General features: G+C 32.6%; 1 protein-coding gene across 3 annotated transcripts; it reads left to right on the top strand.

Annotated features, from left to right (window-relative positions):
• Positions 1-25495: 25495 nt before the first annotated feature.
• On the top strand, positions 25496-34850 carry LOC120087302 (cyclin-A2-4-like). Of its 3 annotated transcripts, XR_005484478.1 has the most exons (13): positions 27879-28668; positions 29749-30096; positions 30282-30618; positions 31181-31305; positions 32238-32330; positions 32526-32659; positions 32917-32992; positions 33480-33556; positions 33648-33681; positions 33797-33946; positions 34034-34168; positions 34260-34381; positions 34501-34850. XR_005484478.1 is itself a non-coding variant. In XM_039044257.1 (12 exons), the coding sequence occupies exons 2-12, from the start codon at positions 29800-29802 to the stop codon at positions 34311-34313; spliced, it is 1512 nt and encodes a 503-aa protein (XP_038900185.1). In that variant the 5' UTR covers positions 25496-25962; positions 29749-29799; the 3' UTR covers positions 34314-34850. The 3 variants fall into 3 exon arrangements, 2 of the variants coding, with proteins under 2 accessions (XP_038900185.1, XP_038900184.1); XM_039044257.1 differs by lacking the exon at positions 27879-28668 and adding an exon at positions 25496-25962 and having other exon boundaries at positions 34260-34850; XM_039044256.1 differs by having other exon boundaries at positions 27880-28668; positions 34260-34850.
• Positions 34851-59984: the final 25134 nt, after the last annotated feature.

The following is a 59984-nucleotide window of genomic DNA, read 5'->3' as shown; positions in this document are numbered from 1 at the left end:
TCAGTGTTACGTTAAGTGAATTCTTAAAAATGGACTTTTTAAATATAAAAAAAAAATATTTAAAAATATTTACACTTTATAATAAAAAAGATTCAAAAAGTACAACTTTTTGCTATAAAATGTAAATATTTTTTGGATTTTTCTATTTATAAGAATTTTCCTTCTTAAAATTTAAAAAATAAATAAAATAAACATTTATAAACTTTGCTAGGTACTTTTTTAACATTTAGAATCTTAATAGGCAATAATAATATTAAAAATTTAGAGAGTTATCAACCACTTTTAAAATTTTCAAAACATAAAAAGAGGTGGTTTGTTCCGTGGGAGTCCAAGATTCCCATGGAACGGGCATAAGGATTATCAATTTATTTTGTAGTAATGTAAGATGCTTTGACATCAAAGATTCCCACGATTCTAAGATATCTTTATCGAGGATATCTCAAGAGTTTTAGATACCTTCTAAACATGTGTTTCTAGATTCCAGTGTTGAAAGCATTCTCTTTCATTTTTTTTTATATACATACATATATCACTCATCTTTTTATTTTATAGTTGAGATAAATACTATCAACTATGTATTCACTCTCTTTGATTATATTGTGGTAATTTTTATTTTTTTAAGAAATATATTTCAAATTTAAAATTTTTATTTCATAGAAAATCTAAATTAATATATATTATTTAGTTGAAAAGTTATAAAGAAAATAATGCAACTATATTAATTAAAAAATCTTAAATATAAAACCAAATATGTTATATAAGTTTAAATTATATTATATTAGTTATACACTAATGAATAGTCGTAAGGATATTTTTGAAATATTGTGTAAATTTAAGATATTTCCGGGTAGAAATCTATAAAACAAACACAACTATCCAAGTATTCTCATATATCTTAAAAAGTATACCCACAAAACAAACATGATTATCTACGAATGTCAAACATTCTGTAATTCTAGGCATCTATAATTTCGGGTATCTGAAGATTGCTACATACACTATAAGAAATCGCACTTCTCTCGGCGCCCAAAATCGCCGGAAAATAGTGAAAAACGCGTCGAGAGATCCGCTCTCGACGACAAACGGATCGTTAAGAGTTTGATCACGAAAAATCCGTCGGGAGTTATTCCTAGAACGAGGGCATTGGGAGTTCCGCTAACTTCCGATGGTTGGTATACGTTGTCAGGAGTTCTACAATCTCTTCTATGTGTCAAGAGTTCGAGGAACTCTCGACGATCTCTTCTATGCATCGGGAGTTCCAGAACTCTCGACGGGCTGTACCATTCGTCGGGAATTAGGGAAACTCCCAATGTGCTAAAATATGTGTGGGGAGTTCCTTCACTGGTTGATTATTGGCTTTTAATTTTTTTTAATTTGTAATTTGTAATTTTTAAAATTTTGATCTGAATAACCTGTAAAACATCATTAACCAACTCAAACAGATTCACATAATAAATAAAATAAACAAAACGAAGTCCATATTATAACAAATAAATGAACATTTACAAGATAATTTATAAAAAAAAAAAATTGTCTTCAAAAATACATGAAAAGAAATAAGATGGAAACAATGTCAAGAAAAAAAAACATATGGACATAACATCTTCAACAATTATCTAACCTCATCTCCGAACGGCATCCTACAACAAAACAAAAATATTCAAATGTCCTAAACTTCCAGAAATAAACAAAAAAAACTCCAAGTTCAACTTCAAAACGACATTCCTGACGCTCATACACATGTAAAAACGAGTTCAAGCATTCATGAACATCTATAAACACACAAAAACACCAAGGTCAATGAAAAAATGAGTATAAGTATAACCTAACTCTACCCACCCCCCACTACATTCCCAACGCTCATAAATATCAAAAAACACATAAAAACCTACGAGTTCAACTCCCTACCCACCTCCACAACATTCAAACTTCATAAACAAGAACGAACACACAAAGAACTCAAACTTTCCTCCCAAAACAATCTAAACCAAACTTGACCCCCTCCCATACACATGTTCAAACATTCATAAATATCCATAAACACACAAAAACTCCAAGTTCAATGACAAAACAAGTATAACCTAACTCTACCCATCCCCCACGACATTTTCGACGCTCATAAATATCATAAAAACACATAAAACCTACGAGTTCAATTCCCTACCCACCCTCATAACATTCAAACTTCATAAACAAGAATGAATACACAAAGAACTCAAACTTCCTCCCCAAAACAATCTAAACCAAACTCGACCCCCTCCACAACATGTTCAAACATTCATAAACATCCATAAACACACAAAATTCTAAGTTCAATGATAAAACGAGTATAACCTAACTCTACCTACCCCCCATGACATTCCCGACACTAATAAATAGACACACAATAACGACAAAAAGCACATCAAAATCTAGTTGTTTGGCTATCATAATTGCAGGATAGTCAACAATTATTTATCATAAAGCTACTAGTAAGACATGACTACTTTGCTACCATAACTGCAGGATAGCTACATATTAGACAACTAAATAACGAAGTAATCATACCTAATTCGATGGACCTTCTTTCTGCGATCGTATCATGTTTTCAATCATTTTTTTTATTTCTTCCATTTGTCTTGCATAATCCTCTCTCATTTGTTTTTTAACTTCTTCAAGTTCTTTAATCCTCGACTGAGATTGTTCGAAATTGGCTCTCAATTCCCTCACCTCCCTATCTGTTCCTTGAGTAGATAACGAACTCGATGAGTTGCTACCCCTTCTTGACTTAGGTTTAGGACCCCAACCTAGGTCTTTTGAATATTCGGGTCGTATACCCAAAACTGTCTCATAGATTTCATCCCCTGTTAGTGGTTAGGAACCTTCTGGAGTGGGGTTAGATTGTAATTTTAACATTTTTATTATGGACATATTAATTAAATGTATAAGAATTAGCAACTGAAGTTAGAAATAAAAAACAAGACGAAAGTAAAACAAAAATGGTTACATGTACATTTTCAGCTGCCTGATTTACGAACTTGCCACATTTAGAGTGTGTTTCCCTAAATAAGTCAACACGTCCTATTTCTCGACCTTCCTTTGCCTGCAGCTCTGATTGAATTTGCAGGAACGACTTTGATCTGCCTACGTGGTCGAACGGTAATTTCTCTCTATTCTTCCTGTTCGTCTTCGATGATTCCTACATTTGAATGAAAAAAAATAAAAAGATATTATATAATAGTAAATGAGGTAAATGATACACACCCTAAATTATTCTAATCTGAAATGCTTCACTCTCGAAGTGGTCACACAAAAAAAATACCAATCTTCTGATATATTCTTAAGCTAGCTAGGCAAGTTAGCACGTGCTTGCTCAGGATTGCCACATTTCCTATTATGTCTGTGCAAATTTGCTATGAATTCCTTAAAAGAGTTTTGCATTTGATGTTCTATAAAATTATTAAGTGGTTGACTTGATAAATCAAGCATGAAATGAGGCTATAAAAGAATAAATGAAGAATTAGCATATATGATATTCTTAATTATTAGCCTACAATTGACTCTAAAAGAATAAATTTATAACTTACCAACAATTGACTTTTAACCAATTCTATAAACTTGTTTGGAACCTCAGCAAAAGTACGATATCGTACTAGAAATGCAGATCTAACGACGACACCAATTGCATTACTAAATTGTACTGAATATTGAGAAATCGGTTTCATCTCCCCCTTATTTATCACAATTGGAATTCTCCCATGTTTTTTTTTTTACGTATTTTTCTAACTCGATGTTCTGTGAATGCTCGCGTTTCCTCCGAATGGATGCTAAGCTACTATCTGGAACAAAAATTTTTTTAACAGTTTAGGATATATTTCAGTTAACTGAATATATTTCAAAATATACTAACCTAAAGTGTCACCCACAGAAGATCCCGTGCTGCCTAGATATATTTCTTGCTCCTGAAATTATTTATCAGCCTTCTATTGCCTATTAGTGATTGACATCGTATCCATACAAACATAAAGAAGGAAAAACAATATAAAATTAATATGAAATACATGTAAATAGAGAAAGAGAATTGAGTAGATACATGATTACTCATCATCGTCATCTAAATCAAATTATTCATCAGCACTTAAACTGTTATTGGGAGATAATTGTTCTTCATCATCGTTTATGAAGTCATCGCTGTTTATGAAATCATCATCGTCATGTCGAATAATTGGTCTTTCCACAACTATAGAATCAACGTCAACTCTGTATAAAGTAACCTCCTCAATGGTTTCATCCACTCGGACTCCATCGACAATTTCAAGTAAATCTAATTGTTCATTTTCGACATCATCCACTTCTGGTACATCCCATATTCGCTTATTTTTGACTACTTGAATAACTTTCCAATTGTTACCATATTTTATATCATCAATGTAAAAGACTTGTTGTGCTTGGATAGCAAAGATGAAAAGGCTCATCGACATACCAAAAGCGTGATGTATTGATCGATTTGTATCCTAAATCCATGTGTGTCCTATTACTTTTGTTGTTATCTGTGTCAAACCATTTACACTTGAACAAAAAAATACAACTTCTGTTCACATATTGGAAATTTAATACTTCGTCTACAACACCGTAGAAATTGTTATCCACACTTTCGTTCCCACCGATCTCCCCAGCCACTAGGACTCCACTATTTTGTGTAGTTCGACGATTATCACGCTCTACAGTGTGAAATCATACTCCATTAACAATGCATCCATTGTAATAGTGCACCTCAGACGAAGGTCCCATTGCAAGTGAAAAGAAATCATCGGAGATATCTTCTCTCTCGCACCGTTGTAGAACCTGATAATTAATTATACATTAAAAATAACTATAAAAAAATGAATCATCTCTCAACTTCCAATACTATGTATACCTGAGATATGAACCAATCGAGAAAGAAAGTAGGTATAACGGTGCCAATTGGAAATGCTGCTTTTAACAATTCCAGCAATATGTCAAACGATTTGTTACTCCGGCCATTGAGAACTTTGATATGCATCAACTTCACTAAAAAGTTCAAGGGCAAAAATTGCGAACAACCAGGGTATAGTTCATTACGTGCTTCGATCATTAAACCTTCGAATAAGTTCATGGTATCTCTTTCTTGCCCATTAGAGGACATTTCATTCTCAATCCCTTCTTCAATTACATCTTTATTTTCTTTTGGAACTTGTAGATCGTTTATAAGATTCAACATCTCATTTTCTTTGATAACATTACCCTCTATAATATATACTTCAACATTATTGTGTATTGAATGAGTTGTATGACTTTCAAAACCTCTAGATAAGTTTAATGGTTCTCCATGATATACTCATTCACGGTATGCGAGAGATATTCCATATGTTAATAGATGTTGTTCCATGATATCTAATTTTTCTCAAATTGAATTCATACAATTCTTGCATGGACATTTTATTCGTTTGGAACCATTAACATGAAATTTCGCCACATCTAAAAATTGGGATACTCTTTCTCTATACTTCATTGTTAACTTATTCCTTATTTTAATCCATTCTTTATTCATCCTTAAAAATAAATCTTTTCTGACCAACTTGTAATCCAAAACAATAACCTGTATTATAGGACAAAGTACAAATCCTTTATTAATCATGAATTTTGATTAATTTAATAAATAATTTCAAGTTCGTTTGGAGAATTTAAAATTTTAAATAACATCTAATAGGTGATTTGACTTGTGTATACACAACATCCATGGAATATAATTTATATCAAATAAACCCATTTTGTCATAGGTATACCACTTTCAACTACCTCACAACATTCAAATCAAATAATAAACCTCATACTCTAGGTAGAATTAACTAAGCATTAATTCAACCACCTCAACACACGTTTCCATCAAAATAATGACATTGTGATCTCTAATAAAATACTTCATATGCCCTAAATTCATTAATTATTCCTACCCTTTAGACTTTCCAAATCTTCAAACACTCAATAATGTCTTTTTTTCTCATGAAAGATATATACACCCACATTCCCTACGACCCTTGTACTCTAAATTAAACTTGTTGTGATCAAAACGCATCATAACATTTTCAACTCAATTTCAAATTTCAACAATGCACCATAATTTTTCCTCCAATCACGAGTGCAAAACAATCAAAGCAAACTTTCAATCATAAAATATGTATATTCAATAACAAAATTAATATGTATATTCAATAACAATAACAAAATTAATATGTATATTCAATAACAATAATAATAACAAAATTAATATGTATATTCAATAACAATAACGATAACAAAATTAATTATCTACAATATGTATATTCAAAAAAATAACAAAACAAATATTAGATTTTGATTTTGATTATGTCACAAAAAAAAACACATATAGTCAATAAACAAAACGACGAATGAAGTACTTACCGGTGGCTGCGGAGCAGGTTGAACGGTCGGTGAAGCTGGGTTGGTTGAACCAGCAGCGGAGTTGGTCGACGACGAGCTCAACAGTGGCGGCGAACAGGCAGATCTATCGGCAGCGTGAGGCATGCGGGGCGCACACGGACGTTCTACGTGAGGCGGGCAAACGATCGGCGTGCGATTGTTATGGATTTGAAGCAGAAAGATTTGAAGAAGAGAGGCATGTGGCGCTGCTAGGGCTTCAAGAAGAAGACCTTATATAGTAGATCTCCCGACAGTGCACGATAGCCGTCGGGAGATCCGTGAGTAAATAACCATCAAGAGTTCTCTGAACTCTCAACGGGCAGTGGCCGATCGTTGGGAGATTATCCGTATACGGCGTCGGGAGTTAAATCTAACTCCTGATGCTTCTCTTACGTCGTCGGAAGAGACAATATCTCCCGGTGGCCTTTTTAGGCATCAGGAGAGCCTCTTTTTCTTGTAGTGATCCTAAAAAAACAAACGGCCCCTAAATGTAATCTTGAAATTTCAAAGTGTCAAAATTTTAAGTTCCACGATATGCAAAGTGAGAGTTTTGTACATGTTTGAATATTTGATCTATTGGTTAATATTTCTTACTTGAAAAGTGTCTATTTTATAACTTAACTTTATTTAACCTTTTTCAAAAGAATAAAAATTTTAATTTTTTTTTTTTAAAAAAAAAACCTTATCTATATTTATGAATGGTTTTTCTTTTTCTTTTAAATGCCGTATTGTAAATTATAGAGTGAAGAGTTGAGTGTGTGTATATATTTGTTGTGTATAAATAGAATATCATATAAATCATCCAAATAGCTAAATTCTAAATAGAGTTTTTTTTTTTCTAAGCAAAGGTCTAGATGCTTCATTTTATTATAGTACAATTTAAAAAAATCATAATATCTCCGATTCATGAGATTGACTTAGATATCGCCAAAACAGTAATAAATCTATTTTCGACCTCACATTCCAAATTTTATATACTTAGTTTTGGATAAACATAAGTGAAAAGTGTGTGTTCAATTGTCGAGCTAAATAAATAGCTTGGAATTGATATTTTTATATGTTGGGTGATTTTTTTTTTTTTTCAAAAAAATCAAAAGGGAACCAACCTTTGGTTGGAGAATCCCACGTTGAAAAATTTTGAAAATGAAGTTTCTTTTTGTACTCTAATCTTGGGCTATGAGTTTGAGTCCCAAAGGTACCCATGTTTTGGAGAGAGTGAGGAGATAGATCAATGTGGATTCGGTGGATGTCCCACATGTGTCGCTATCCTCTGCTTATTTTTTTTTCTGTCGGTAATGGTGCATTTTTTATCGAATTTTCTTTTTTGGGTTGTTTTATTCTGGGACGATATGGTAGTATTCCGGACCTGCTTGCACACTTGGGCAGAGCTGCGAAACGTCTTAAAGAGAGCAAGCGACTTTGTCTATACCGAACTTTTGTTTTATAGGTTCCGTTCTTTGTTTGACCGTCGTTTTTTGACTGTTTACGACTATTCTGATCGTCGTCTGAGGATCTTGCCATTTACAATATTATATGTTTACAAAATGCTTAGCTGAAATTTTATTAAAAGATAAAGTAAAAATTTCAAAATTAGATTAGGGACATGGAATTTTCGTTGGCCTTATCTGATTTAAACTTGTCTTGGCATTTCCAAAATTCAAATAGTTATGACTTGATTTATTATCCTTTTCTAATTCACTATTATAGAATCCATACCCTTTCTCTCTCTATATATATATATATAAATTTTAGTATGTAACGATTTAATTTCTTTTAGTTTTATAGTAATCTTACTCTCTAGATTCTAGTATATATCAATTTAGTCATGTATTTTAAAATTGATAATAATTGAATCTGTATAGTAAAAAAGTAAAAATTTCTCAAAATTAAATGTTGTATTATCTAACGTATTAGACTTAGTAATTTAAACATATCTGATTCCTAATAATTCATCATATTTATATAAATTTTAAAATATAATGACTGAATTGTTACTTATAGATGAAAAGTGATACATAAAATCAAAGTCATGACATTTCTAAAAATTTCTTATAGGCTATGCATAAAGTTGTAATTACTAAGAGCCAACTAAAAAAAGCAAGAGAAATTCAACTTCAACTTTTTCCCCCTTTCTCTCTTTTTCTTTCCATTTACAATATTAGTTAACTTTGATTTTGACTTATGGTGTATTACTTTGTTTTGCCCTACCTTTTTCTTTCTATTTTGATTTAAGCAATTCCATCATGCCCTAATCTCAACCTATTCTTATACTCTCAATTGCCTACACCTAGCAATAATCTACGATATGAGAATTTGCTATAATATTAGGTGTGGTTCCTATCATTGATGATATCAATATCATCATTTAAGCTTTGAGTCGACTCTAGATCTTACTTTTTGTGGTATTGTTTTTAAGATCGACAAGATAGATGGTAAATGTTTCCAAAAGCGATGACATACCTGTCTTTGATAATCACTACAAGAAATGTGACTTCTCCTGACGTCACATTTCGTCGGGAAAGTGTGAAAAATTCGTCGGGAGTGCCTCTCCCGACGAATAAACGGTCGTCAGGAGTTTGGTCGGGAGGAACCCGTCGAAGAGGATCTCCCGACGCACTTTAAAACTGCGTCGCGAGTTCTCTATATGACGTGGGGAGTATTAATAATATATCGTTCTGTAATTTTTTTTTAAAATTGATCTGAAAACAGCCTGTAAACATATTAAACCAAATTAAAGATTCACATAATTAAAAAATAAAAATGAAGTTCTATTTATAACAATATAAATAAAAAATTACAATATCCAAACGAAGTCGATAAACATTCATATCACAAATACATAAAGAAGTAAAATCAAAACATATCTAGAACACCGTCTCAAACAACAGCATTTTCAAACAATTTGTCCACTCATCTCCGAACAACATTCCAATAAAACAAAAACATTGAAATGTGTATAATCGATAAAACATCCACAACAATGTTCAAACTTCAATACGGATGGTAAATGAAACTCTACACCCACCCCACGACAAACATGTAACCTCCCGAACATCAAAAACACACAAAACGCTCAAGAATGACCCAACACACATAAAACTCAAATTTGTCCCCAAATGGTTTATCTCAAACCCTCCCCCCTCCCTCAACATCACAACACATTAAACTTCGTAAACATTCATAAATACACAAGATAGCCAAGTTCATAGACCAACGGGTGTAATGGAAACTCTACCCATCCCCCATGACAAACATGGAACCTCCCAAACATAAAAACATACAAAACGCCTCAAAGAATGATCAACACACATAAAACTCAAATTTTTCCCCAAAATGGTTTATCTTAATCTTCCCCCACCCACCACACATTAAACTTCGTATACATTCAGATAAGACCGGTGTAATGAAACTCTACCCACCCCCCCACAACAAACATGGAACCTCCCGAACATCAAAAACACACAAAAACGAGTAAACAATGACCAACACAACATAAAACTCAAAATTCGTCCCCAAAATGGTTTATCTCAATCCCTCTCACCCCCCCCTCCCTCCCACCACCACAACACATTAAATTTCGTAAACATTCATAAATACACAAGATAGCCAAGTTCAAGGACAAGACGGGTGTAATGAAACTCTACCCACCCCCAACGACAAACATAAACCTCCGAATATCAAAAACACACAAAACGAGTAAACAATGACCAACACATAAAACTAAAATTTGTCCCCCCCCCCCCCCCCCCCCCGACAATAAAAATTTGAACTTCGTAAACATTCATAAATACACAAGATAGCCAACAAAAAACACATTAAAATCCAGTTGTTTGGCTACCATAACTGCAAGATAGCATACAATTCTTTAATTATCATAAAGCTACTTAAGACATTACTAAACTTTGCTACCATAACTATAGGATAACAATATATTAGATCATTTAAATGTTTTCAACTCAATTGTTGCCTATAAAATGACTATGTATACCTGAGATTTGAACCAATCAGGAAATTGCGTTGATGTTTTATATATAAGTCAGAGGCGCTTTGAGCTTCACGAAAAATTAACCTCAAATGTTGCCTACAAAATTGATCATTTAAATGTTATATCAAAGGAGATACCCTAAAATTTAGAAAAGGAAAAAGTTTGAAACGTACTTGCGATAGTCTGTAATTTCTTTACAATTGTTGAGAATGTACCAATATGCATTACGCTTTTCCTCCGCTGATAGCGTCCGTAAAGTTGGCACCCCTAATGGTCGTACCCTCTGCCTAAATAATTCAAATTCACCAAATATCTCATGATCGAGAATGTTATCACCATTTCGTTCATCTCTATTGAATCTCGTTTCAATCCCATTTAGATATCATGAGCAGAAGTTCCATGTTTCATTCATTGCATATGCTTCTGCTATAGACCCCTCAGGACGTGCTTTGTTCCGTACAAATTGTTTTAATGTTTGTAAACTTCTTTCAATAGGATACATCCAACTGTAACTAACTGGACTCACCACTTTGGTTTCATATGGTAGATGAACTGCAAGGTGTACCATTACATCGAAAAAGGCAGGTGAGAATATTCTCTCCAATTTACAAAGTATGACTTTGATGTCTGCTTGTAGTCTGTTCAAATCACTTACACATATTGTCTTTGCACATAAGTCGCGAAAGAATGTACACAACTCAACAATAGCAGTGGATACGTTATTCGGTAGGTATGCTCGAATACCAATAGGGAGTAGTCTGTGAAGCAACACATGACAGTCGTGTGTTTTTAGCCCCGATATTTTTCCATCTTTGTCATTCACACATTGTGATATGTTAGATACAAATCCATCAGAGAATTTCACTGATTTCAAATACTTACAAAACGAAATCCGTTCACCATTTGTTAATGTGTATGCTGCTGTGACTTTACAAATCTGTTATCGACTTGTATCAAGTGTAGGTCCTTTCTTATCTTTAAATCTTGTAAGTCTAATCGAGCGTTCGGTGTATCCTTTGTCTTTCCTTCAATATTTAACAATGTGCCCACCAAATTGTCGCATATATTTTTTTCAATATGCATTACATCAAATTTATGTCGTAACAATAGTCTGGACCAATATGGAAGTTGGAAAAAAAAAAAAAAAAATTTTAGTCTAGTTTAGAATTCGCTTTCTTTTTTTATCTTCTTCGATGGATGTTTGCTAAGCAATAAAATTTTAGCGTATTTATTTGTTGTAATATCTCTTCTCCATTCATTACGACTGGTGGAGGTCTACATTCAACTTTTCCATCATGTTGTATACTTCGACACGAACTATGATTCTCTGGAAGAGAACATCGATGTCCCATTGATATTTTCCCTCTTATCCTGAAGGACGAGTTATCTTCTTTGCATATTGGACATGCTTGATATCTTTTTGTACTCCACCCAAATAAGTCACCGTATGTAAGGAAGTCATTAATCGTCCATAATAAGGTAGCATATAGTTGAAAAAACTCACTAGCAACAGAATCATAAGTTCGCACACCAATTGTCCATAACTCTTTCAACTCTTCAATCAACGGTTGCAAGTAAACATCAATTTCCTTTCCAGGAGATATTGAACCAAGTATGAGCAAAGACATGAAGAAGTTTGTTTCCTTCATGCATTTCCAAGGGGGAAAATTATAAGGAATTATCACCACAGGCCACATACTATAAGAAGTGCTCATATTTCCAAATAGATTGAAGCCATCTGAAGCTAATCCAAAATGAACATTTCAAGGATCTAAAGCTAAATGAGGAAATTCACGATCAAAATGTTTCCAGCCCTTTACATCAGCTGGATGTCACAATACATCCTCCGTTTTAACTCGCTTATCTTTATACCATCTCATGTTAGAAGTGCCTTCTTTTGATGCAAACAATCGTTTTAATCTCAATATCAATGGAAAATGACGCAATACCTTATGTGGTATTTTTTTACCCTTGCCATCATTAACTTTGTACCGAGACTCACCACAAATAGGACATTGTTGCAAATCTGCAAACTCTTTCCAATATAATATACAATCATATTTGCACGCATGAATAGACTCATAACCTAGGCCTAAATCATGCAATTTTCACTTGGCTTCATAAAAGGAAGTAGGTATAGAGGTGCCAACTGAAAACGCTGTTTTTAACAATTCCAGCAACATGTCAAACGATTTGTTACTCCAGCTGTTCAGAACTTTGATATGCATCAACTGCACTAAAAAGTTCAAGGATGAAAATTGCAAACACCCAGGGTATAATTCATTACGTGCTTCGGTCATTAAATCCTCGAATAAGTTCGTGGTATCTCTTTCTTGACTATTAAAGGACATTTCATTCTCAATCCTTCCTTCATTTGCATTTTCGTTTTCAATTGGAACTTGTAAATCATTTATAAGATTCAACATCTCATTATCTTTGACAGCATTACTCTCTATACTATCTGATTGGCTTGCTTCATCTTTCAACTCTCTCAAAGATCCTTGCAACCCCAAGTTCTTCGGGAAATTGAATCACGAAGGTGACTTGTGTGACTTCTAGATAAGTTTACTAGCTCTCCATGATATACCCATTCACAATATGAGGGAGATATTCCATATGTTAATAGATGTCGTTTCACAATATCTATTTTTTCCCAAATTGAATTCATACAATTCTTGCATGACATCTTATTCGTCCGGAATCATTAACATGAAATCTTGTCATATCTAAGAACTGTGATACTCCTTATCTATACTCCACTGATAACTTATTTCTTAGTTTAATCCATTCTTTATTTATCCTTAAAAATAAATATTTTCTTATTAACTTGTACTCCAAAACAATAACCTGGATTAGAGGACAAAGTACAAAGTATTATTAAGCATTGAGTTCCATAATTTTCATTTTTTAAGGCAAAATAAACACATAGGTCCCTAGACCGTTTAAATTGTCTTAACAACTTTCAAATGTTTTATTTAGTACGTCTCCAAGCTTTCAATTTTGTGTCTAATATAGGCCTTTCATCTATTCAACATCTTCTAAAATTTACAAGCCTATTGGACACAAAATTTGAAGTTCAATGTTCTATTAGACACAAATTTAGTTTTATGTCTAGTAGATTTTTTAAACTTTTTTAAAATATTAAATGTGTTAAGTACCAAATTGGAGGTTTAAAGATTTATTTTATATTTTTTAGATTAATATAGGTCTTTCATCTATTCAACATCTTCGAAATGTTAAATCATGCATGCTTAGGCTCCAAATAACTAACATCACGTGACATGTTCGTTATAAAATTACTCTCAACAATTTCAGAGAATTGTAAAACAAATATATTCTGCAAAATTGACTAGATATTAATGGGCATGATTTGTACAAAAAAAAATTTCAGAGAAGATTTTAATGGGCATGATATTAATGGACATAATTTGTACAACAATTTCAGAGAATTAACAAAAGCAAATACATTATTGTTATGGGCATGATTTGTGCAAAAAAAATTGTGAAATAATGATTTAAATAAATATACAAGATAAAATAAAATGAGAAGATTACCGGCGAGGAGACGGCGACGGCGAGCAGTTGATTGGGGGAGCGACGGCGGCGAAGGAAAAATGGATGAAAAATGGGAGAAAAATTAGAGAGGGAGGGAAAGGAGTTGGTGGAAAAACACTAAAGGGAGAAATGGGAGAAAAATGGGGTGGAAAAAATGGGATGAGAAAATGGAGAAAATGGAAGGTAAGGTATAAAAGGATGGGAAAATGGGGAGAGGGAGGGAGAATGGTGAAGAAAAATGAGGAAAATGGGAAAAGGAGGGAAAAATTTGAGAGGGAGAGGAAGAAATATCTTGGCGGCGCCGGAGGGGAGGGGGGAGATGGGGTTAGGGTTTTATGGAAATGAGGAAAAAAATGGGGGAATGGGGAAGAAACCAAATCCCTCTCCCGATGCTGCCCGACGAGCTTTTACGTCGTCGTCTCTCTTGACGACTTAACTCCCGACGCTCTATTTAGGCATCGGGAGAACTCCTTTTTCTTGTAGTGAATTCTAACTATATTAGATTTACTTGACATGTTTATGTAGATGTTAGTAGGGAGATAATGTGGTTACTGCTAATGTAGTTATTGTTCTCAATGTATTTGGAAAATCGTTCTGGGTTAGATTGGACTAAAACTTGTATATCAGCCATCATGAAGTTGTGATACTGATTGTTATCATCCTACCTTCCATATCTTAATATCCTACTAATCTTGTGATGTGTTGAAGCATGAAGAGACGTCTTCACTAAAAATAATTTGAAAATATTGACATCGTTAAATGTATATGACTATATCGTTAAATGCATATGACTAAGCTAAAATTTTTAAGAAAAAAATGAAAAAAGAAAATTATAGATCAAGCATTAACAAATATGAAATTGAATAGAGAGTAACTCTTCAATTGAAAATCTCTTTCTTTTAAGAAATTAGAGGAATCGTAGAGAAAAGAACAACGAGGTTGATCTCTATTTAATTTGAAAAATAGACAAATCCACAAAAATGGATATGTGTGAGAATTAAGATTATAGAAATCTTAATATTTAAAATAGAATAGTAAATAAATAATCATAAAACAAACCTAAAAGTTTATTCTAAATTAAGGAATTCAAATAAATCATCCAATTACATTTTCAATTGTTTAATTTAAAAAATAAGTCATTCTGGGAGAAATTAGAGTGTTTGACAACCACTCAAAATAGTTTTTCAAGTATATTTTAATCAATTTTTATTTAAAATATTTTAATAAAAATGAGATTTTTGAAAAACATTTTTTTCTTAAATCAATCTAAATAAGTTCTTAATCGAACTACACAGGTGAAATTAACTAAAAAGTCACTTTTCATCTTTTTTTGCTGCTTTTCAATTTAAGCGTTGATTTTTTTTGCTATACACTCCAATTTTCCTAGTTTCGATCCATCTCAAAGGCCTTTCTTTTCTCGAATCGTGTCTATAAAAATAGATTATTTTTAACTTATTTTATTCTTAAAAAAAATTAAGTTCACAAGCTCAATCTATACTTTATATCATGGAATAAAAAGGAAAAGACTTCTAGTTGTAGCTAGATTTGATTCTTTTTTAATGTACAATCTTATTTGGGTACCTATCAAATTTTAGCTATTTCTCATGGAGCCAATCTAGTCGTACTAGCGAGGAACTCTTCCAATGACAATAAACGTAGGGTGGATGTTTTTTTCCTTGTTTGTGTGTGATTCTTTTTTTTTTATTTACATATAAAGTTAAAATATCATTCGAATATTTATATTTTGAACGTGTCCAATTTCAGTCTACATACTTTTAGATTTCTAGTTTTAATTTATGTAATTTTAATAAATCTTATTGTTCATAGTCTCGAAATTTCTTTTTGTTATACATTGATATAAATTCTAAAAACATATTCACATTTTGTATTTTTTTTTGTATAAAAAATGTTATTATTTAGTCAATTTCTATAAAAATTAATTTCAATGAACTAAGACAAAAAATCGGATAATTAAAAGGAAGTTGACTAAGATTGAACAAATTTATTAGTGTATAAACTAAAATTATATTTTAACCCTGAGCAATATGTGGGTTCATTCAAAGATACATCTAGGAGTGTACATGGGTTGGGTTGGGTTAGGAGATTTTTTTGATCAACCCAAAAATTCGAGTTTGATTGGATTGGGCTATCAGGTTATTTATTTTTTCTTTTCTTTTTTTTAGTTACATTTTTATTAACTTAAAATACTTAAATTTGTGTACATCACACAATAACTAAAATTTCATAAAACTCAAATGTTAAATATCAAAATCCAAGATATATATGAATTATAAATATTTATAAATTATAATATACATATATTTTAATAATATTAGAATTTTTTTTTGTTGGGTTGGGTCGACCCGAATTTTAAAAATTGTAACCCACAAAAATTATAAAAAGTTCAACCTAACTCAACCCAAAATTAAAACTAATCCAACTCAATTCTTACAATTTAGGTTGGGTAGTCCAGGTTGTCGAATTATTTGAACACCCCTATATACATTTACATTAATGCAGTTTCATCATACATAAATAAATAAATCAATCAATTATACAATTTAGGTTGGGTAGTCCAGGTTGTCGAATTATTTGAACACCCCTTTATACATTTACATTAATGCAGTTTCATCATACATAAATAAATAAATCAATCAATTATACAATTTAGGTTGAGTAGTCCAGGTTGTCGAATTATTTGAACACCCCTATATACATTTACATTAATGCAGTTTCATCATACATAAATAAATAAATCAATCAATCAAATAATTGATATTGAGATTAATAGTAAAAGCAGTTGATTTTGAAAAATTCAAAATATTTTGTATATGTGTGTGTGTGGCTTTTTATATATAAAATGAAAGGCAAGTTGTGAGTACCATAAATAGTTTGGGTGGTATGCGGTGGATATGAGATGCTTCCCTATCCAATGCATTTAATAGCCTTTTTTTAAAAATAAAAAAAATGAAAAATCCATCTTGTAAAATACAATAACGGAAATTTCTTATAAATTAATTAAAAAAACCACAAAAATCAACTATTTTAATTTCAAAATAGACATTCTAATGTTAAGGTTTGAAAAATAGTCTTAGATGTTTTCTAAGTACATCTATACTATTAGTTGATTAATAAAAGTACAAGAAGATAAATTAATGATTGTATCTGGTTGAATATATATATGTATGTTACGTTAAGAAAATAAAATATCTAAAAAAAAGTAAGAAGAATATTAAGATGGGTTGTTTTTCAATCGTATTTATGTTATTTTGAGAGAGTCAAATTTGATTTAAAATTTAAAAGGTTAAATTGATCAAATTAACCTATAATTTAGTCAAAACTTGTAAAATTAATGCTTCCTCAAAAGTTGAAAGCAAAAAAAATTGTCTATGACCTACCAAATAATCCCACACGAATTCTAATACATTCGAAGTAAAGCAATAAAGCATTTGAATTAAGTGTGATTTATTGAACCCAAATACAGAAATATCGGTAAAAAAGAAAAAAGAAAAAAAAAAAGAAAGAAAGAAATCAGACATGTTAAAAAAAAATGTTCAAATTCAACAAAGAATTAGTATGTTTGGATTTGGATTTGGTAAAAAAAAAAAAAAAAAAAAAAAAAAAACTTTAAAATAAAATTACTTAATAAGAAATTTAGAATAAAACTACATGTTTTAAACGTTTAGAACAACATAATAAATATTTTACATAAGTAACTAGTAGGTGCGTTCATTGATTGGGTTGGGTTAAAAGACTCTTTAGACCCAATTCAATTGTTCGGATCGTAAATTTCTTTTTGAATTAAGATTAACAACTTTTAATTTCAATTTATATAGTAAAAATTTTCTTTCTAAAGTGCAAAAAAACTACCTTCAAGAGTTGTTGAATAATAAATTATTCAAAAAATATTGAAATTAAATAAAATTAAAATCAATATATGTATAAATAATCGTGTTATAAGTAACAAAAAAAATATGTTATAGTTAATAATAAATTCATGTTGGTTTGGGTTATATTAGGTGAACCCATGAACCAACCTAACCCGTAAAATTTTCATTTATTTGAACTTAATTCAACCCAAATGAGTTGATAACCCAATTCAAACTGTACAGATTGGGTTGGATTGATCGATTTTTTGGGTCATCCGTTTTTTGAACACTCTAATAACTAGCGCTCACGCATTGAGCAGGTTCGATGACGATGTCTACCTTGCACTTTCATTAAAATTTGACAAAGATATTAATCTTCATAGAGATAAAAAATCTGAGATTTTTTATACTTTCAACTTTTGTTTATTTTGGTCTAAAATAGTAGCGTAATAATTTTTTCAAACATTAAAATTTGATAAGTATTATAAATACCTTAAACTAGGTGTAATGTAGATGCTCATTATTAATGTTCATTGGTCATGTGTCAATTTTCCATTACCCTATGTGTTGTGTATGTGTTTCAAGATTACACAATATTAGTGTTCATGTAATCCACCTCGTACTTGCCAAATTACGTATACATAGTGACATTTGATGGATTTTGAAAGATACATATATTGGTGATCAATCCAAAAATATTGGAGAAAGTAGAGAAAGTGGAGAAATCTATTCTTTGTTATTTTATTTACTTTTTATTATTTGTTTATTTTATATATTTATATATTATATTATACTTTCTCCATATCCTTATTCTCGTTGTACATCGTTGTGCTCCTCAAATTCACAACAATAAGATATTAATCACCCTATTCATTCAAACTTCAAACTCAAGGCATAACTATGCACTTTTTTTATCCTTTTCTTTTCTTGGAATTCTAGCTCATAAATTTTATTTTTCATCTCTGTGTTTCTCTTTTATCTTTTAAAAAATGTTTTCAATGTTGTAAAATTGAGGAATACAACGAATATAGATAAAATATAATACAATAATAAAATAAAATAACTAAAACTATGAAAATTAATAATAAGGAAATTTAAAGTGGATTAACCCACTAATGTGTGTGATTTTAAGATCCACTAAATGTCACTACAATATGAAAATTAATTAATAATAGGATATGATCTTACACGAACACCAAGTATGAATAACTACAAGGCACATAGACAATATGAAAATTAACACATGGCTTTCAGGATACTAAGCAATGACCATTTATTTATTTTTTATAATATTTATAATACTCCCCCTTATATGCTCATATATATATATAATATGTCTCGTTAAAACCTTACTAGGAAAATCCCAATGGGAAAAAACCCTAGTGAAGGAAAAAGAGTACATATTTCATATAATAAATACTATTAAAAGAATACAATATATTTACTCCCCCTCATGAAAATATCACTTAAAATCTCTGAGTCGCCGCATTCCAATTTTGTACACCAATTTTTAAAAAGTTGTGGTTGGTAATACCTTTGTAAATAAGTCTGTCAAGTTATCCTTCAAATAGATTTGTTATACAGTGATGTCGCCATTTTCTTCAAGATCACGAATGTAGAAAAAGTTTTGGTGAAATATGTTTTGTTTTGTCTCCTTTAATATATCATCTTTTGATTTGGACTATGCAAGTTGTGTTGTCTTTGTTGGGGTTGATGTCCTAAATCTCGTAGGGTCCCGTAGTTTGTAAATATCTATAGAACAAACATTATTGTGATTTATAATATGAGATATTTTATTCACTTCAGTTTATGAAATATGAGATATTTTAGTTGCACTAGCCACAAACCAATAAACTAAGATCCCTGATTATCGTTGTAACTTAAACATGTATGTAGAGACATACAAGTGGATCGTGTTTTAAGTGATAACCTAAATGGTCTGTAGTATATGGATAAAGAATGTACCTTATCTTGGTGACACTACGAGTGTGGCCTGCTTTGTAAGTGTTACAAATGTTGTAAAATGCTACAAATGATTTGATCTTAATCATTCGTGTATTAAAGATGCAAGCGATAATGCTCTATACAAAGGAGTTTGTATAAGACCAAACCACGAAATGTTTAATCTCGTTATATAACGTCGTTCATGAAAGAGACTTTCATTTCACTAGGATGACCATAGGTAACATGACCTTAATCTTGAGTGAGTTGTAAACTCCTGCCTATGAGGGCGGTCCTTTGATTTGCATGGGTGTGAGTGGCCATATCGTCGACTCAAACCTACCACTTTGGGGACTCGTTTGATTGGGAAGCTGGGAACTCAGCTACATAAGATGGAATTCACTTCTTCCTCGAAGCAGGAATGTGTAGATAAATTGCTCCCTTAAGGGCTAATTATGGAGATTGAACAATGTGACGCCACACCTTCACTTGGCTCAAGAAGGGTTTAGTCATAGTAGGACTATGATATATTGTTCATTAGAGGAATCAGTGGTACTTAAGGAATTAGAAGTAACTATAGGAGCAAAACGACAAATTGGGCTCATCTGTACTTACGAGTGATTTGTGAAGGGTCATCATATTGTTGATTGGTTATATCCGATGGATATAGAAATATATCTGTGGTGCGAAGAGTGCAGTTGTCGGTCTTTAGTGGAGTACCCGATAGTTAACGGATTGTGGATATCGTAATTAAATAGTTTAGTCAGTTATTCACGTACCGTTATAGCTTCAAGCTACATGTCTATAAGGTCTCCTTGGTAGCTCAATGAATTCATGTTGAGAATCAGTTTTAGGATTAGTTTGAAATGTTCAAATTAACAAGAGAAAATTTGATTATATATGATATAATTAAATTAATTCAATTATATGTGATATAATTAATTTGATGTATTTGATACATTATTTGATTAGAGAAATTAATATAAATATGATTTATATTAAAAGCCATAAAAGAGAAAAAGAACTATGGTTTATGTGTTGCATATGATGCAATATTAAAACTATAGATTATAAATATAATATGATAAATTAGTTATTGTATTTATTTATAAATAATTAATTATAAGATAATTAATTTTTCTTTTTCTCCGATAACCAACCTCGTGGGTGGTTTTAGACAGTTTATGACTAATTGTGGGATAAAAGTTGAAAAATAGTTTTTCATTTTCAATCCACACATGCTACACGACTAAGTTATACGATAGCTTGTTGAGAGGGTAAACGATAGTTATCGAGTTTTCTATACGATAGAACTCGCATACTACAGAATCAAGGATTGAGTCTATGCGATAGAATGATATCTTCTACACGATCGTTCTGTTCTTTACTTGATCGCTTACTCCTTCTTCCATTCCTCCTTCCCCCTCTATCCAAATCCATACTTTGCCCACAACTCCTGGATTCTCACACCGAGAACACCAAGGTGATCGAGTGGTGGTGTCCAGTTTTTCCTGTATAAGCTAACTGATGCATAAACATTTCATCTGCTAAATGTAATTTGCAAACCAAGACAAAATTTTATTTTTTCGAAATATTTCATCTCAAATTCTTTTTTAAGATATCCTATTGCCTTTGAAAGCTTTTCAGGAGTTCCAATTATATTCAAGTCATCAACATATATAATTATAATAGCAAATCTTGATTATGATTTATTTTTAAAAACACCCAGACATGTTGGATTATTTTCATATCCTTCTTTTAGTAAATATTTACTCACGCGATTATACCACATCTATCTTAATTGTTTCAATCCATATAGTGATTTCTTTAGCTTTATTGAATACAATTCCCGAGAATTTGATGTATATGTTTCAGGTACCTTAAATCCTCCGGGGATTCTCATATAAATATCATTATCAAAAGATTCATATAAAAATGTTGTGACTACATCCATGAGATGCATATCCAAACTTTCATATACAGTCAGACCAATTAAATAGCATGTCCCCATACAGATAAAGGAAACTTAGCTCTCATAAGTAATGGTCTTGCAATTAATTGCAAATATTTTATAAATGATTATGCTAAACCATTTTGTATATGAACATGAGCTACATGATGTTCAACACTTATTCCAATTGACATACAATAATTATCAAAAGCTTGGGATGTAAATTCACCAGCATTATCAGGACGAATGGTCTTAATTGTATAATCAAGAAATTGTGCTCTTAACTTAATTATTTGAGCAAGTAATCTTGCAAATGCAAGATTTCGACTTGATAATAAGCACACATGTGACCATCTACTTGATGCATCTATTAATACCATAAATATCTAACTGATAATGGGTTAATAAATCCACATATATCATCATAAATTCGTTCTAAAAATGCAGGTGATTCAGTTCCCACTTTAGCTGATGATGATCTAATTATTAATTTGCCTTGAGAGCAAGCATCACATGATAATTCATTAGATTGAAGAATCTTTTGATTCTTCAATGGGTATCCACTTGAAGTCTCAATAATTCTTCTCATCATTATAGACCTTGGATGATCCAATCTATCATGTCAAATAACAAATATATTTGGATTCATGAACTTCAAGTTTATTGTTGCATATGTTTCAATTACTCGTATATGAGTATAATACAATCCAGAAGATAAAGCAGATAGCTTTTCCAATATATGTTTTCCATTTGAGAAAGTAGAGATAATATATAGATAATCCACATTATTCTTACTATCAGTCTCAATATGATGACCATTGCAACGTATATCTTTAAAACTTAGAAGATTTCTCTTTGATTGACTAGAGAACAATGCATTGTCAATTGTAAATTTTGTTCCTCTAGGCAAAATAATATTTGCTTTTCCAAAATCTTCGATCAAGTTTACAGAACCTGATATTGTATTTACTTTTTCTTTCGGCATTGTCAATTTGAAAAAGTACTTTTTATTTGTAAGTATTGTGTGTGTAGTTGCACTTTTGTATATCTTCTTTGCTCATTTTTTAATCACCCAACATATGAAAATGATCCATATTTTTTCACTAAAAGAAAATAATTACAACAAGAAAAAGAACACTTAAAATATACAAAGTTATTAAAAAAATATATGAAGATAGATAAAAGAAAACAACAACATTAAGTCAATATATTCTCCAAGTCAAAAGAAACACTTGAAGTTTAATCAACTGTACCAATCTTCTCTTTGGGAGATTCAAAGAAGTCCATCATATCCAAATTTGTCTTATGAGATGGGTTAAATATGTCATTATCTTGTTATGCAAAATTTGCTTCCATATTTTTCTCTTTTTTCTTCCGGGAGGCTTGATAAAGGTCAACTAAGTATTTTGACGTATGACAAGTACGTGACCAATGTCCAGTCATTCTGCACCGGAAACATTTATTTTCAACTCTCTTTGAAGTCACCTTGTGGAGCTTTTCCTTTGTAATCATCATTTTGTGTGGTTCTTTTGAAATTTGAATTATTAGAATGACCACCATGAAAATAATACTTATTTCTTCCTCTGCCACGTCACAACCTCGACCATAACCACGATCTCGGTCATGATTATTAACATTCACAACATTCACTTTAGGGAATGGTGTTGTTCCAATTGGTCGAGATTTGTGGTTATTCATCAATAACTCGTTATTTTGTTCGACCACGAGAAGATATGAAATTAGTTCAGAATATTGTTTAAAACCTTTATCTCGATATTGCTACTGTAGGAGCATATTATAGACATGAAATGTAGAAAATACATTCTCTAACATATTAACATCAATAATTTTCTCTCCCATAACAACAATTCTGAATTGATTTTAAATAATGCAAAATTGTAATCACTTACTGATTTAAAATTTTGTAGTCTTAAATGCATTCACTCACAAACGAACTTTAGGAATAATAACTATTTTTTAATGATCATACCTCTCTTTCAAATTTTTTCACAAGATAAATGGATCTTTTATTGTAAGATACTCCATTTTTAATCCCTCGTGAAGATGTTGACGAAGGAAAATCATAGCTTTTACTTTGTCCTGATTGGATGTCGTATTTTCTTATTTAATTGTTTATCCCAAGTTCATAGCATCCAAGTGAATTTCGGCATCGAACACCCATGATAAATAATTATTGCCATTAATGTCAAGGGCTGCGAATTCTAATTTTGTAAAGTTTGTCATGGCGACACTATCACAAAATATTGTATTTATATTAAAATTTTAATATGTACTAAATATGCAAAATAACATTTAATTTATTACTTATAATAAAGAGAAAAAAAACAACCTATCTTTAGGATCTACCTTCAGCGATGAAAGCAACAAGAGCCCGTGCTAATAACATGTTATGAAATTGAGGAGTACAACGGATATGGAGAAAATATAATATAATAATAAAATAAAATAATTAAATTATAAATAACTAAAACTATGAAAATTTAAGTGGAAATTTGAAGTGGATTAACCGACCAATGTGTGTGATTTTAAGATCCACTAAATGCCATTATTTATATGCAAAGTGACATGTAGGATGTTGTCTTACATGGACACCAAACATGAATAACTACAAGGCACATAGACAACATAAAGATTGACACATGATTTTTAGGGCACTAAGCAATAGATATCTATTTATTTTTTATAATATTTATGATATTCAAGAGTTAGTTATTTTTTAAAAATAGTTATAATTTAATTTGTCCAAAAATTCACATGAATTAAAAGAAATAGTGAAAACATATCATAGAAATTTAATTAAAAGATAATAGACATAGTCTTTTAAAATAGAAAAACAACAATGAAATGATTATTAAATTGAACCTAATTAAATGGAATTCAGTAAAAAGTCGAGAGTAATTTAAGACAAAAACAACATAAAGCATTTTTTGTTTTTAGTTTTGTAGAGAAGCTTGAATTTATTTGAACCGCAAAGATAGTATCCTAACAAGTCCTGTTAGCTCAAGTTCGTGATGGATCCATTTTTTTAGGGTTAAAAAAACACTTTTTGTCCTGAAAGTAACAATTTGGTCTCTAAATTTCAATTTGTAACCATTCAATCTTTGTATTTTCAATATTATGACAATTTAATCCAAGAGCTTTAGTATGTAATAATTTAGTATTTGTACTTTTAAATTTATAACAGTTTAGTCATTAACGTAAAAAATAATCAAAATTAGATGTTATTTTTTATTGTTTTATGATGTGGACTATGTATTTTATAAAAATATCGAGTCTCTAATTAGATTATCGGTTTGTTTATGCAAGAAATCTCATTCAAATTAAATACTAATTTTGACAATAGAGATTAAATCGTTACAAATTTTAAAGTACAAGAATTAAATTGTTACCTGGTGAAGTCTATGGACTAAATTGTTATAAAAGTACAAGAACTTAATTATTACAAATCAAAGTTCATGGACTAAATTGTTACTTTAATGAAAATTTAGGAGTAAAAGTGATTTTTAACAATTTTTTTTTTTATTATGTGTGTGAGCTTAGTTTAGAGCTTCACAAAAAAATTAAAAAAGTCCAAAAAAATTAAATCGAAAATTCAATTATACATATCCTTCCATGACGTTTTTAAATCATATATCCCATAATTAAATTGATCAAGACAAATGTACATTTGTCTATCACTCTCAACAAAATTAGTATCCTTAGTTAAAATGTGTACTTAAGTGGGTTGAGTGATTGAAACAAGATTGACTCGAAAACCTAATTCCAAATTGAATTGAATCTCTTAAAGTTGTTTTGAGCCCTCACGCTTCCTCTCACAGTTCTTTCTGCCGCCGCCGCCCTAAAATCGTTTCATCTTTTTTCAAGCACACGATTGTTTCGTTGTCCCTTATTATGGTCGGCCATATCCAAAATCAAATTTCTAATCTTTTCTTTTTTCCTTTTCAAATTTCACTGTAACAATGCTTTCTTCTTCTTCCCCGTACCCAAAATCATGAGATTCTTAAAGCAGCTTCCATTCTATTTTTTCCCCAAATCGGTCCGTAGTCGGTTCGCAGATCGGAATCGAACCAGACCGCAACGGTCGGATTAGATTAGGTCCATACTGGACCAGCCGGCGGCGACGGGGAGATGCGCGACGGAGGCAACGGCAGCTTGAAAATGCCAATTGGATATAGTTTTGTGAAGAAAGGGAAGGGAAGGTAGAGACTAAGAGTTTGTATGTAAATATTTGCTTGCATCCAAGGTTTAAAAATATCGATAAAATGGATATTTTTGAAAAAATTATATAAACAAAAGTAAGTAGATTTATTATTTATGTTATATATATATATATTAGTGGTTTTTTTATGCTTATTCTTTTGTGTTTCGTAGATTTCTATATGTTATAATGGAAATATTGATTCACTTTTAATGTCGACATCAAATTCTTAAAAACGTAGAAATATCGACACGTCGATGGAAATTTAAAACTATGGTTGTGTGAGTGAGTTGTTGTACAAATCACTCAATTGTTCATAAAATTTATAAGACTACAGGAATATGAGATTTTTGTAAGGATAACTCAATTTCACAAGTATTAATGTGACATTACCCTATCTTAAAAAACGAATGAAAATTGGTCTTTAGATGAAATCGTAAAGTACTATCATCACCCTAGGGATATATCTCCTTGTGAAAAAATCAGATTCCTAATGCAACATTTAATTTGATTAAAGTGAATATCACTCCAAAGTGGATGCAATTAATTTAGTTTTGATTTTTATTTAAGTTTCTTCTATAGTGGTACATATTAGAAAAATAATGTGCTTAATATAATAGATTTGGTACTTGCAAATGAACATAATCGGTTCAATTTAGATTAATTAAACCCACAAAATAAACAGAGCCAAATTAATTGAGTTGATTTGATTCGGTTCGGTTTGGTTGATGATTTGATTTTTTTTTTTTTCCAGCCCTAATAACCATTCAGACCAACATTGTTCTTTTCCCAAGCTGATCTCATTTTTACAGACACCATTAAAATTTTCATAATGTTTCATAGTCAAATGTATAGGGCTTGTGATTAATTATTATTTTTAATTAATATTAGTAATTATTGATCATTTGAGAATTAGTAATAGGTCGACGTAAGGAATAAAATTTAGGATCTCTATTTGTTAATAAGATAAGCTCATGCTCATCTCTAAGTAGGCTTCATATTTTAAATAGATGTTTGGTTTGGTTTTATTTGATTGTCATGTAGTATGTTTGTGTTTTTCACATTGCATAAATACATTAAAAACCATGCTTATTTGTTAACATTTTATTAATACATTAAAAACCATGTTTTTCACATTGCATAACCCTATCCATTAATTGGATAAATTACTCAAAAATATATTTCATCATAATCTACATGATAGTTTTTGTTTTGTTGATATATCAGAACAGTAGAAATTAGGAAAGATACTTTGAATGTGCATCTAATGTTTGTTAAGGTATATATATATATATATATATATATATATATGTTCAAATTCATCATCAATCGTCATTAGGAGATAACTATATTTTGGAAACCTTATTGAATAACCTTTTTTTCCCCATTGAGTACACTATACTTTACTGAGCCTCAAACATAAAACAAATATTATTACGTGTGTGCCAATAATATATGACCATTATTGGATGTGACTTTGTTCTATCAACTAAAAATCATTATTATGGCTAGAGTTTAGAATGACATGATATAAATAGTACACATGTTGACCAACCAATTTGGTCATCATCCTTATCTTGTGGTTTTTTAATACCATGACTTCAAGTATGCATATGAACTTAGTGTAGGACACATAATAACGTGAAAAAAACGATATTTGATAAGTTGAATGGATAATGGATATAACCATAAATTAACCACAAAATAACGATAATGACAAATCACAATTTAAAAGTTTAAAGATAAAAAACTTTAAAGTTGGAAAACATTTATTTATTTTTTCTAAAATTTAAATAGCTATGCATAATCAGTAAAATTTTCTAAATTGGAAAAAAATAAATTGTTATCCTCATATAGCATTAACCAGTAATTCCTCCCCAAATTAGTGGAAATAAACTAACATTAAGAAACCAAAAAAAAAAAAAAAAAGAAAAAAAAGAAAAAGAAAAGAACAGGAATTTGTAAGATTGTTAAAAAACGATTAGAAAAAAAATACAATATCACATGTGAAAAAATCTATGTAGACTCGACAGCGTTAACCAATAACAAGACAATAAAATTAAACTCGATTACGTGGCAAATTAAAAGAGGTTAAATTTAAAATTTAAAAAACTGAGAAGTAGAGGAACCCAGCTCAGTATCACTTAAACAAAATTTAACATAAAGGTCGAGATTACAAAAGTAGCCTTTTGTTGGTTAGAAGGACAACGAAACGAGAAGAGACGGAAAGTGGGGAAAAATTTTTGAAAAGGAGGGGTAAATAAGGTAAATTGGAGGTAGAAATTGAGGAACCGGTCTCACGCGCGAGCTTACCGTAAGGTGATAATAAAAATTGAAGAGCTGACAGCTTCGAGTCCACGAAGTGTCCTTTTCACTTTTTTGGTCAAAAACAGCAAACGCCATTAAAACACGATTATTCATTTAATATAATTATTAATAACTGTTTTTTTTTTTGCCCTTTTTCTTTTTCTTTTTAATTTTTTTTTTTTTTTTTCTTTTTTTTTTTTTTTGATTTTCTGATTTTTTTTTTGCCCTTACTCTGTGTTTCAAATTTCCATTTCATCCCGCTCACTCCCATTCCAACTTTACTAACCCACACTACGCTGTCTTTTTTTTTTCCCTCTCCGATATTATTGTATTGATTCGACTTTTTCGATCTTCATCTCGAGCTCCAATGGAGGTCTTGGAGCTTGGAAGATAGATTCAGGTTTATTTCTTGTCTGCATCTTTTTTGATTTCGCGATTGTTTGGTGGTTGGTTGTGGATTAGGGCGGAGTGGAGTTGATGTTCTTGAAGATTTGGGGATGGATTTGATGTGGTGGAATGATGGGTTTTGTGGGTTTTTTAGCTGGGTGGTTTGGGGGTTTGATGATTGTGGTAATTTGGAGAAAGAAGTGGAATTTGGGTTTGAATTATTTCTTAAAATACTGTGTAATAAGGAAATGGACATTCTAATAATTTGGACATAATGCAAGAATGTAAATTACACTATTGAAACTTGGATTTGGAGTAACACATTGTGTAGATCCTTTGATTTTCCCCATTTTTTCTTCTGCATTTTGGATACCAGCTACCTTGGTTACTTGTTACTTTTGTCTCTAAATTTTCTTTATCTTTTCTTTATTTTTATTTTTTTATTTTACTGGTAAGAAGCTTGGAAGTCTGTATCTTTCATCACATTCTCTTGAAATAATGCCAATCCTGTCCTTTAACTTGCTCAATTTTGTAATCGTAAGATTGGGGATAGTCTGATTAGAGTCATTTATCATAATACGTCTGTTCAGATTTAATACCTTTTGACATTACAAGAATTTCAAGATGTTAGAAGCTCATTTTGGATCTATTAACCTTTTAGACCCGTTAAACCGGTAACATTACTTTGAATTCCTATTGTTTCTGCCAATCTTTCTCTTTCTTTATAAATGGCCTTTATTTCAGCTGTGTGGTGAAGCTCGATAGTCTGTAATCTATTATCTGTCATCCAGTATTGTGCCAATGTAATTTCAATCATGGCTACGGATTAATACTGCATTGCTGATAGTTTGCCATATGTGAAAAGCGTTCACTATTTTAATCAAACAGTTCACTTGAAATTTGTAGCTACCGTATTGGCTTTTTATTAGAATTTTAGACATTAAAGGGTATTCAAATCTTCTATGTTTCTTTTAAGTTTAACCCATCAAACACTGTAAGACCTTTTTTTTTTAAACGGAAATATTTTGAAAGCTTCACAGTAAATATTTATGGTGTTAAGATCACTTCTTCAGAGCTGTTCATTTTACCACAGGTTTTACTCAGATGCATTTGGATGATTTAATCTTCTTTGAGACCTTCAAATATGAGAAAAGAAGAAAATCATATCAGGGCTAATATTGGAGAATTCTCTGGTAGAATTACGCGTGCTCGGGCTGCTGCATTTACTGCGTCAGCACAGCTGCCTCCAAAAGTTCCTGCACATCAGCAGGAGAGGCAGGTTGTACGAGCTAATCTGAAAAGAGCTGCTTCTGAAGAAAATAGCTGCCATTCTATTGCTAAATCGTCTCGACCATGTAAAAGGAGGGCTGTGCTTCAGGATGTCAGCAATATAGGCTGTGAACCTTTGTACTCAAAATGTTTCAATGCAACTAAAATTGAGGTGAACAGGTTTTCTTTTTCCTGCGTCTTATGGGCCATTGCTGTATTTAAAAATTGTCTTGTGCATTTGCATGGCCATTCTTGTATATGAGGTTTCACTTGCGTGGAGGACAATAGACAGATATCTTGCAAAGTTATGCAGCTTTCTCGTACTGGAACTTACCTTTTTCTTTTTTCTTTTGACAGCCCAATAGTCATAAGCCGACAATCAGAAACCGTCTCAAGAAGTCCAAAGGAGCCTCATCAGTTGGTGTGGCTAACTCCAAGGTTCCTCTAGGTCTTAGAACCAAAGGAGCTTCATCAGTTGGTGCAGCTTACTCCAAGCCTCTTGATCTAAGAACTCAAGGTGTACAAGCAAATGCCAAATCAAAAGCTAAGTTGAAAGTTGAGCGTTCGAGTAATTCTGAAGACCCCGAGACATATCATCGGGTAGGTGGTATAAAGGAAGAGGTTACAAGTGATTTTCGGGATGATAATTGGAGGTCTCAGAGTCATTCAGAGTCTCAAAATTTTCAAAATAAAGGTAATTATTCCTAAATTTTTGCTCTCTAAACTTTAGCACGTTCATAACTCTCTGAAGAAGCAGGAAAAGAGATAATTCAGCTTTCTTCTTTATCATGTTATTCTCTTTTCACAGACATTTTCTCCTTGGACTTATTTTAATATATAACTTAAATGCATTTCACTAGATCCAGAGCACACTAAGCTGATAAGAGTTGTAATTTGATTGCAATTATTATTATTATTATTTTCATAACTATGGAAGGAAATTAACTAGTTTGCTGTGCTTAAGGTGACAATTCAATGTAACAAAGTTGGGTTTTACTCTTCAAAAGACATATTAATTTATCTACTTATAGAAAGGCATGTCTCATATGATGAAGTTGGTATTGGGAATGCTAATAAGAATGCTGGTGTTTGAGCTTTTAGGAAGCATCTGAAACAATGTTTGAATCAATTATAGAAGCCATGTCTCATAAGATAAATAAATCACATTGAAATTCTTAATTTCAAGTTTGGACAGTGTTGTCACATCCAAACATATAAACTGCTGACAAAATATTTGTTGGAAATGGAAATAACAGAGAAAGTGTTGCTTCTGGGGACAAGAAGCAACCTGGACATTACAGACATTGATTGTAATGACAGAGATGCTCAGCTGTGCACTGTCTATGCGCAGGATATCTATAACAATTTACGTGTTGCTGAGGTATGTGATGTTTATCCTGTTCTTTTATCAACTTTCTTTTCTTTTTTTCATTTGCCATTTTTGCTCATGGTCGGTGTGAATAAAGGGAAGAACAAAAGGGATATTGCACTTATAGCATTGACAATACAAGGAAGCAATATTCGTTCAACAAAGCATGATTATATTGATCATAAGGGGCTCTGAGAAGTTGGGATCAGAATAAGAAATGCGAACGTCAACTATTTAGTCCTACACATTTCTCTGTTGGATCTTCGGATTTATGTGTTCTGAGAAAAGATTTAATTATATGGATGTTACTTCTTATTCTCAGCGGTTTCAGGCGTTTAGCATTATGATATGTGAAAACAGTACTAAGCAATAACTTCTGATGGATGCAAACAATCAAAATGACTCTCCTTGTGGGGTTCTGTCCATCAGGCTTTTTGTTATTATCCACTTGGTTTTATCCGTTTGGATTGGAACCCTTCTTGTAGTTAGCCATGTAATTTCTTATGTGAGTTTGTTTGTTTTTTTGTATGTTCTTGTACACTCTTTCATATGTTTAATGAAAGTAGAAATATCCTAAAGTACTAAAGTTGCATGTGTTGAACAGTTGAAGTGTGTCATGTTCCTCTTTCCTGACATGAAATGGAGCATTAAAATTCTACACTTGCTTTCTTCAATTCACACAGTCAACCTTACATGTAATTTAAGCTGTCTGTTTGAAATGACAAACACCCTTTTTTTTGTTCCCACTTCTTACTCATAATCTTTGTTCAAGGATGATGCAATCATCCCTTTTGCGCCTTTAGGATTGGAAAGTTTTTGCTATATTAGTGTTAGCCCATATGCTCTTTCAGTTCCATGATAAATTGATTCAATTTGGTTCCCACTTTTAAGATTTAAAGTTGAAGATTCTATTATCTTAACTGATCAAATTTTCCTCTCTACAGCTAACCAGAAGACCACGTCCCAATTTCATGGAAACAGTGCAGACTGATATTACCCAAAGCATGCGGGGTATATTGGTTGATTGGCTTGTAGAGGTTAGCGTTGCTTCATTAACCCTTCTTCAATTCATCATTTTCTTTTCTTTATTTTGTTTGTGAAAAGAAATCATTCTTCCAAATTTCTTAACTTTTAATGTACTTATACCTTGAAAGAAAAGAAGTTCCATGAACATTCATCATGAAGCAGGAGCACAATTATGCAATGTCTGATCCACAAATTATTGGTTTCAGGTATCGGAGGAATACAAGTTAGTACCAGATACACTCTACCTAACTGTTTTTTTCATTGATTGGTTTCTCTCCCAAAATTACATCGAGAGACAAAAGCTTCAACTGTTGGGTATCTCTTGCATGTTAATTGCCTCGTAAGTTCCTCAGAACTGAAGCATGGTTGTCTATTTATTTCATCCAAAAGTCTAAAATGTGTTCTACGCGAAGTGATTAACCCCTGCATTCTGCAACTATTGATGGTATTAAGCGAACAAATTTAATGTCCTTATAACAAGTATCTAGCAAATATTATTTACTATGAGAACTCACAAAAGCTCATCCAAAAAGATCAGTTATGCTATATTAATTTGAATATGAAGGAAATAACACCAGTGGTTCTTGTGCCCTCCAGGAAGTATGAAGAAATTTGTGCACCACGTGTTGAAGATTTTTGTTTCATCACTGACAGCACCTACACAAAAGAGGAGGTATGACATATTTGCCATACTGAACAGTGGATGGTATATAGGATGAATTGATGTCAATCATTGCTTGATGAGTGGTGGAACGGCTAATTCCAGGAGAAAAGAAAGGGCAATAATGAATGAAATAAAATGGGAAGGAAACAATAAAAAGTTTTAACTTGATTAGTACCACAGGATGTTTACTGCTCTTTGGAAAAGAAACATATAAGATTGAGAATGATTTGTTAGACGTGGTATGCCTCAAATAATGAACTAGTTCTAGACCGGATTTTCCTAGTCCCATCGGCTTGTTCCCAACAGATAATTGTTTTCGTTTGTAGAATTGAACTTAATAGCACTAGATAGCAATATATTTTCTCAAGAGTTACATTGTTTTCCTCTAAAAACCTGATGAGTCCAGGTCATATTGTTTAAGAGAGTGACTATATTACAATAGCAGATTTCTCCTTCTGTTCTCTGCTATTTAAAAGTTTCCTTTGTGATTTTTTAGGTATTGAATATGGAAGGTCAAATATTGAAGCATATGGGCTTTCAACTTTCTGCACCAACTGCAAAATCTTTCCTCAGGTAGATGAACTCCACAAGCAAGGCAGTGCATATATAACTTTTTGTGTATATATGCTCAATATTCTTATCTGTGCATGTTTTTGATTTCCAGGAGATATGTTCGAGCTGCACAAACGACATATAAGGTAACAATGACATGGTTGTAATTGTAATGCATTGCTCGATAATTTGAGGAGCTTCCTTGTGCTTTCTCTGTCTCATATGCAAAGCTTATATTTCTCGACTTTCATTGATTTGCAGACCCCTAGTCTTGAACTCGAGTGCCTTGCCAACTATCTAGCCGAATTAACACTGGTTGACTATGGTTTCTTGAATTTTCTTCCCTCAGTTATAGCTGCATCAGCTGTATTTCTTTCCAAATGGACGTTGGATCAGTCGAGTCACCCATGGGTATGCATTTTCTCATCACTTATCCTTTTTATTCACGTAGTCCTAAAATCCTTGCCAGACTTGTTAATTTCATTCTCTTTCTGACAGAATTCAACACTGGAATATTATACCTCATATAAAGCATCGGATCTGAAACAAACTGTTGTTGCTTTACAAGATTTACAGTTGAACACCAATGGTTGTCCTCTCAGTTCGATTCGTGTCAAGTATCGGCAAGAAAAGGTAAATGAGTACTAGAATAAGTCGATAAGAAACGATATGTTGTTAATTGGATATGCACGTGTTTTCTCACGAACTGTTGTCTGAATAACAGTTCAAAGCTGTTGCAACTTTGTCTTCCCCAAAATTACTTGATACGCTATTCTGAACCACATGTTAGATGAAGGCCAACCATCCACAAATTGCCAACAGTTTACATATATACTTGATATAGAAGTTAGAGATTCTCCCTGGAGTAAATTTTTGTCATTAACTCTACATGTTTAAGCTTGAGGTCTAATGTTAATCCTTACCCTTTCCCATTAACATTCTTTCTCTTACATTTTTTTTTGAAGCTTTCTGTTTATAGTTCTGTGACTTTGGTCATGTTCCTCCCCAATTGATCTTGTGCCGGGCAGAGATTGACCGTTGAATATATACATTGACAGAAGGACGCTTTGTCTGTAAGACCATGTGGAATTGCCACCCAAGATTTCTTTCATGTATTTACTGCTAATCTTGTACTTTGGTTCACTTTGCCAAAGCTTGACCCGTCTGTTTTTGAGACCGGAAATTTCTTAATGAATTCTACTACAAGACTTTGTCTCATAGTTTTGCTCTCTCTATGCACAGTTAGCTAAGTTTTGGCAGAATTTTGGGCATTGTAATGGTGGTGTTATAATAAATTGATTGGTGTCTTAATACATGATATGATGTTCTGTTCTGTACACTTCAAATTATTGTTCAACTATTGATGTTTCTTGAGGAATATTGATTCTTTCTTTGAGTGAAATTTTCAGTATATGAAATGATAATCTATGTGGACATCAAGTCCTGCCACCTCAGCAAGTTCAATCAAGACACTTGCTTTGACTAGAAGAGTCAATGAGATTATCTCCACCTGGCTTTGTCAACTCTAAATGGGTAAACCATCACTTAGGCTTACCATTAGTCAAGAAAATGGCCTATTATGCTAAACCAAGAAGTGCTTATTTTGGTTGCATATGACAACTGCTCACTTCAGAAGTGCTAGTCTTGACTAAGAGTGTAAAAACCCAAATCAAACCAAACCAAACCGGTCTGGTTCAAAACTTCTGAAGTGATATTGAATTCAAGACTCTTGACTTCCAGGATATTGAATTCTTGTCTTGGTTCCTTAAGTTCATATCAATTGGGTTTATTTGGTCACATTTGACTTGAGATGTGATAAGTAGTTTGAATGTTTGGTTGGACTAGTGATTGAAAATGAATTATAAGAGATTGGTGTTAAGGGAAAATTTGTTTAGTGGTGCATCGTTCCTTTGGCATACTGATGCATTCCTAAAACATTTTTTTTGACGTTGCTAATGTCAATTAGCATTGAAATGTCCCTAGCCAACCTTAATCATACCTTTACTGAAATCTTGTTCTGACATTCATTTTAATTGTTCTGAAAAAAGATTCATTTATTAAAACATATTTTCAATAAACAATGTCACATCTGGGTGTGACAACCAAACATATGACAAATTTTAAATTCAACTCCAAGGTTAAAATTTTCCTTTTCTTTTTAGTTTTCTATTGGGTTGACAATTAAGGAGACTTGAATTTAAATTTCTTTAATGCTTTCGTATTGGTGCAAATGATATTGATTTTAGTCATCCTATTTTGTTAACAATCCTTCTTGGTGGGCTTCTCGTTTCATTTATCAATGAAATATCAATACTTATCTTTGAAGGAAAAAAAGAAGAAAGAAAGAAAGTAGCAAGCATAAGAAAAAAGAACAAGATTAGAACATATGAGAAGATTTGTTTCATTTATAATTAGTTGAGTCAATCTAAATCTATATCTAAATATATTGGTTAAGATATATATCAACCAAAAGGTTAAAGTTTTGAATCCCTCTATCTCAATAGATATGAAACCACTAATAACCTCCCACTCAATTGGTTATTAGAGAAAAAAATTTTAATAATCTAATAATTAATATTATTATAAATATAAATGATAACTAACTTATCACACTATATTTATAACCTATAGTTTTAATATTTCATCTTATAAAATATACAAACCGTAGCTCTTTTTCTATTCCATAGTACTTAATGCAAATCTCATTTACATTAATCCTCCACTAGATGTATCTTATACATCATACCGATCATATCATATATAATCAAATTATCTCTTGTCAATTTGAACATTTCAAATCAACACCAAAAACTGATCCTCAACTGAATCCATTGAGCTTTCAAGTGGACCTTATGGACCTGTAGCTCGAAGCTCCAATAGTACGTGAATAACTGACTAAACTCTTTAGCCATGGGATCCACCATCCATTAACTGTCAAGCACTCTACTAAAGACTGACAGCTGAACTCTCCTTACTACAGATATATTATGTGTCCACTTTAACCAATCAACAGTATGATAACCCTTATACTACAAACCTATTTAGGTTATCACAAGGCATGATACACTTGTATATCACATATACGTGCTTAAGTTCACATAAGATAATCATGGAGCTTTGTTTATTGGATATGAGTAAATGCCAGAATGAAATAACAGTTATTTTATTCATCAAACAATGTGTATCATTACAAACAACGAGACTCCAGATTGCATGACCATATTCCATGTTGGCTCCATTGACACTTCCCACAAAATTAAAGAAAAAAAATGGTTAGCCTGTCGATCTAAAATCCAATAAATAATTAGCCATTAATTGAACTTCATCCATGTGCATTCTATTTTCTTAAATATTAATCTATATTATCTAAAAGTGACTATGGGGAGAAACGTTTGATTTTTCTTTTTGCTCGTTTAGTAATAGTAGTTAAGAAACACATGCAACGCATGTGAAAATATTGATGTTTTAATTCAATATTGTAAGAAATAGTTGTTGGGTTATATATCCTAAAACTCGTAGTTTGTAATATTTAAACATATTCTATTTACAATAAAATAGTTATTGAGTTTTATTCAATAAGGTTATTAATGAATGTGTAAATTGCAGTTGTAATAGCCTAAATCCAATAAACTAAATGGACCACTGCTATAGCATATACTTAAATTTTATGTATAGACATAAAAGTGGATTAAGTTTGAGTATATAGCTAAAATAATCTATAAGTATAAGGATAGGGTTGAGTACCTTATCTTGGGGACACTATGGATGCGACCCACTTTGCCTTGATACAAACGATATGATCCCAAAATCGTTCACGTGGAAACATGTGAGTGGGGACATCCTATGCAAGGGCATCTGATGTAAAAGATGTTTGCATAAGACTGAACCATGAAATAGTCACTTTTCTTTATAACGTCGTTTACTGTTAAAAATTGACTATTTCAACTCGATGACCTAAGGTAACTCGATTTCAATCCTGAGCTAACTATGAACTCCTATTTATTCGGGATTATCCTTTAATCTGCATGGGTGAGAGTGGCTCAACATTGCCACTCAATAAGCCTCCCATTTTAGGGGTGACATCGGGTAGATGGCTGGGAATATAGTTCTGCAAGATGAAACTCACTTCTACTCGCTTTAGGGATAGTACATAGGTCGTTCTCTTAATTACTGATGCCTAGTCTTGAACAAGGGCCCCATCTTCTCTATGTCTGAGAAGGATTCAGTTTAATGGTAGGACCATAAACCAACTGTTCATTAATAGATTAGTGGAGACTTAAGAAGCAATATGTAATACATGGGTAAAACATTTTGATTTGGCTATAAATACAAACAATCTGTGAAGGATCGACTTACTGATCATGGTTAAATCAGATGGATAGAAATATATCTATAGTGAGAAGAGTGCAACTATTGGGGTTTAGTGGAGTGACCTGATAGTTAACGAGTGTTGGTTAATTAGGTTAAAAGGTTTTAGCCAATTAATCTCGAATCGTTGAAACTCATGATTTGTAGGTCCATTAGGTCCCCTATTAGCTATAAACAAACTAAACCTTAAATAATGTGATAATGAAATTTAAAGCATTATAAATTCGATAGAAGGGGAATTATTAATTATATATGATATAACTAAACATTTAATTATCGAACTAACAAAATTGGAGAGTTGAAAATATTTAAATGTGATTAGATATTACATGAATAGAGATTCATGTTTGAATATGTGTTATATTAATTTAATATTTGATATTAAATCAATTTAATTAATTATAGAATTAATTTATTTAAAATTAATGAAATTTATTTAATATTAATTATTGAGTTAATATTTTATAAAATTGTTTTTCATTTTAATTTTGAAATTAGATTTCAAATTAAAAATTTAAATTTTTGAATAATTCTATTTAAAATGAAAATTACACACTAGTGGGTTTCTCCCACTTGAACACCACATTCTTCCACCTAAATCGAAAGAGTTTGGTGTCATCTTCTGATGTTCTTTTTGCATGTGAGTTTAACAAAAGGAATGATTTTGGTTGAGAATGGATTGATGCAATTGAGAAGTTGAGAGAGAATTCGTTCTCTCTAGGCTTTTCACATCAAAATAAAAAAATTCACCAAACATTTTCCTCGATTCTTTCTCATTTTGGATCCCACATCTAATCTAAGGACAGGAAGATATAAGAGAAGATCTTGTGGTAGTCTACAAACTGTTACAAAGGACATCCGTGCTAAGAAATTACCGATTTGAAAGATTCTTGAAAGATAATTTTTTAATCCGTATTATATTTTTTCTGTCATGAATGCTTGTTTACTCAAATTAATGTAACTTGTTGAATGTAACACCATCAAATAAACATTATATATTTTTTTGTTAAAGTAGAAAACAAACTGATTTTTTTTTTGTTCCTGGTTTAAATATGTAATTTTACATTTATGTAAATATATCATCAAAGAAAAAAACAACCTATATTTTTTTTTTTTTTTTTGAAAAAATATTCTCTCTTATCTTATTTAAAAAATGTTTGCAACTTTAGAACCAAAAAAAAAAAAAAAAAAAAAACTAAAAAATGTTTGCTACTTTAGAAACAAAAAAGAATTACCCTCGAACTATTTTTTTTTTTTATTGTATGTGACTTTAATAGGATAGTAGTAACTTTTTTTGTGGTACCAATTATAAAACTAAATAACACAAGATATATAAAAAGTTAATAAAACTATATAAGGTTATTTTATTAATTTAAAGAAAATTAGGAAAAGGTTCATTAACATATATAATAGCTCTAAGAATATGTAATGTTTAAAAATGAAAAGATTAAATTCATTTTTATTAATTATCTGTCTCATTTTTTCAATACCTCTCCATATATCTTTCTTTTCTATCTTCTTAAATAGTACTCCTTTTACCTCTTTTTTTTTTATTTCTCATTATTTTTTATATAGCCATTGGAGGAACAGATATCCTAAAATTGTGAGATTTATTGATAGAGAAGTGGGTCATACTTTTCTCAATTTATCCTTTCATTTTTCACTATTATCTAATTTTCTCAAATATCTCTCTATATCTCTCACTTACCTATTTTCTCTTTATTTTTTTTCTCTAATCTCGTGATTTTCTCCCTCATCTTACTAACTCTCTCTTACTTTTTAATATAAATTCAAAATCAACGATGGAAAAAAACAATAAATATATGAATAACTATATAGTCCCTAATTTGAACTCATTATTGACACTAAAATCCTTAATCTTAATTCAAGCTTGAAACAAATAGGATACCCCAATTTGAAAAAAACAAAACCATCTTCATGTAAATAAAGTGTAAAGGATAGGGCCAAATAATTAAGCACTTAATAATGTACCAAGAACTCACAACATTTTGAATAAAAAGTTCATAAAAATATATATCAAAATAGTAAATACAAAAGTAAAAAAAGGTAGGATAGGTGGTTAATGTTATATTGAAGAGGAAGTAGATTATCTATTAAATTGTCCTTTAAATCTCCGTCTTCTCTTCCCCTGATATAATACATAGAAATGAATATGTTAATCAATTAATTGAACATGTACAAGTTTTCAATCCAAAATTCAAGACTAAACGTAATGGCGATATCTTTATATGTATATAAATGAAAAGAAAAAACAATGGTATCTTTTGAAGAATTAGAAGTCTTGTTTAGAGGAGTAACATACATCTACATTGAAGATACAAAATAGAAGTCTAACAATTGTTATTTTATGGATGAATAAAAGAAGCAAGAAATATATAAAAAGAAAAAGTTAGAGATTTACAAGCATGACTATCTTATGAATATATTAAAAAGTTAAAAGAAAAATATCACAAAATTTAATCTAAAAAAAAATCTTATTAAAAACTGCATTTCTATAAATAAAAATAAGTCAAATCAACCCAACTATAACGCGATGAGATATCAACAACACTCATGAGGGAAAAATCTTCGACAAGGGGGTTGGAATCAGGCCTAGGGTGCCCGTTGTTCCAAAGTAAGTGAATCAAAGACAGTAAATGATGATAGTGGATGATTCAAATTGGGAATAAGAAATGGAATTTAAAAAAGAAAACATATGGAATTGAATAATTGGGTTGTTGGTTTATGGAGAAAAAATGAACGAAGGCATGGAATAAAAGTACCTTTCTCAACCACAGTTGGTACTCGAATATTTGAAAGATAGTTTGCAAGACCGGCAAGCAACCCTCCTGCTCTTTTAGCAGGGGCACCAACTAGGGGTGTTCAAAAACCCGATGATCCAAAAAAATCGATCAACCCAATCTAATCCGTACAGTTTGGGTTGGGTTCAAATAAATGAAAATTTTATGGGTTGGGTTGGTTCATGGGTTCACTTAATATAACCAAAACCAACCCGAACCAACCCGAGTTTATTATTTACTTTAAAATATATTTTTGTTATTACTTATAACATAATTATTTATACATATATTGATTTTAATTTTATTTAATTCCAATATTTTTGAATACTTTATTCTTCAACTTAAGAAGTTTCTTTGCACTTCATAAAGAAAATTTTCACTATATAAATTGAAATTGAGTTATTAATCTTAATTTAATATATGAAAATAATTAAATTAAATTTTAACATATTTACCTTTTGTTTCTTTTTAGAACAAAATTTTAAATAAATGACCCGATTAACCCGAACCAACCTAACCCAAATATTTCATGGTTGGTTTGGGTTGAGTTCATTTTTTAATAAGGGTTATTTGAGTTGAAAAAATTTACAACTAGAACAATTGGATTGGATCTAAAAAGTCTTTCAACCAAATCCAACCCAACCCATGAACACCCTAGCACCAACATTGTCTCCGATCAAAATTGAAAATCTGAAAAGAAAAAACAAATAAAAACCTCAAAATTTCCCAATAAAAAAATTCTTAGACTCATGAGACCAAAAGAATTGAAGGCCCCTCCCATTGTTAAAATGAATTGAAATTAGTAATTTAAAGAAATAGAAGTGAATCATAGTAAGAACCTTTACTTTTCAAAAATCTTAAACATCGTTGTTGGGATTCGACTTCTCCTAAAGAAGAAATCACAATGCCAAAACTGCTATTATGAAACTCCCCTCCTACAAATAATTAGTAATGCAATGACAGGGAATGAGAAAAGGTGTCAATACTTCAAAGAACAATTACATATTTACGTAAAAAGATGAGAAGACCTCAAACAACAATTACGTGAAAAGATACTAAAGGACAAAATAGCAATTATAAAAAAATGTAAGGGCAAAAAGGGAAGACAAAGATTCTCCCTTTATTACTCCATTTAATATAGAATAGATTAATGCTTTCATATTGGTGCAAATTTTAAATAGGTATATATTAGGTAATTTCATATTAAAATCATTAAATAAATTATTTTGCCTCTATTCTTTAGCATCACATGCAAAAGAATTTTTTTTTCTACAATTTCTTAGCATCAAATGTGAATGAGATTAAATATTTTTAAAGAATTAGTTTTATTTTAACATGAATGATATATCGATTCACATCTCAATTCACTAAAAAAAAAGTTCCAATTTTAATTTATTTTCAAGATTTGATTTAAGATCAAATCAAATTTTCTCTATAAATTCAATCTATAACTCCAAAAATTCATTGATGATCTTTTTCTCTCTCTTTCTTTCTTGTTTTTTTCCTTTCTTTTTCTATTTCGTTAATAGCTTTTTGTTTTCTTGTTACAATATGCTTAGATCTTAACTCCAACTCCAACTATTATTCCATAATTGGTAAGGTGTTTTTTCCCTTCGTTTTGTAATCTATTTTTTTATATGAAAAAGAAGTAAATAATAATGATCTTTCGGTTGAAATGAAAGTTTGAAACTAACCAAATTAATAAAATATTCCAAATTAAAATAAATAAATAAATAAAAATTTAAACCAAGAGAAAAAAGAATGAAAAATATTTTCGTTTAAATTAAAGTTTAAAACTAGGAGTATATCTGAATCAAAACAATATTTTAAATAAAACTAAAAAAGGGTTATCATGAAAATTTGACCAAATATATTTTTTGGATTTAAATTAAAATTTAAAATTAAGAAATAATCAAACCATTCAAATAAAAATAAAAAGAATTATTTTTAACTAAGAAACAATTATCATGAAATTTTAAAAGACTTAATTTTGTGAAAAAATAATAAATTAACTAATATATCTTCTATTACATATTTTCTTAAATCATTCAAGTATTTACTTTATTCTTACAAAATGTATGTATTTGGCTATGTCACACCCGCCCCGAGCCTGCACTCCTGAGCCCGAGGAGAGGCGTGAGGGACCGTAGATACCACCCTTTTGTGATACCTACTGCCCATCTGAACCTCTTTACTCTCAGTAAACTTTTAAGTTAAGGAGATAAACAACAACTGATTAAGTAGGCCCATTTTTTACAACAATGTAATGTTTATACAACTCCAAGACTTAACTACAAATTTTACATCAGCAACTCTAAAACCCCGAAAGTGTGAATGTGGCTTGTGGCAGACCTTGACCTTAGCAGCACCTTGGAACTCCTCATCTTTCGCTACTTGAGAAGAAAAACATGAAAGAAAAGAATGAGCTTCACAAAGCTCAGTGAGTGGTAAGCAACTTCTAGAGTCTATTTCAACTCATAAAAAACAAGCATATCATATATACGAGGTTAATACTCAAACCTCCGCTTTGAATGAGTCTGGTCTCAATTCTACCTACACACACGGTAGATAGTTAACTGTTACTAATTACAAACGCTTACTCTTTGGCGTTCCCTTTATTCCCTATGTGCACATAGCTCCCTACTCATGGGCTCAAAAGCTAGGCCCATCGGCCCTCTAACCATCCCATATGAGGTTCCTCCCACACGCTCAGGAACTAGACCTCTCGGTTCCTTGACCATCCTGTGAGGTTCTGCTCTCGGGCTCAGGAACTAGGTTTATTGACCCCCTGACCATCTTGATCACATAATTTCATTCTCATGCTAGATACTCATTCATAACATCAGCATATACAATTTACTCAAAAACATATGGTTTAAGACTTAAAGGAAAACACCACTCACCTTGGTAAGGTAGGAACCTTTCTCTAAAAGTTCCTTTGGTCTTCTCGGGCTCCTCTTTTGAATCCTAAATTCCAGATTCAATTTAAAGCTCAGATTACTCATAGTTTTAAGCCTTATCTCAAGATACTTCCTTCTACACACATGCTCTAAAATGTCTCAGGCAGCTTACCTTAAAATATTAGCTCAGAACTGGTTTGGCCGAAATCATCAAAATATCAAGACTGGCATAAGCTTACCTGACAGCTCGACCCTTCTGTTTTTTCCTCACTCTCTAGCCTGATTCCTTGGAGCTTCTTCTCTGGCAGCCCTACCATGAAAATTAGACTCTCAGAGCCTTTAGGTGGCTTTAAAATTACTCCAAACGCACGAGTATTCTGGGAGAAATTCTCATCCCAAGTTGATGCTACTTCCAGACTTCACTGTCCGACAACATCTCCTTCTCTTGGAACTTCATCGACGCATGGTCTCCTCCAATCCATTTTCTAACACTCTTCCTATGTTCTTTGAAAAGGATTTGAACTTATGAATGGAAGAGACATCTTGTGGTGGTATTTTTAGGCTAAAGAAAATGATCATTCTCTTCTTTACCAAGTGATAACTGGCAGAAAAATGTCAGTTATTATAAGCCTTTTATTTAGAATTATGAGAGCTAACAAGTAGAAAATACGGTGATAATAGTTATAATTTGTGAAAATTGATTTTGCGTCGATTAGCACCTAAATCCCACTGACCCCAATGTTATGCATTACTCCGTGCCAAAGTGTCTATTTTTGTAGCTATCGCAAGAATCAAACGCATGCGCTGGAAATAAGCAATCACAATCAAATGCATGAAGCCAGGCGACTGCAAAGACAAACGCATGCGCTGAAGACCGAGCTATCGTATAGACGAACCGCATGCGTCCATCGCATGAATTTGCGGTGATCAAGCGAATGCAGTAATCACTTGGAGATTGCAGCCACGGAGTGATAACCTTAAATAGAAGGGTGATCGCAAAGATGTAGAATGCGTTGATACTTTAGTTGAATCAAGCTCGGACGCATACTTTGAAAGTATCAACAATATAAGATGATGTGACATTGCCCATACCGCGACAAAGGCAGTAGTGAGACATAACGCAATTCATGATTGCTGTCGGCGTTTAAACTCTATAAATAGCCTTTTGGACCTTCATTTCAAGACATCCGAACTTCTGCCTCAAGGCAGAGGTTTGCGATCACAGATGAGTGCATGAACAAGATTTTCTGTGAGGATTCTTCATCTCCATAAACCAGACCGAGTGACGACCGGAGCTTTCGCTAGAGATAGAGCTCGAGAGAGACATCTCCACCATTCATCCATGGCACCACCAGTAGCCTTGACGTAGAGTCTTTCATTTCTCCTCTAATCTTTGTATTGTATTACATTTTGGCTTAAGATATTAAGACATTTTGTAATCAATGCATATCTTGATTCCTTCAACGCCATCTTCTTCATCTTCTTTATCTTTATCATTGTTTACCTTCATCGTTTATTTATCAAACGCGATCGCATACTCAATCATGTAGCCTAGAGATAGGACACATGTAGCAACCACCGAGAGGTGTGCGTTGTACGAGTATAATGAGTTAATCCTCTTTGTTTGGTGAAAGGCTGTAGCAATGCTTGTCGTTGGGTTGTTGCAATGCTTGTCTATAAGTTAATTAGTCGCATCTAATTGCCTGAGAAGGTAAGAGATGGAACGCACTAAAGTAAAGTATGCATTTTTCCTAGAGATAGGCACGATCTTATGCTCGACGCACCTATACACTATAGAGATGTAGTCATGTGGCTGACCACCGAGAGGTGTGCGATTCGTTAGTGTGACGAGCTAGGATTACTTGAGCGATTTAAGATAATAAACATTACTATGCGTTAGTAGTTGTTGTGTATCTACCAATTCTCATCACAAGTCTTCCATTGCTCAATCTGTTTAGTTAGGAGTAGGAGTAGTGTGTAAATCCATTAATCTTCTTCTTTTTACGTTTATTCATCGCCTCAAACGCATTGGTTCACAAGCATTATTAAGTGACAAGTCCCTGTGTTCGACCTTGAAGTACCCGAGAAACTTGCGTTTTCATTATACTTGGTGAGAAGGCAAGAAAACTTGTAATAGGAACGCATGGTCATTGCATACTAGATTAATGCATACTTTTCATTCCAACGCATGACCTCTGACACATGGGCATAAACGCATAGCTTGACATAGCTCACAGAATATTGCATTCAACACCCCATAATTTTCCTTCAACACCAAGCCTCTAATGTAAGACACCTCTTACTCTTGAAGTGTTTGCACCATGTTTTGCCACCACCTACTTCCTTGCCATTCACCTACTCTCATGCCACACACCTACTTGAGTTGTCTTCCTCATACATAAGACTTGCTTTGCATGAAACTTAATTCATCCAACTTCTACTAACTCAAGTCTAACCACCTCTCGGTACAACCATTTGTCCACATGAGCTCATCAACCTTGCATAACGCAAGCCTCAACATCGCTTCATCGTTTAGCCCATCGTGCAGCTTTTGCACATCATCGTTTAACTCAATCGTTTAATGAATCTCTCGCTGTAATCATCTAGTGCCTGCGTCCATCACTTAGTACTAACGCTCAATCGTGTAGCTCAATCGTTTAGTAAACGATCTCACTCTCAATGATCTCGCGCATAGCTGATGCTTTGTTTTATGTAATGGAAATATGGATGATATGTGTTGATGGAATTGCATTGTGCACTCAAGTTTCCCCAGCGAAAGTCAAGTGTAAATTCCTCTGAGTTTTCTGGTAAGTCCAGGGTCGAACACAGGGACTTGTGAAAATAGTTGCATTGGTGATTTTTATGAAGACTTGCGGTAACCAGTTAAATAAATAAATCGTTGGGTTTGTTGTTTGTGTTGATGAAAATAAATAACGAACACGGTAGAGTTTGAAAAGAGTGGGTAAACAGGAAATACGATGAATATGCAGTGAATGGGTTGAGAAAAGTTTCGGCTAACACTCCCTAGAATGCGTTCATGCTTTACGATCATGCAACATGTATACAAAAGTAAACCACATCTCGGTGTGAATACTACGACTTCTAAGGCTATAACGCATGCGATAAATATGCGATGAGTCTACAGGGTTTACACATAAACCTCTATCTTTATTTATGCAATGACAACATGACATTCACACAAATATGTGACCACATAATATCATTACCATTCCTAGGATGCATGCGATGCAAGTTGACAAACAGAGCTTAACTCTAAGTCCCTATCTCTTGTTTATGCAAGCCTAATCTTGCTCTTTCGAGTCCATATTCTAACCTAGCTCTCTCGAGACATTAGGTTCTTTCTTTAGATTCTCTCCCGAGTAACTCTAAAGGATATTTTGCACAGCATAAAACAAGACAATCGCAAGCAATAAACTTCCTAGGTCATGTTAGCTTAGTTCTTCTCAACCCATTCAACTAGTTTAGCTACTCATGCGTATTAAGAGAATGAGCAGATGTAGATATAGAACTTCCATTGAATAGATGTAAGATGAAGTACAAAATAACAATGCAAGTATAGTAAAGAGCATGGTAGCAATTTCTTGCTGCCAGGCGTTTACACTGTTTCTACTTGTGCTCTAAAGATATTCTCGCTCTCGCCGAGATCGGCCCGCTCTCTGCTCTTACGCCCAAGGTTCTCTCTCGAGCTGCCCTGGGCGATCTCTTGCACCACACACTCTTCTCTTGCTCCACCGTAAAATGGAAAAGAAAATTATGAACAGAAGCAACTGGTGAACTTGTTAACTGATCAAACCCCTTTTCTGAGAATGTACTTGGTATTTATAGGGTATCAATGGTGAAATAAGGCTTCTCTTCTCCCAGTTGTACAAATGGACAACTTTAATTCCTGATTGACGCGCCGAATGATTGTCACCGATAAAGCTGAGTGTACTTCGTGACCGTTATCGGCTGTCAACTTAATTTGGAATCCGGCTTGTCATCAAGATTTTGTCCATCGCTCTTAATTATCCTTTCACTCGAATGTTGCCCACCATTGTTGTACTGACCAAGTTGCGGCGATCCTTCTCGGAACGTATATGTTTGCAAGCACGATCAACGCAAAAGTTCTTGCGGTAAAGTTGCGTCTGGACCGATAATTTCTAATTGATCGCAATCTTTGCATTGCGTTAACGCATATTTGCACAAAAAATACAGAAATCAATTAGTTCATAATGCGCTGAACGCATTGCACCGCAAATATTATAGAATTTTATGCTTAATGGACGCAATTTAACATATTTTAATCAATGCACTCCAACATGTTTTAATACTTTAGCACTATGATAACGTGCGATTTCTGCCCGTTATCAATAGCCTATCGTTTAAACTGTCGCGCCATCGTTTACCTTGATTTGGTAAGCACCGAGATCGCCTTATTCGATCTAACACATCCGCTCATCGCATTAGAGTCATCAGTCTAGTGTCTGCGTCTATCGTGGAACGCCCATCGCTTAGTATTCCACCTATCGTGTAACGCGCATGCTCATCGTGTAGTCTATCGCCCAGCGCCCGCGCATCATTTAGCGTCTACGCTCATCGTCTAGTGTTCGCTCAATGCTTAACGCTATCGTTTAGTGCTATCGTCCAGCTTCTACGCTTATCGTCTAGCGCGTCACTGCTCATCGTTTAACGCCGTGCGCATCTTCACGATCGTCTAGCGCATCGCTGAGCTCCGCGCATTTGTTATACGATCGCCTATTTCATCGCGTAGCGTCGCACATTTGCTCCATGATTGCCTACCTCATCGTGTAGCGCCGCACATTTGCTACATGATCGTCTGCCTAGCGCCTTGCACTTAACATCTCGCTCTTTACTCTCTCGCTCACATAAACTCAACGCATGAGCAACTTGGGCAATGTCTCTTGCCAGTGCCTCGGCCAATCATACGTCCAACCTTATAAATGCATGGTTTCCTTTCTACTCATCTTATGTGTTAATGTCTCCTAACACTCAACGCATGGTTCCTTTTTGACTTTACACTTAGCTAAATTTCACCAATTAAGGTTTAACTTAAAGCTACTTGAGGAAAATCTATTCAACACTTAGAAATTTTCTTCTCTTCAACATAGGATTTAACTTTCACTTAGTTAATTCTCTTAATCATCAGCTTAAGTAGGAAAAATGGAAATCCAGGTTTCACAAGCTAGTACTTCTAAATTTAGGAAAAAATATTTTTTGTCCTAAATTTGGTAAAATGTATTAAGTTTACTTTTACATCTTTAATTTTATTAAATTGTACCTTAAACTTAGATAAATATTGTGATATTTACTTTAAGCTTGAAAAATGTTGTAGTTTTTATTTTTCGATGAATCGTTAACTTCTTGTTTGGAATGCAACGATTTGAGATGATTTCAAGATGCTGATTTGAGATCATTTATTGTGTTTAGATAACTTAATTTTCCGTTCTAGAACCATCAGATTTAGATGGATTTTAAACTAAAAATTTTATATTACGTTAATTAAAATCCACAAGATTTTCTTATGTGAGTTCTTTTTATATAAAAATAGAGAGAAAAGAAAAGAAATCAACTATGATAATTTAAGAAATAGAAAAAAGAAAACGTGCATTTTTTAAAATTAAGAAAAAAAGGGAAAAAAAGCATCAAATAATATTTTTAAACAATATATATGAAAAAAGTAACTTTCAATAATAAAATATTGGTATAATTATTAATATAACCTTTTGCAACATATAAGTTTAAAAAAAACAAAATGTTATACTTTCTTGTAGATATCAAAAATAAGAAATTTCAATTCAAATTATTTTAAATTAATTTAGTTTCAAATGCACTTAATAATTTGAAATAATTTCCTACATTCAAAATCTTATTATCTAAAATTATTTATGTCCAAATCCTGAATAAAAGAATTACTCTCCCATGTGGGTTTAGTCAATTACATCCCATCTCTAGTATGAAATTAATAGGATTTCATTAAAAAGAAGCATTAGGGATGATTTTCTTTGTTGCAACTTGTGAGTTTGGACATAGTTATTCAACGGTCAATTTCTTTGCATTTATTTAACTTATTTTGGCACAAAACTTTCCCTTATTTTTAAAATTAGCATGGTTTTTGTTGGAAAATTCAGGCCTAGAAAATTTATTTGATCTTCCCACACCATCGACAATGAATTTGTAGTATCAGGAGGAAATCACCTACAAAATAGTTCTAACACACGAATCAATATAGTGTTTGCCACAGACACTTCATGATTTTTGTGTGTTGTATTCTATTTATAGTGGGGTTAGATTAGGATTATGACCTATCTCCTTTATCTTTTTGGAAATATAGAACACTTAAGGGCTAGACCTAGTGTAATGGAAGCTCAAGATAAAAGGCCTATTGTAATGGGCCGCATGTGTGGAATATGACGACTCGAGGCTGAGACGGGACTAAAATGGGTCGTATGGGTGGAATATGTTGACCTCAGCCTCAACCTCAGTCTCTAGTTAGGCCAATTGGGTAATACGATTAATCTCTTTTTCCACACTTCAAATGAACTCACCTGAGTCAGTTTCTTGCCAATCTTGGATTTGTTTAGGATTAGGTAATTCTTTTGGTTTTATTTTATCTTAGGTTTATTTATTGGTCCAAAATTACCCATAAAATGTTCTCTTTTGAGACACTTACTTTTGTTTGTATGTGTTTAAATTAGTAGATTTATTAATAAAAATGAGTCAAAGATAAAATTGTAATATTTATCTAATTTTGTTCTTAAATTTATTATAATATGCTATTAAATAATATAAATAATAACCGATACTATTAAAAAGTGATGGACTTGGCAAAAAGAGCATAATTCAACTGACATTTATATGTGTTAGCGACTATAAAGTCGTGGTTTGGATCTTCAGCCTCCATTCTATTACAAAATAAAGTGAACATCTTAAACTTCAAAGAAATTATCCAAAAGTTTTAGCTTTTCCTAAAGCATAAATATAAATCCAACTGTGTCAAAATAAAAATAAAAATAAATGTAGACACCTTTTTATCTCCATTGGATTACTCGGGCTATATTTATGTTTGTCTTCTCTCTTTTTTTTTTTTTTTTTTTTTTTTTTGGTTAAAGAAAATTATAGAAATGGATATTTTGCATAAGTTTACAAAAGAAAAAATGATTATGAAACGCCATTAAAAGAACTCGCAACGAATTTAAAATCTGTGGAATAAACGCTATAACTTGCTAAATTTAAGAACAAAATTTAATTTTGGAGTTATTATATTATATTATTAAATAATATAAATAACCAATACTATTGAAAAGGAACCAAATAAAATTAGAACAAAATTTATTTTTCCTCAAAGGGAATTATCAAAAGTTTCAACTTTTCCTGAAGCATAAATATGAATGTTGACACCTTTATCTTCACTAAATTCCTAAACCTATCCTCATTAGTTTTTTCTGACTTTTTTCCCCTTTGTACTAAATGACAACAACAATAATGTAGACACCTTAAAAAAGTTTAAAATATATCTGCAATATCAAGTTTAAAATGTTGGAACCGAATGTCGATCATTGTGTTGGGGATAAACCCACTATCTTGAAAGCTCGACCATTTTGCTATGGACAAAATCTATTACCTTGAAAGCAAGATCGACACGACATTGGTGCTAAATTGCCAAAGCCGGTTGCTCCCAGAGGTTAACATAACTCTCGATCTTTGACGTGTACTCATAGAAAAACGGATTAGAATCGATGAAAAATTGCTCAATAAATAGTAGATTTAGAGAAAAAAAACATGAGGAAGAAGAAAAGGTGAAATCTTCTTTGTCTCTTTTTTAAAAAAATTAAGAATCCTTTTTAAAGGAAAAATAATTGAAAAATAAAAACCAATTTTAGAGTTAATTGAAGAATTAAATAAAAACTGTTCTAAAATTAATTGAAGAATTAATTTTTCACTAATTAATTCTTGGAATTAATTTAATAAACGATTACAAAACCGTTAAGAACTCATTTTTCTTTTGCTATGGGCCAAAAGCCCAAAAGCATTCCCAACAACCCCCCACGAATGACTAATATAGCAAACAAAATAGAAGAACATTTTATAAAACCTATTATCTGAGTAAAGATAGGAGAACAAAGTTAAACATCAACATCTTAACGATTTGAATTGATGCATAATGAAGTAGGACAACAACTTTATTAGAGTGTGAGTTGCCTCTTGAACTTTCAATAAATATGGTTGGGACCCCCATAACACATTTTACTCCTTAAATTTCCATTGATTCCATGATAGAAGTGTGTTATTTAAGACCATGCACATAGAACCTTGGGTCAACGTGAAAGCTCTTGAAAAAGACCCTTGAACTTTTCCATGGAAGGAGGTCACACCTTCACAATCACGTTAATTGCTTCATTACATCTATCACAATAGACCACTAAAAAACTGAGCTATGAAGATTTCACGTCTAGTCTATACCAGGACCAACTTCATCAAGTCTGTCAAAGAAAGACCACTAAAAAACTGAGCAATGAAGATTTTAAAATTATCTATCAAGTCCATACCAAGACCACATAAAGGAAGGGCTATGGAATTTTTAAGGGTTTAGTTTTGTCCATCAAGTTCGTACTAGGACCACCCAAATGAAGGGCTATGGACCATCAAATCTATCGCAATAGACCACCCAGATAAAGGGCTATGGATCATCAAGTCTATTGCAATAGAATACCCAGATAAAGGGCTATCGACCACTATAATGGTTTGAGTCCCATACTTGTTGAAAATTCTAGAATTACTCTCCTTGTTAAGCCTTTAGTGAGAGGATATGCAAAATTCCTCTCAAACCTTACAATGAAATAATCTTCCTTTCAGTAATTGTTTCACAGCTCCATGCCTGAGGTGTATATGCCTCCTTTTGCCATCATACACACTATTTTTGACAATTCCTATGGCAGTTTGTGAATCATAGTGCAAAGAGATTAGTACTAATGCCCCTCAATGGTGCATCTCCTAGTAAGCTTCTAAACCATTCATCCTTTTGTCCTACTAATTCTAGAGCAATAAATTCAGACTCCATGGCGAACCTTGCTATACAAGTATGTTTTGTAGACTTCCATGAAATAGTTTCTCTACCCAATAAGAATACATCCACTAGTGAAGCTTACTTCATCATTTTAAGTTACCCAATTTGCATACACTACCCTTCTAGTATGGTAGAAAAATATTAAAATGCAAACAATAATCTATTATACCATTAAGATACCTTAATAAATGACGAATAGCAACCAAATGATCTTTAATCATCGATCAATTATAGTTAAAAAAGACATAGCATTTCCTATAATCTTTACATATTCATATCAAGAAACACTCTCTTCCTTATTTTTCTTAAGATTCATACTAGCATCATAAGGCGTTCGTATAGAAGCATCGTCAAAACAATCAAACCTCATTTTTCAATGTGTGATTGATATAAAGAAATCTATTTTCAGTTTTCCTTATTCTAATACCAAGTATCACATCATCCTCACCTAAATCTTTCATTTCAAATTGTGAGGACATAAATAACTTAATATTGTTACTTACATCTATATTTGTATCAAAGATCAATACATCATCAACATGCAAACGGATAATCACATAATCAGCTCAAATAAACTTGAGTAAACACATGTATCAAAGGATATTAATAAATATTCACATGATCAACTCAAACTACTTGAGTAAATACTTCTTTACATCCATGCGATGTATTATACAAATGTTATCAAGGGTTTATAGTGGTTATTTCAAATATTTTGATCATATGAGAATATGTATCAAAATATTTTAAGATTGATTTAAATTTAACTAGTTTGTGATTTAAATTTAACTAGTTTGTTTCCTTCCGAAATTGAAGATCCATGTTTAATTCATAATGTCTCTTCATAAGTTGGTAAATCATATGACAACCATAAATCATCAGTCTTCATTTTTTATTCTCAAGATATTAGACATGCTCAATAAAGATTTTCAATAAATTGAATTCAAATATATATACACCTATGTACCTATGATCTTATCTAACCAATGTGGGACTTTAGTCATATTCCTAATAATCCTCCCATCGAACAAATAACCAACTGATCCTCCCCTGAAGTAGCCATCCGTCCATCTGAAGGGACCGTGAAATCCGAAGCGAAAGCGGGTTCATGTCCCAATTTTCAAATTTACAAAGTGAATTAAAATTCCAGAAGATATAATGCATTCTATACAAATTTACAACATGCTTAACAAAGGAGAAGAAAAGAATAATAAGGTCTAGCCATACTAACTTATGAAGATAATGAAATCTTCATGAAATCCTCTACAACAAGGATCACAAATTCTTCTTTGATTAACCAAAAAAAAAAAAAAAAAAAAAACACCCAATGTGGACACCACCACAAAAGAACCTTATGTATTCTCCTTAGGGGTTGAGAATTATAGAGAAAGTTGTGGGCTTCTCTGATAAATTTTTGGGAGAGAGAAAAATATTTGAGAGGAAGATATCTTTTTTTTCTTCTTCTTCTTTTTGAGAAAACTGGAGAGAGCAGATCCTAAAAAAACTCAGAGACCTTCTGCATTTTTTGGGAGAGGAAGACGATTCATCTACAACTGCCCCACTCACAATGGTTATTGTGAGATTTTAAGGGGAGGGAGTTACATAACTCCCTCTCACTTTTGTTAAAAAAAAATTATATCACTATATATTATATATAAATACATATATTATAATATATATATATATATGTATATATATATTATTTTGTTGGGATTGGTATCCTAATTCTCCCGGAGTCTCGTTGTTTGTAATGATAACACATTGTTTGATGAATAAAATAAATATTATTTCATTCTGGCATTTACTCATATCCAATAAACAAAGCTCCATGGTTATCTTATGTGAACTTAAGCATGTATATGTGATATACAAGTGAATCATGCCTTAAGTGATAACCTAAATAGGTCTGTAGTATAAGGATTAAGGTGGGATACTTGATCCTGGTGACACTACGAATATGACCCACTTTTATAAGATTTGCAAGTATTGTAAACTACTACAGATGGTAGATCCTGACCATTCATGTGGAGACGTGCGAGCGAGGGTGTCCTATACAAAGAGTTTATATAAGGCCGACCACGAGATGTCTAAACTCTATATATAACGTCGTTGATACTAGAGTCTTACATCTCACCTAAACAACCATAGGTGACACGACCTAATCCTGAATTTTTAGGAACTCCTGCCTTTGAGGGCGGTCCTTTGATTAGTATGGGTGAGACTTGCCAGATTTCCAACTCAACATGCCTACCTTTTTGGGACTTTTCTGAGCTAGGAGCTGGGAACTCAATCCACAAGATGGAATTCACTCATTTCCCGAAGCAGGGATAAGTAGAGATTTTGTTCCCTTAAGAGTTGATTCCGAGGCTTGAACATAGTGGCCATGACTTCTTTTTGGAAGAAAGGACTCAGTCATAGTAGGACTATGACTTATGTTCATTAGAGGGATCAGTGATACTTAAGGAGTTAGATGTAACTACAGGGCCATAACGGTTATTGGCCCAGCTGTACTTACGAGCGATCTGTGAAGGGTTGTCGCATTGCTGATTGGTTAAGATGGACACATAATATATCTGTGGTAAGAAGAGTTCAGCTGTTGGTCTTTAGTGGAGTGCTTGGCAGTTAACGGATGGTCTCGTGACTAAAGAGTTTAGTCAGTTATTCACATACCGTTGGGGCTTCGAGCTATAAGTTCATAAAGTTCCTTTGGTAGCTCAATGGATTCAGTTAAGGATCAGTTCTTGGTGTAGATTTGAAATGTTCAAATTGACAAGAGGTAATTCGATTATATATGATATGATTGTATGATGTATGAAATACAACTAGTGGAGGATTAATGTAAATGATATATAAAAGTACCATGGAAAAGAAAAAGAGATATGGTTTATATATTTCATGAGATGAAATATTAAGACTATAGGTTATAAATATAGTATGATAAGTTGGTTATCATTTATATTTATAATAATATTAATTATTGGATAATTAATTCTTTTTTTTTTTCTAATAACCAATTAAGTGGGAGGTTATTGGTAGTTTCATGGTAACCGTGAGATAAAAGGAAAATTATTTTCCTAATTTTAGAAATGTTGAAAAAATTGAGTTTGAGTTTTTTCTCTCTCGGAAAATAATTTCATGGGAGTTGTCAAGTAAATAGGATTACTAAGCGACAACTTGGAGCGAGCTAAATGATCGTGTAGTGTTTGTAGGCAACAGACACGCAGTTAAGCGATGAGCTAGACGATGAATTTATCTATAAGGGACCGTTTGTCTAAGGTGGGTTCTGGCTAGGCTGGAGTTCTTAAGTTGACGGAAACGTAACACCCTTACCTGAAAACCTACCTGGAAAGGTGAATTAGATAGATTTTCAACAAGCATGCGACAATTTGGTCAAAGATTCCGTTAAAGAGTTTAATGGATGATGATAAAAAATTATTTAAATATCCAAGGTAAAAGTTACTCTTGAGAAAACCTAAAAGTCACTTAGTTAAAATCCTTAGCCTTGTTTTTTCTAAGTAAGCTAAACCCTAGGTTATAAAATACTCAATGGGAGGAAGAGATGTATCTGATATGTCTATGATTCCACTCACGTTTCTCCCTGTATGTTCACACCGTGAGATTCATGCTTAGCCTCGTGGTGTCTGAGAGCATCCCCCTTCAGATGGTGTTTGCATGAGTCAATATCAAGGTGAATGGAGAGAGTGTTTATAGTAAGTGGGTGAAGGGTGTGTGTCAACACGCCTTATGGTCTCTGTCATTAGTTCACACCGTGAGATCATTCTATACTCCCTCATGGCGCACTGGGAGCGTCCTTCTTTGGATAGGTTTTGTGCAGTTGGTTAAAATGAAGGTGAACTTTAGAAATGGATAGAGCTACTTTAGGTTTTACCCCAATCATATTTTTTCCCTTCAGATTGGCTTTTTGGGATGGATCTTTAGGGCCTAAAATGGCGGGTCACACTTATGGGAGATTGTTAAGTAAATTAATGATCTCTTGGCCAAATCAATGATGGCTAGTCGTTATAGAAGCAAGAGTTGTTCTAGTATTAATGACTCGTTGAGAACTTCTCAATTCAGAGGAGGGATAATTGACCTCCCTTCGACAACTTTTATCTTAAACCTTTGAAGCGTCATTGTGAAACTAGATATCACACGGGGTTCATATTAGTTTTGCTAAAACCTTATTGGATGTTGTTTTGTTAGGGCCACTTTAGGTTTTGCCCCAATCGGATTTTTTCCCTTCAGATTGGCTTTTTGGGACGGATCTCTAGGCCTAAAATGGCGGGTTACACTTACGGAAGATTGTTAAGTAAGTTAAAGATCTCTTGGCCAAATCAATGATGGCTAGTCATTATAGGAGCAAAAGTTGTTCTAGTATTAATGATTGGTTGAGAACTTCTCAATTCAGAGGAGGGATAATTGTCCTTCCTTCTACGACTTTTGTTCTAAACCTTTGAAGCGTCATTGCGAAACTAGATGTCACACAGGGTTCATATTAGTTTTGCTAAAATCTTATTGGATGTTGTTTTGTTTTACAACGGGTATTTGCATAAAACCTAACGTAGGTCAATGTGTTTTTTCTTTTCAGTAATTCGTTAGTATTTCCATTTAGTGCTTTTAATATGACCTACTTATAGTGGAAAGAATCGTGTGAAACATATTTTGTGGCAAACGACCTCGTATTTGTTATGGTTGAGAAGTGTCCTCAAGTCCCGACCCTTGATGCATTGCGAATTGTTCACAATGTATATGAGGTGTGGATGAAGGCTAATTCGTTGGCCCGACTTCACTTTTTGGCTAACATACTTGTTGTTTTGGCCAAAAGGGTTGAGAACATGATCATTGCACGTGAGATCATGGACTCACTACAAGATTTGTTTGAGTTAGTTTTTACTTTTCGAGCATAAAGGGATGGATGACAAAACCAGTAGTGTCAGTTGTTCTAACACTGATCCCACTACTCTCCAAAAGAGGAAAGACAGTAAATCTGATTTATTAGTTTTGGAGACGTGTTTGGTAGAAAATGATGATTCTGCCTGGATCCTTGATTCAAGTGCTACCAATCATGTCAGTTCTTCTTACCAAGGATTTAATTCCTGGCAACCGTTGCCACATTGAGAGATGACTCTACAAGTCGGTACTCATGAGGTTGTTTCAGTTGTTGCTATAGGCAGGCTGAAGTTATTTGTTGACAAGAAACGTTATTTGTTACTGGATAGTGTTTTTGTAGTTCCTCATATTAAAAGGAACTTAATCTCGATTTCTTGTCTCATTGAACAAGGCTATACCGTCACTTTTTTCTGAGAATAAAGTGTTTATTTTCAAGAATGGAATGAAGATTGGTTATGGTTCAATGGAAAATAACTTATATGTACTAAGGTCGTTAGTCATAAAAGCCTTGTTTAATACTGAAATGTTCAGTATGACAACAGCTAAAAAACCAAAGGTTTCTCCTAAGGAAAACGCCCATCTTTGGCATCTGAGGTTAGGTCATATCAACCTCAATAGGATTGAAAAGTTGATGAAAAGTGGACTTCTAACGAGTTTAGAAGAAAACTTCTTGTCGGTATGTGAATCATGCCTCGAAGGCAAGATGACCAAACGACCTTTTATTGGAAAAGGTTACAGAGCCAAGAAAGTATTGGAGCTTATACATTTAGACCTCCGTGGTCCGATAAATGTTAGAGCTTGGGGTGGGTATAAATATTTCATCTCTTTCATAGATGATTATTCAAGATTCGGGTATCTCTACCTAATGCAACGTAAGTCTGCAGCCTTTGACAAGTTCAAGAAGTATAAGGCTGAAGTTGAAAACTTGTTAGGTAAGAAGATAAAAACACTACGATCTGATCATGGTAGAGAGTATATGGACCTCCAATTCCAGAACTATATGATAGAACATGGGATTGTGTCCCAACTCTCGGCTCTTGTACACCTCAGCAGAATGGTATATCAGAAAGGAGAAACATAATCTTGTTGGACATGGTTCGATCTATGATGAGTTATGCTCATCTTCCAGACTCGTTTTGGGGTTTTGCAGTGGAGACTGCATGTTATATTCTGAACAACGTTCCCTCAAAAAGTGTTTCTGAAACACCTTTTGAGTTGTGGAGAGGCCGTAAAGGTAGTTTACGCCATTTCAGGATTTGGGGTTGTCCGACACATGTGCTAGTGACTAACCCAAAGAAGTTGGAACCGCGTTCAAAGGTTTGCCTTTTGTAGGCTACCCTACGGAAACGAGAGGGTGGATACTTCTAAGATCCAAGTGAGAACAAAGTATTTGTTTCTACAAATTCTATCTTCTCGGAAGAAGACCACATGAGGGATCATAAGCCACGAAGTAAGTTTGTTTTGTGTGAGATCTTTAGTGAGACTGAGATTGCTGAGGGTTCAACAAGAGTTGTTGAGATCGGTACATCTAGTCAACCAGCTCAAGAGTTGAGACTGCCTCGACATAGTGGGAGGGTTATGAACCCACCGAATCGCTACATGGGTTTGACTGAAACCCACAATGTCATTACGAATGATGGGGTCGAGGATCTGTTGTCTTTTAAGAAAGCAATGGAGGATGTTGACAAAGATGAATGAGTTAAAGCTATGAACCAGGAAATGGAATCTATGTACTTTAATAACGTCTGGGAGCTTGTTGATCCACCTGATGGGTAAGACCTATTGGGTGTAAGTGGATCTATAAGCGAAAGAGAGATGTAGATGGAAAGGTGCAAACCTTTAGGGCTAGATTCGTGGCAAAGGGTTATACCCAGGTTGAGGAAGTTGACTATGAGGAAACTTTATCACCTGTTGTCATGCTCAAGCCTATCAGGATTCTCCTGTCTATAGCCACATTTTATGATTATGAAATATGAAAAATAGACGTCAAGACTGAAGGATCTCAACGGGTTTAGATCGCTCCGATTTCACAGTGACCAAAACACAAAAGATATACACTCCACACAAACAGTTATGCATAGAAACCTAATTATCGACATGCTTAGAACACAATAATTAATAAGGAAAGGGTTTATACCAGATGAAGACACTCTTCGAACGTCTGAACCCTAAACAACAGAAAACTTCCAACGGATCTACCAGCACTTGGCGAGTATGTCGACTGCAACAGCACGATCAGAACGTACACGAACAATTCAGCGGGGACGACACCACTATAAAAGAAACCCGGGTATCCTCGGCGTCAAAAACCCAAAGAGTGGGCTTTGGTGAGTTTGGTAGAGGACGGAGGAGAACGCGTCGTGTAGACGATAAGCAAGTGGGAGATGAAACTTTGCTATAGTATA

The sequence above is a fragment of the Benincasa hispida genome, chromosome 9 (genome assembly GCF_009727055.1).
Source record: "Benincasa hispida cultivar B227 chromosome 9, ASM972705v1, whole genome shotgun sequence".
Taxonomy (NCBI): Eukaryota; Viridiplantae; Streptophyta; class Magnoliopsida; order Cucurbitales; family Cucurbitaceae; genus Benincasa; species Benincasa hispida.
Note: the sequence above shows the minus strand (reverse complement) of the source record. Positions and strands in the feature narration are given on the sequence as shown.

Coding starts and splice junctions, on each gene's coding strand:
- LOC120087302 (XM_039044257.1), top strand. CDS start 29,800: ATGAGAAAAGAAGAAAATCATATCAGGGCTAATATTGGAGAATTCTCT. Junction 30,097..30,281: donor TCAATGCAACTAAAATTGAG/GTGAACAGGTTT, acceptor TTCTTTTGACAG/CCCAATAGTCATAAGCCGAC. Junction 32,331..32,525: donor TGGTTGATTGGCTTGTAGAG/GTTAGCGTTGCT, acceptor TATTGGTTTCAG/GTATCGGAGGAATACAAGTT.